This window comes from Salmo salar, chromosome ssa28 (genome assembly GCF_905237065.1).
Source record: "Salmo salar chromosome ssa28, Ssal_v3.1, whole genome shotgun sequence".
Taxonomy (NCBI): domain Eukaryota; kingdom Metazoa; phylum Chordata; class Actinopteri; order Salmoniformes; family Salmonidae; genus Salmo; species Salmo salar.
In genome coordinates, this window is record NC_059469.1 from 30,258,251 (window position 1) to 30,330,339 (window position 72,089).

The window sequence follows — 72,089 nt, forward strand, 5'->3', positions numbered from 1 at the left end:
ATTTAATGAACAAAGTTATGCAACACCCAATTCCCCAGTGTGAAAAGGTAATTGCCCCCTTACACTCAATAACTGGTTGTGCCACCTTTAACAGCAATGACTGCAACCAATCCTGTAGTTGTTGATCAGCCGCTCATGTCTCTGTGGAGGAATTTTGGTCCACTCTTGCATGCAGAGCTGCTTTAACTCGTCCAGGTCCTAAGGCTGAAAACCATCCCCAAACCATCCCACTACCACCACCATGCTTGACCGTTGGTATGAGGTTCTTACTGTGTTTGTTTTTTTGCCAGACATAATGGGACCCATTTCATCCAAAAGGTTGGCTCAAGTTTCCCAAAAAGCACCTGGAAGATCATCAAGACTCTTGGAAGAATTTTCTATGGACAGATGAGTCCAGAACACCTTGATAAGCTCACTTACTGACAGTGACCACTCTTTGTACTTGGTGACCACTCTTTGTGGCTTCAACCTCCTGACATCAAATAATTTCTTCCAACCCTCCTTTGACCTTTCCCAATCACAAGGCAGGCAATACAGATGACATTTTACCAGACACTCTTATCCAGAGCAACCGTACACATTTTTCATAATGGTCCCCTGTGGGAATCAAACCCACAACCCTGGCGTTGCAAGCAGCATGCTCTACCAACTGAGTTACACAGGACCCCTCATTTTTACTGGAGGCTGTTTGTCTATTAATCTCACTGTAACCCCCCTCCAGGTCAGTGATCACGACTTTGTTTCCTTTTCTGTCTCCCTTTCTTCCAACCTAACCACTCAGCCATTATCCAGATGGTTATGCACAATAGCAATCTTCGCTCTCTCTCTCTCTCTCCCACTATTCTCTTCTATCCTATCATCTCTCCCTTCTACTCTCCTTTCTCCTGATTCTGCCTCTTTGATCCTACTCTCCTCCCTTTCTGCATCCTATTCCTTGCACTGCCCCGTTTCGTCCATGCCGTCTCGGCCCACCCGTCCTGCTCCGTGGGTGAGTTACTCATTGCGAGCTTACAAAACAGGGCTGCAAGCAGCTGAGCGAAAAGGGAGGGAAACTAAACTTCCGGAGGACCTATCATCGCTCCCTCCTCTCTACCTTCTCTTCCTCTGTATCTGCTGCTAAAGCCACTTTCTATCACTCTAAATTTCAAGCTTTTGCCTCTAACCCTAGGAAACTATTTTCCACCTTCTCCTCCCTCATTAATCCTCCTCCCCTCCCTCCTCCCTCTCTGTGGACGACTTTTACAACCACTTTGAAAAGAAGGTTGACTATATCTGCTCCTCATTCACTCAACCTATTGAGTCCACTGGTCCCACTCACAAAGAACTACCCTATGCCTTGACCTCTTTCTCCCCTCTCTCTCCAGGTGACATCCTGCGACTAGTGAGGTCTGGCCACCTGACAACCTGCCCGCTCGACCCCATCCCCTCCTCCCTTCTCCAGACCATCTCTGGAGACTTTCTCCCATTCCTCACTTCCCTCATCAACTCATCTCTGACCACTGGCTGCATCCCCTCCTCCCTTCTCCAGACCATCTCTGGAGACCTTCTCCCATTCCTCACTTCCCTCATCAACTCATCTCTGACCACTGGCTGCGTCCCTCCTCCCTTCTCCAGACCATCTCTGGAGACCTTCTCCCATTCCTCACTTCCCTCATTAACTCATCTCTGACCACTGGCTGCGTCCCCTCTGACTTCAATATGGCCTGATTCTCTCCCCTCCTCAAGAAACCAACACTCGACTCATCTGACATCAAAAACTATAGACCTGTATCCCTTTCTTTTCTTTCCAAAACACTTGAGCGTGTTGTCTCTGATCAACTTTCTTGTTATCTCTCTCAGAATGATCTTCTTGACCCTAACCAGCCAGGCTTCAAGACGGGTCACTCAACCGAGACTGCTCTTCTGCGCTCTGCACTGCCAAAGCTGACCATTTCTCCTCTGTTCTCATCCTCCTAGATCTATCCACTGCCTTCGACACTGTGAACTATCAGATCCTCCTTTCCACCCTCTCAGGGCTGGGCATCTCAGGCTCTGCACACTCTTGAATTGCATCCTACCTGGCAGGCCACTCCTACCAGGTGATGTGGAGAGGATCTGTGTCTGCACCATGTTCTCTCACTAGTGGTGTCCCCCAGAGCTTGGTTCTGGGCTCTGTCCTCTTCTCCCTATACACCAAGACACTTAGCTCTGTCATATATTCACATGGTCTCCAATCATTGCTATGCCGATGACACTCAATTACTTTTCTCTTTCTCCCCTTCTGACACCCAGGTGGCGGCACGCATCTCTGCATGCCTGGCAGGTATCTCAGCTTGGATGTCGGCCCACCACCTCAATCTCAACCTCGACAAGACGGAGCTGCTATTCCTCCCGGGGAAGGCCTGCCCGCACAAACACCTCTCCAAGGTTGACAACTCCACGGTGTCACCCTCCATGAGTGCAAAGAACCTTGGCGTGACCCTGGACGATACCCTGTCATCCTCTGCAAACATCAAATCAGTGACTCGCTCCTGCAGGTTCATGCTCTACAATATCCGTAGAGTACGACCCATACCTCACACAGGATGTGGCGCAGGTCCTAATCCCCCCCCTTTCTGGCTCTCACTTTACTGATGGCTACTTTATTGAGGAAAAGTGTACTTACTATGCCTGTGATATGTGGTTGTCCCACGTAGCTATCTTAAGATGAATATATTAACTGTAAGTCGCTCTGGATAAGAGCGCCTGCTTATTGACTAAAATGGAAGAGCAGGTGTTCCTAATGTTTTCTACACTCAGTGTATGTACTGGCTTTCTGTGTTCTGCCTAGAGATTACATTTGTTCTATAATAGATTGAAAATGGCTCTTTCACAATTTACTTTCTGTGAATCATTGCATCCTCTGTCCTCGCTTCCTTCTCAATCATATTGGAGTAGAAGGTCCAAGGGTTCTTCATTCTGACCTTCTTCTCCAATGGGTTTTGAAAAGGAGGTGAGGAGATGAATTGAGGAAGCTATACCAGTGTTTTCCCTGTACATGGAGTTGCCAGCCAGGGAGTTCCAGGCTGGGGGTGTCCGGGCGAAGGTAGGCCCCCCGTGAAGAAAAATATACAGTTGAAGTCGGAAGTTTACATACACCTTAGCCAAATACATTTCAACTCAGTTTTTCACAATTCCTGACATTTAATCCTAGTAAAAATTCCCTGTTTTAGGTCAGTTAGGATCACCACTTTATTTTAAGAATGTGAAATGTCAGAATGATAGTAGAGAGAATGATTTATTTCAGCTTTTATTTCTTTCATCACATTCCCAGTGGGTCAGAAGTTTACATACACTCAATTAGTATTTGGTAGCATTGCCTTTAAATTGTTTAACTTGGGTCAAACGTTTCGGGTAGCCTTCCACAAGCTTCCCACAATAAATTGGATGAATTTTGGCCCATTCCTCCTGACAGAGCTGGTGTAACTGAATCAGGTTTGTAGGCCTCCTTGCTCGCACATGCTTTTTCAGTTCTGCCCACAAATGTTCTATAGGATTGAGGTCAGGGCTTTGTGATGGCCACTCCAATACCTTGACTTTGTTGTTCTTAAACCATTTTGCCACAACTTTGGAAGTATGCTTGGGGTCATTGTCCATTTGGAAGACCCATTTGCGACCAAGCTTTAACTTCCTGACTGATGTCTTGAGATGTTGGTTCAATATATCCACATAATTTTCATTCCTCATGATGACATCTATTTGTGAAGTGCACCTGTCCCTCCTGCAGCAAAGCACCCCCACAACATGATGCTGCCACCCCCATGCTTCACGGTTGGGATGGTGTTCTTCAGCTTGCAAGCCTCCCCCTTTTTCCTCCAAACATAACGATGGTCATTACGACCAAACAGTTCTATTTTTGTTTCATCAGACTAGGGGACATTTCTCCAAAATGTATATTTGTCCCTATGTGCAGTTGCAAACCATAGTCTGGCTTTTTTATGGCAGTTTTGGAGCAGTGGCTTCTTCCTTGCTGAGCGGCCTTTCAGGTTATGTCGATATAGGACTTGTTTTACTGTGGATATAGATACTTTTGTACCTGTTTCCTCCAGCATTTTCACAACGTCCTTTGCTGTTGTTCTGGGATTGATTTGCACTTTTCGCACCAAAGTACGTTCATCTCTAGGAGACCTAACGCATCTCCTTCCTGAGTGGTATGACGGCTGCGTGGTCCCATGGTGTTTATACTTGTGTACTATTGTTTGAACAGATGAACATGGTACCTTCAGGCATTTGGAAATTCCTCCCAAGGATGAACCAGACTTGTGGAGGTCTACAAAAAAAATTCTGAGGTCTTGGCTGATTTCTTTAGATTTTCCTATAATGTCAAGCAAAGAGGCACTGCGTTTGAAGGTAGGCCTTGAAATACATCCACTGGTACACCTCCAATTGACTCAAATTATGTCAATTAGCCTATCAGAAGATTCTAAAGCCATGACATCATTTTCTGGAATTTTCCAAGCTGTTTAAAGGCACAGTCAACTTAGTGTATGTAAACTTCTGGGATTGTGATACAGTGAATTATAAGTGAAATAATCTGTCTGTAAGTAATTGTTGGAAAAATTATTTGTGTCATGCACAATTGTCCTAACCGACTTGCCAAAACTATAGTTTGTTAACAAGAAATTTGTGGAGTGGTTGAAAAACAAGTTTTAATGACTCCAACTTAAGTCTATGTAAACTTCCGACTTCAACTGTAAGTATCATTAGCTTTTATAATCTTCAGTCTGTTTTCTTTTATCATATGTTGGACCAGAGTGAGGCTCTCTCTCCAGTACCTATTGTTCCTGCAGTGACGAGTCAACGTCTTCATCGAATATTTTCATAATTTATCTGTAGATAATCACCGAAAAGCAGTAGTAGCGTACCAGTATGCAAGTTAGGGAGCCAAATTAACGTCACTCCCAACGATGCGTTTCGGTTCCTGACGTTCACCTAAAAGAGCCGTTCAAAAAGAGCCGTTCGCTCGGGAACAACCCATCACTAGGCTACACTGACAAGTCACTTTAGCAATCACGGCCAGGCCTCGACAAAACGCTTTGAATTCTTGGAAAATACGAACAAGATTTTTGGTTTACATGTCCCGATACCATGGACATATAACTACGTTGTATGAATTGTGAATTGAAAATGTACAGTATATAGGAGATTGACTTTATTCAGTCAGTTCGACACCTTTCATAAACAAGCCAACACTTACTGTTCGGCCATCAGTCAAAGCACAGTAAATGGCCTATGCTCCCCGACTCCAAGGCTTGCTACAGTGTATATGAAACGTGAGAAAGAAAATAAATGAATGTGCCACATAACAATAATAAAGTGGATTTCAACTCATCATTACCACTTACATTACATGGGACATGTAAATCCCCTCACAGGAGACGATGAAGAAGCATCCGTGAATAGTTATTTTGTTGTTGACTGCAGCCAATCACAGTGTACAAAAATAACACAGGTACCAAGAGGCGGGAAAGACAGCAGACTGACAAACCAGCAGTTTCCCTGTCATCACTCGCTTTGTGACTGACAGGTGCCTGTCCTATCAATAGTTCACTAGAAGATGCATATTGTTCATTCTAGCGGAGAGGGCTAGACAGACTTCTCTGTCTAGCGAATTGAAACTTTTAAATGAAAAGAAGCCGAGTTAATTTATCAAGTGGAAAAAGTAGCTTGTGTAGTTGGGCCACTCTGCCCTTTTTCAATGAGTTTTGAAAAGGAGGCAAAGAGAGTGGATGGGAAGAATCAAGGAAAGATGAATTGTGAAAGACCTATACAGAGCAATGCTTTGGTACATTGAAGGTTTTTTGGTGGCTGTGAACCAGAAGCTGGGTGCTGGGTTTTCAAACTCGACATCTACAGTATTGACATACTACATTTGGACCCTGTGAAGGTGAGGGGTTATGGAAGGGCCCTCTTCTTTCTGACCCTGTGAAGGTGAGGGGTTATGGAAGGGCCCTCTTCTTTCTGACCCTGTGAAGGTGAGGGGTTATGGAAGGGCCCTCTTCTTTCTGACCCTGTGAAGGTGAGGGGTTATGGAAGGGCCCTCTTCTTTCTGACCCTGTGAAGATGAGGGGTAATGGAACGGCCCTCTTCTTTCTGACCCTGTGAAGATGAGGGGTAATGGAAGGGGCCTCTTCTTTCTGACACTGTGAAGATGAGGGGTAATGGAAGGGGCCTCTTCTTTCTGACGCTGTGAAGATGAGGGGTAATGGAAGGGGGTCAGCTATTGTACAATTGGTTCAGAAAGGTCAGCTACAGTGGAGCTTTCCTTATCCCTTTATTGACTATCTCCTCAACAACTAGTCTAGTCAGGATCAGCCAGTGATTCAGCTCAACCTAGAGTCGTACATCAGTCTGAAGTGGTGTGAAGCAGTCGCTAAGCAACGATATGATAGCCAGATCTATTGTCCTCTGACATTACCACAGCCCAAAGTTTTTCCCTGACTCTGACTGTGTGGTCGATTGGGAAACAGGTCTGGTGTGTGTGGGAGGAAAGTGTGAAGGGTTGTGTACTGTTTTAGACGAAGAGTAGGATGTGTGTGTGTGTGTGTGTATGACAGCATCTCTGACGCAACCAGTTGTGACTGATCTGAAGGGAGAGAGCTCTCCCAATGCTTACCATTGTAGAAGAAATGGGGAAATGGTTACATGTTGTGTACGGGTATATTTGGGCCACATTTGGTTTCCAGATTGGGCTTCATAATATGACTCACTTGAATTGCTTGAAATAATTTAAGGGGGTCTTTTTGTATGGTTAGGTGATAGATTGGCCTGATCACTTCCAAGCCCATAAAACATATTCATTCTATGTTTTAGCCAAATATTATACTGGTGTCACAGAAATAGCCGTGTTGAAGTGACCAAATCGCAGGCGGGATGTGAATACTCATCTTTTAATAGTAAAGAATCAAGCAAACACGGAAAAACAATAAACAAGAATGACTCAAGACAGGCTAACAGGCTATACTTACAACAATAGCAGTGATAACGAAAACAACCCACAACCCCAAGAGAAAAACACACACCTAATATATGACTCCCAATCAGGAACAACGATATCCAGCTGTTCCTGATCGGCAGTCACACAGACTAACACAGAAACAGAACAACTAGAAACTACATACAACCTCTGCCACGTCCTGACCAATACTAAACAACACTCCCTCTGCTGGTCAGGACGTGACAGTACCCCCCCTAAAGGTGCAGACCCCGGAATGCACCTTAAAAGAAAACACAAAAATCCCCCCAATACCACAAAAAAAAAAATGTACCCCCTAAACAAAAAAGGGAGGGAAGGGAGGGTGGCTGCCGTCAACGACGGCACCTGTGCTACACCCCCCCTCCCCAACCCACCTATCCTGGAGGTGGCTCTGGTTCAGGCCACTCCGTTTCATGCTGTAGGCAGACTCATTTAGTTCACTGTTAATTAAACACTTATTCAGTTCCGGATCCCATACAGACTCACTTGGTTCCAGATCGCTGACAGACTCACTTGGTTCCGGATCGCTGACAGACTCACTTGGTTCCGGGTCGCAGGCAGACTCACCCGGTTCCGGGTCGCAGGCAGACTCCCTCGGTTCCGGGTCATAGGCAGACTCCCTCGGTTCCGGGTCGCAGGCAGACTCCCTCGGTTCCGGATCGCAGGCAGACTCCCTCGGTTCTGGGTCGCAGGCAGACCCCCTCGGTTCCGGACTAGACACTGTTGCCGGATACTCTGGACTGCACACTGGTGCCGGATACTCTGGACTGCACACTGGTGCCGGATACTCTGGACTGCACACTGGTGCCGGATACTCTGGACTGCACACTGTTGCCGAGCTCTCGAGGCTGGGCTGACGCACTGGACGCCTGATGCATGGGGCTGGTAGAGGAGGTACCAGGCTGGATACACGCACCCCAGGACTAGTGCGAGGAGCGGGAACAGGCTGAATAGGACTAGGCTGACTCATGGGAAGCTTGATCCGGGTTGCTGGTACTGGTCGTGCCAGACTGGAGGTACTCACTTCCAGGTTAGCACGAGAGGCGGGAACCAGAAAGACTGGGCCATGGAGGCGCACAGGTGGCCTTGACCGCACCTCCTGCACAACCCGTCCTGGCTGGGTGGAACTAGCAGCCCTGTACGAGCGGGGTGCTAGTACAGCGCGAACTGGGCTGTGCAGGGGCTTGCTGGTTACCGTGCGTAGAGCGGGCGTAGGGTAGCCTGGTCCTAGGAGGCGTACCGACGACCAGACGCGCTGCGCAGGCATCCTCCTCCCAGGCTGGATGCCCTCTCTAGCACGGCATCTGCGAGGGGCTGGAATAGCGCGCACCAGACTCTGCGTGAGTATGGGCGAGAGTGCGCACCTCAGTGAAACACGGCGCCCTCCACTCCATACGCTCCTCCATATACTCACGGGTAGCTGGCTTATGGCTCTTCCTTAGCCTAGCCAAACTACCCGTGTGCCCCCCCCAAAAAATTATTGGGGGTGCCTCTCCGGCTTCCTCACCAGTCGTGTACCCCGGTAGCGTTCCCGGTCCTCACCAGCCTTCTTCCACGGGCCCCCTCTGGCCAGAATCTGTTCCCAAGTCCATTTTTCACAAGTGTCCAACTCAAAGTCCCTTTTCTCAACCTGCCGCTCCTTTCTCCGCTGCTTGGTCTTGGTTTGGTGGGTTGTTCTGTCACAGAAATAGCCGTGTTGAAGTGACCAAATCGCAGGCAGGATGTGAATACTCATCTTTTAATAGTAAAGAATCAAGCAAACACGGAAAAACAATAAACAAGAACGACTCAAGACAGGCTAACAGGCTATACTTACAAAAATAGCAGTGATAACGAAAACAACCCACAACCCTAAGAGAAAAACACACACCTAATATATGACTCCCAATCGGGAACAACGATATCCAGCTGTTCCTGATCGGGAGTCACACAGACTAACACAGAAACAGAACAACTAGAAACTACATACAACACACAACCTCTGCCACGTCCTGACCAATACTAAACAACACTCCCTCTGCTGGTCAGGACGTGACAACTGGATTTTCTCTTTGTGTGTCATTACAGTTGAATCTCAGTCATTACAGTTGAATCTCAGTCATTACAGTTGAAGCTCAGTCATTACAGTTGAATCTCAGTCATTACAGTTGAATCTCAGTCATTACAGTGGGATATTATCTACCATATTTGCTGACTGATAAACCCCTCCTACACACTGTTTCTGGACTATCTTCCAGGAAGTCAGCCATGGTTACCACAAACTGTTAATAGCTCCTTTGTGGCGCAGCGGTCTAAGGCACTGCATCTCAGTGCTAGAGGCGTCACTACAGACCCTGGTTCAGCGGTCTAAAGCACTGCATCTCAGTGCTAGAGGCGTCACTACAGACCCTGGTTCAGCGGTCTAAGGCACTGCATCTCAGTGCTAGAGGCATCACTATAGAACCTGGTTTGATTCCAGGCTATATCACAGCCGGCCATGATTGGGAGTCCTATAGGGCAGTGCACAATTGGCCCAGTGTTGTCTGGGTTTGGCCGGTGTAGGCTGTCATTGTAAATAAGAATTTGTTCTTAACTGACTTGCCTAGTTAAATAAAAAATTATAAATAAATAGAAGGTCTAGATCTCTGTATGGGACTACAGACTCACAGAGGATGTCATAAAAACATTTCCACACAGTCGACTTGTTTTTTAGCCCTTTTTGGAGGATAACTTTCTTAGTTTCTACGTATTACCTGGGTACTGCACTACTTTTAGCCAGAGCCACATACAAAGACATCATGGCTTTTTCCCAAACAAATTCACTGTTTTGGTAAAATAGGGTTTGAGGTACAGCAAGTATCTTTTGCCTCTAACCATAACAGAGATGTCATTCTGGATGAGTTAGTCAGGTAAAAATGTAGCTAATGGCTCTAAGGTAGGAGAGAGAGCGGGGGGAGGGAGACAGACAGCGTAGGGACACCACTATTCCAGTGTTTTTCTACCAGGCCGGTCACTTGGGCTCCCGATAGAACATTCACACTTCTGTTTGCCTTGGGTCTCATAACAGACGAGTGGGAGCAGCCTTTTTTGTTTTCATGTAAAGTTTGGCTCAGTTCTGAGAGGGGAGTGCAGCGCCGCGGAGCACGACAGGTGGTAGGCGGGCTGCTGAAATGGCCTTGAGGGTGTCTGACTGAACCCAGGTGTGAGAGGGAAAATATATGTTTTTCTACTTTAAGGGAATAACTTTATTGGGAAGCCGCAGGGTTTGTTGCGTAATGCTGTTCTGTAACATTAACTGCACATGCTGCATAATGCCCCACCCCATTCTCCCTCTCCTCCCTTCCCCTCTCCTCTCCTCCCTTCTCCTCTCCTCCTCTCTCCCCTCCTCTCCTCTCCTCTCCTCTCCTCTCTTCTCCTCTCCTTTCCTCTCCTCCTCCCCTCTCAGGGTGAATTTCTCAGTGTCTGCCACAGCCATCAGGAATCCAGACTCACCGTCAGCCTGTCAAACACCACAGCATCAAACACACACACATTCTACACCACACACACACACACACACACACACACACACACACACACACACACACACACACACACACACACACACACACACACACACACACACACACACACACACACATTCTACACCACACACACACACACACACACACACACACACACACATTCTACACCACACAGACACACACATTCTCCGCCACACGCACACACATTCTACATCGCAGCCATCCAGTCCCCATAGCTTAGTGGCAAATAATCCACACACACATACAAACAAACAAACAAGCAAACAGACACACTACACACACATTCACAAAAGTTGCACACAAATTCTATGCACATATTTTCATTAGTCTTTCCCTGTTTGCGGTGTTGATATTTTCATTAGTCTTTCCCTGTTTGCGGTGTTGATATTTTCATTAGTCTTTCCCTGTTTGAGGTGTTGATATTTTCATTAGTCTTTCCCTGTTTGCGGTGTTGATATTTTAATTAGTCTTTCCCTGTTTGAGGCGTTGATATTTTCATTAGTCTTTCCCTGTTTGCGGTGTTGATATTTTCATTAGTCTTTCCCTGTTTGAGGTGTTGATATTTTCATTAGTCTTTCCCTGTTTGCGGTGTTGATATTTTCATTAGTCTTTCCCTGTTTGAGGCGTTGATATTTTCATTAGTCTTTCCCTGTTTGAGGTGTTGATATTTTAATTAGTCTTTCCCTGTTTGAGGTGTTGATATTTTCATTAGTCTTTCCCTGTTTGAGGTGTTGATATTTTCATTAGTCTTTCCCTGTTTGAGGTGTTGATATTTTCATTAGTCTTTCCCTGTTTGAGGCGTTGATATTTTCATTAGTCTTTCCCTGTTTGAGGTGTTGATATTTTCACTGTAGTGCAATTAGGGGTGTTTCCCCTAAAGACCAAAAGGGGGCAAGCTTGTCCTCTCTGACTCCAAGTCTCCTCATGGACCTCTTCTGCTACTAATACTCCTGGGGTGACTGGGGTGACTGAGGTGACTGGAGTGACTGGGGTTAGGTATTGACCTTAGCCTCCAGCTCCATCTCTCCTATCAAGCTGTTTGCATACCTCAGTCACTATGACTGACTGCCATTCAATGCCTAGATCAGTGGTTCCCAAACTGTGGGTTTAAAGGAACTCAGTCTGGCTTTAATCTTACTCCTGAAAGCTGTAATAGTAGAATGCACAAGGTGACATTTAGAAATGAGGTCATGCATCATCAGTTCCTCTTGTCCTGTCAGTCATTTCAAACCTTAGAGAGATATTTATAACTTGTCAGAAATGTCCAGATCAACTGGCCCATGTCTGCTAAAAAAAATAAAATTATTTAGGTTTTTTAGCCCATAGATATTGTTTTAATGTTTTAGTTACTCAATGATCACATGAATACACATTAGGCATGGTAAAATGTATAGAACTGTAAGGAAATTAGCTTTAAAACTGCAACATGTTCTTTGCACCTCATGACAAAAAGTGTAGAATTGCAGGAAATAAGCTTTAAACCAAAATTTGCTCCACCAACAAGAGGTGTGTGAACAGTTTGTGAACAGTGCTTGTACCCATAGAAATCGACGTGGCATGTGAGTGTACTCGGGGGTGGGCGCGGGATGTTCCCCAATGCTGGAAGGGGGGCCCTGAGTGAAAACGTTTGGAAACCCCTGGCCTAGATAAAAGAGCCAGTTTCCAGCCTCTCCGTGCCTCTCTGACTGACTGCTATTATCTAGTAGCCTCCCAAGATGTAACTGAGCAAATTGCTTGTTGTTTGGGGCTCTTTGACGACCTGTATAATCAATTTATTTTTAGAATTCATTTATTAGTATTCCTGTTTACTGCAGGCAAGCCTGAAAGGTAATGTGAGATACAAATGTTACAGTAGCAAGTTGTAAACACTATCAGGTACGGATACTGATGTGCACATCTCTCTAACTATGTCATCTTGTGTTTGTTGGTGTGTTTGTGTACGGAGGTCAAGAGGGAGTTGTAGAGTATTGATGTTATATTTGTCTTTTTAATGAGTAGTAGGTTTAGTTAGTAGTAGGGTTAGGTTTAGTTAGTAGTAGGTTTAGTTAGTAGTAGGGTTAGGTTTAGTTAGTAGTAGGGTTAGTTAGTAGTAGGGTTAGGGTTAGTTAGTAGTAGGGTTAGTTAGTAGTAGGGTTAGGTTTAGTTAGTAGTAGGGTTAGTTAGTAGTAGGGTTAGGGTTAGTTAGTAGTAGGGTTAGGTTTAGTTAGTAGTAGAGTTTGGATTAGTTAGTAGTAGGGTTAAGGTTAGTTAGTAGTAGGGTTAGTTAGTGGTTGGGTTAGTTAGTGGTAGGGTTAGGTTAGTAGTAGGTTTAGGTTAGTAGTAGAGTTAGGGTTAGTATTGGTTAGTTAGTAGGGTTAGGGTTAATCAGTAGTAGATTTAGGTTAGTAATAGGGTTAGGGTTAGTTAGAAGGGTTAGGGTTAGTTAGAAGGGTTAGGGTTAGTATTAGGGTTAGTTAATAGAGTTAGTATTAGGGTTAGTATTAGGGTTTGTTAGTAGTAGGATTCGGATTAGTTAGTAGTAGGGTTAAGGTTGGTTAGTAGTAGGGTTAGTTAGTGGTTGTGTTAGTTAGTGGTAGGGTTAGGTTTGTAGTAGGTTTAGGTTAGTAGTAGAGTTAGGGTTAGTATTGGGGTTAGTTAGTAGGGTTAGGGTTAATCAGTAGTAGATTTAGGTTAGTAATAGGGTTAGGGTTAGTTAGAAGGGTTAGGGTTAGTAATAGGGTTAGTTAGAAGGGTTAGGGTTAGTAATAGGGTTAGTTAGAAGGGTTAGGGTTAGTATTAGGGTTAGTATTAGGGTTAGTTAGAAGGGTTAGTTAGAAGGGTTAGGGTTAGTTAATATAGTTAGTGTTAGGGTTAGTATTAGGGTTAGTTAGAAGGGTTAGGGTTAGTTAATATAGTTAGTGTTAGGGTTAGTATTAGGGTTAGTATTAGGGTTAGTTAATAGGGTTAGTATTAGGGTTAGTATTAGGGTTAGTTAGAAGGGTTAGGATTTGTATTAGGGTTAGTATTAGGGTTAGTTAGAATGGTTAGGGTTAGTATTAGGGTTAGTTAGACGGGTTAGGGTTAGTATTAGGGTTAGTTAGAAGGGTTAGGGTAAGTTAGTAGGGTTAGTTAGAATGGTTAGGGTTAGTATTAGGGTTAGTTAGAATGGTTAGGGTTAGTATTAGGGTTAGTTAGAAGGGTTAGGGTTAGTATTAGGGTTAGTTAGAAGGGTTAGGGTAAGTTAGTAGGGTTAGTTAGAATGGTTAGGGTTAGTATTAGGGTTAGTTAGAAGGGTTAGGGTAAGTTAGTAGGGTTAGTTAGAATGGTTAGGGTTAGTATTAGGGTTAGTTAGAAGGGTTAGGGTTAGTATTAGGGTTAGTTAGAAGGGTTAGGGTAAGTTAGTAGGGTTAGTTAGAATGGTTAGGGTTAGTATTAGGGTTAGTTAGAAGGGTTAGGGTTAGTATTAGGGTTAGTTAGAAGGGTTAGGGTTAGTTAATATAGTTAGTGTTAGGGTTAGTATTAGGGTTAGTATTAGGGTTAGTTAATAGGGTTAGTATTAGGGTTAGTATTAGGGTTAGTTAGAAGGGTTAGGATTTGTATTAGGGTTAGTATTAGGGTTAGTTAGAATGGTTAGGGTTAGTATTAGGGTTAGTTAGACGGGTTAGGGTTAGTATTAGGGTTAGTTAGAAGGGTTAGGGTAAGTTAGTAGGGTTAGTTAGAATGGTTAGGGTTAGTATTAGGGTTAGTTAGAATGGTTAGGGTTAGTATTAGGGTTAGTTAGAAGGGTTAGGGTTAGTATTAGGGTTAGTTAGAAGGGTTAGGGTAAGTTAGTAGGGTTAGTTAGAATGGTTAGGGTTAGTATTAGGGTTAGTTAGAAGGGTTAGGGTAAGTTAGTAGGGTTAGTTAGAATGGTTAGGGTTAGTATTAGGGTTAGTTAGAAGGGTTAGGGTTAGTATTAGGGTTAGTTAGAAGGGTTAGGGTAAGTTAGTAGGGTTAGTTAGAATGGTTAGGGTTAGTATTAGGGTTAGTTAGAAGGGTTAGGGTTAGTATTAGGGTTAGTTAGAAGGGTTAGGGTAAGTTAGTAGGGTTAGTTAGAATGGTTAGGGTTAGTATTAGGGTTAGTTAGAAGGGTTAGGGTTAGTATTAGGGTTAGTTAGAAGGGTTAGGGTAAGTTAGTAGGGTTTGTTAGAATGGTTAGGGTTAGTATTAGGGTTAGTTAGAAGGGTTAGGGTTAGTATTAGGGTTAGTTAGAAGGGTTAGGGTTAGTATTAGGGTTAGTTAGAAGGGTTAGGGTAAGTTAGTAGGGTTAGTTAGAAAGGTTAGGGTTAGTTTGTAGGGTTAATTAGAGCACAGTCAGTTCACTTGGTCAGGAAAACTCAGGATCCTACTCATGATATCTACACCGATGGAAACTAGCTACTGTATGTCGTAAACCCTGGAGTATTTATTACTGTAGTATATCATAGTACCTTGTAAATACAACATGCTTATTGATGTGATATTGTTTATGTAAACTTCATCAGTCATATAGGTTATATAACTGTGGTTAGACTAGCTACACATCACGACACAGAGTGGTATTGCTTATTAGTCATTAGTCTCTATGTTTCTCTATGTGCAGCTGTGCGGAAAGCCACACACACACAGAGGGTGTATTAACCAACCTATCCCCAATGGGCCAATCATATCAGGGCACAAGTCAAGCATGGCTGTTCCGAACACCCATTAAAGTGTTGTGCTGTGCCAAACCCTCCATGCATTACCCCCCCAGCATGAAATATTAGCTGGATGAATTCAAACTGCCATCTTATTAAGACTAATCCCTTAAAACTACAAGCTAAGAGAGGAAGATGACTGTTCTGCCCTCATACCGGCGCGGTGTGTGTGTGTAAGGTATGAGTTCACACACACCGTCTGACACATAAATAAACATGCGTACATAACATATAATGCATACACACATACTCACGCTGATAGTCACACTTTGTGTAATTGCTCGCCTCTCACCTCCCAGTAATGCATAATGAAATAGTGTACACTAGGTGCTGTCTACAAATAAAAGGGGTCTTTGGCTGTCCCCATAAGTGAACCCTTTGAAGAACCCCTTTTAGTTCCAGGTAGATCCCTTTGATGTTCCTGGTAGAATCATTTTGGGTTCCATGTAGAACCCTTTCCACAGAGAGTTCTATACAGAACCCAAAAGAGTTCTACCTGGAACCAAAAAGGTTTCTCCTATGGATACAGCCGAAGAACCCTTTTGGAACCCTTTTTTCTAAGAGTGTAGACACTCCTGCTTTAGGGTGTTTGTGAAAGTATGTGTTGTCATTGATAGGGCTAGTCCCTTGATTTGCCCTAGGAAAGGACAACCCCGTAACAGTTCAGCCGCTGACAAACAGCAAAATGAAGCCTTATCTTCTTGGTAAGGTAAGAAGTATTGGACTGGGCTGAACTGTCTGGGGCGACGAGAGAGCGAGAGTGGCTGTGTGTGTGTGTGTGTGTGTGTGTGTGTGTGTGTGTGTGTGTGTGTGTGTGTGTGTGTGTGTGTGTGTGTGTGTGTGTGTGTGTGTGTGTGTGTGTGTGTGTGTGTGTGTGTGTGTGTGTGTGTGTGTGTGTGTGTGAGAAAAAGAGCGAGAGCAAGGGGCTATTTTAGTTCAGATACGCTGAGTGTTGGTTTGAGGCCGTTCTTCTCTCCTCCCATGTGAAATATGGTGTGATTTGGTGTGATTTACTCCACATTAAGATACTACTGTATGTCTGAACAGGGTGGTGGTTGTTAGGTGATGGTTGTTAGGGATGGTTGTTAGGGATGGTTGTTAGGTGATGGTTGTTAGGTGATGGTTGTTAGAGATGGTATGGTGATACATGTAGAGAAAGACATCATTCAGTTATCAGCTGATGTCCACAGAGAAACATTTCATATTTAGCAGTAAGCCGGAAGAATTTAGTTTTAACTGAAGATTTAATTTAAATACTTATTGGTCCAATATGTTTTGTGCATTTAGTATCAGATGGTGCATACCTACAGTTTGTACGCTTAGGTTTGGTAGTATTAATGCTTGCCTTTACAATAACTAGCGTTGGTACAGTATGTTGAAACATTCATCAGCTCATGAGTAGGGACAGACAGCTTGACAACTGACTTGATGTGAAGCCTGTTATCATTGCAGTGTGTCTGTGTGTCGATCTAGTTTGGATAGGGCCATAGGGTACATTGCTATATGAGAGGGTTCCCTGGGCTAGGGCCCGTAGGTAGTGTCCTTACCTACAGAGAGAGTACTGTTAGGGCACACACACACACACACACACACACACACACACACACACACACACACACACACACACACACACACACACACACACACACACACACACACTGTTTATTCATACTATCAGGAATCAAGGTAAGACCCAAGTGCAGACTGTGTTGCAGACTGTGTTAAGTAACAATGTTTATTGTAACAACAGGGGCAGGCAAACGACAGGTCAAGGCAGGCAGGGATCAATAATCCAGCATAGAGGCAAAAGTACAGGAACTCAGGTAGGCTCAGGATCAGGGACAGGCAGAGTGGTCAGGCGGGCGGGTACAAGGTCAGGACAGGCAGGAGGACGAGAAAAAGAAAGACTGGGGAAAAACAGGAGCAGAGACAAAACGCTGGTTGACTTGAACAAACAAGATGAACTGTCACAGACAGACAGAAAAGACAGGTATAAATACCCAGGGGATAATGGGGAAGATGGGCGACACCTGGAGAGGGTGGAGACAAGCACAAAGACAGGTGAAACAGATCAGGGCGTGGCAAATACAAAGAACTTCACAATTCATTTGCGACATATTTTCATGCCAATATTCTAAAATCCACATTTGAAAGAATGCAAATCTTTTCCCACCAGAGGTGTGTCTCTATCAAACAGACTTGTTGTCGATAAAAAGCTGTGCGTCATGACATAGGGCATATAAAAAACACTTTGTTGTATAACTTTTCATTTACCCAATAAGAAAATAACATTTATATGGGTTTCCTTCCTATTTTTTATCTCTGTCGGATTGTTTTGGCACTCTGGTCCTGGCATGTGCGCTCTAGCTAACAGCTCATAGGTACAGTGTGGAGGGTACATAATGAGCTAGCTAACAGCTCATAGGTACAGTGTGGAGGGTACATAATGAGCTAGCTAACAGCTCATAGGTACAGTGTGGAGGGTACATAATGAGCTAGCTAACAGCTCATAGGTACAGTGTGGAGGGTACACAATGAGCTAGCTAACAGCTCATAGGTACAGTGTGGAGGGTACATAATGAGCTAGCTAACAGCTCGTAGGTACAGTGTGGAGGGTACATAATGAGGTTATGGATAAGAGTAGGATCATTTGTATTTGTCAATTGGCAGCCAAGCACCGATCATCATGTCACCGTCATACAGATTAAGACCCTCGATAGTTATTTGAAAGGAGTATCAAACTCTTCACCTTGCACTTTCACCACCCTGTGAAGTTTGTCATCACTTATTTCATCTGTAGCCCAATAAACTGTGCTTTTCCAAGTTGCAGTGGGAGGGCCACACATTGCATCGCTTGACTGCAAGTTTACTTCCACATTATGGTTATGTTAATATCATAGCATAAAAGCAGTTCAACTCCCACCACAATTGTCGCACAATCTATTTCACCGACCCCAAAAATTATCCCACCTTGTCTAGCATATTCCATTTTTTTTTTACATTTGCAAAGTTTACCAACAAATTTGCTGTGTTCATCAGGCTTGTCATGACATTTTTTATCCAACATATACTGTACTCGCATAAAAAGGTTGGATGGTTAAAGATATTATTAAAATAGTTCTGTATGGGGGTAGCTAGTGTTTCACAGCCTGCCAACACCTCTGTTGCTGGATGCCAGACAATTACCCACTTAAAAGGATGGTCTATTATGAAGCAAGTTCAAGTTTTAATGTCACATGCACAAGTAGTGTGAAATGCCATGGACATTGGAGTGATGGAGGTTAGGGTTGCAAAGGGTCAGAAACTTTCCGGTAAATTTCCAGAATTTTTCCGGACATTTTCCATAGGAAGTTAAGCCCTAGAATTTGGGGAATTTTGCTTAAATTCATCAAAAAAGTTAGCTTATAACGGTGAACCTTTTTTTGTGGGATACACGTAAGGCAATTCTAGGTCTTGTGGCATATTTTGGTTGAAGTATCCCCAATTCAATGGAATTGCAACCCTCTACATGCACAGTGCATTCTTCCATCACATGTACAGCTGATTCTCAAGATCTTGCACACTAATGAGATGCTATTGAGCCCACACCTCTACACTGTCTGAGCCAAGGACTACATGCTTCCTGGTAAGTTTTGATTACAATACTGGGTGGGGTGAATATATTTTATAAGACATACATATTTTTTTTTGTTAACTAGTAAATAGTAGCCTACTGCAAAGTGTGTTTAAATCATTTCTATCTTGTTAACCATTTCTGCCAGTTAGTTTTTGCTACCATGTAGGTTTTAGCTTGCTTGAGCCTGCTAACTGAGGAGTGTTAATTCACCTGTTTCCATACATGCTTCATTTAAAAATATATATCTTACAAAGGAGTTGTTTAATCTAACTGCTTAACTAAACTCAGCAAAAAAAGAAACATCCTCTCACTGTCAACTGCATTTATTTTCTGCAAACTTAACATGTGTAAATCGTTGTATGAACATAATAAGATTGAACAACTGAGACATAAAGTGAACGCATTCCACAGAAATGTGACTAACAGAAATGGAATAATGTGTCCCTGAACAAAGGGGGATTCAAAATCAAAAGTAACAGTCAGTATCTGGTGTGGCCACCAGCTGCATTAAGTACTGCAGTGCATCTCCTCCTCATGGACTGCACCAGATTTGCCAGTTATTGCTGTGAGATGTTACCCCACTCTTCCACCAAGGCACCTGCAAGTTCCCAGACATTTCTGGGTGGAGTGGCCCTAGCCCTCACCCTCCGATCCAGCAGGTCCCAGACATGGTAAATGGGATTGAGATCCGGACTCTTCGCTGGCCATTGCAGAACACTGACATTCCTGTCTTGCAGGAAATCACGTACAGAACGAGCAGTATGGCTGGTGGCATTGCCATGCTGGAGGGTCATGTCAGGATGAGCCTGCAGGAAGGGTACCACATGAGGGAGGTAGATGTCTTCCCTGTAACACACAGCGCTGAGATTGCCTGCAATGACAACAAGCTCAGTCCGATGATGCTGTGACACACCGCCGCAGACCATGACGGACCCTCCACCTCCAAAACAATCCCGCTCCAGAGTACAGGCCTAGGTGTAACGCTCATTTCTTCGACGATAAACGCAAATCCGACCATCACCCCTGGTGAGACAAAACCGCAACTTGTCAGTGAAGAGCACTTTTTGCCAGTCCTGTCTGGTCTAGCGACGGTGGGTTTGTGCCCATAGGCGACGTTGTTGCCGGTGATGTCTGGTGAGGACCTGCCTTACACCAGCCTACAAGCCCTCAGTCCAGCCTCTCTCAGCTTATTGCGGACAGTCTGAGCACTGATGGAGTGTTTGTGCATTCCTGGTGTAACTCGGGCAGTTGTTGTTGCCATCCTGTACCTGTCCTGCAGGTGTGATGTTCAGATGTACCGATCCTGTGCAGGTGTTGTTACACGTGGTCTGCCATTGCGAGGACAATCAGCTGTCCGTCCTGTCTCCCTGTAGCACTGTCTTAGACATCTCACAGTACGGACATTGCAATTTATTGCCCTGGCCACATCTGCAGTTATCATGCCTCCTTGCAGCATGCCTAAGGCACGTTCACGTTTTGGTGTTTTTCAGAGTCAGTAGAAAATTCTATTTAGTGTCCTAAGTTTTCATAACTGTGATCTTAATTGCCTACCGTCTGTAAGCTATTAGTGTCTTAACGACCGTTCTTCCGGTGCATGTTCATTAGTTGTTTATGGTTCATTGAACAAGCATGGGAAACAGTGTTTAAACCATTTTCAATGAAGATCTATGAAGTTATTTGGATTTTTACAAATTAACTTTGAAAGACGGGGTCCTGATAAAGGGACATTTCTTTTTTTTGCTGAGTATATTTATCTGTACTTGGAATTGTATTTGTTCGTTTTTTTTTTAACTAATTTTTTTCTAATCTTTACAGGAAAATGCCACGGGCTCTATCTGATGTGTGGAGATATTTCACTGCAGCTAATGTAGAAGAAGAAGCTGTGTACATTTGCAAATACTGTGCCAAATCATATGTGAAGAATGTGAACAACATGCAACCTCTGACAAAAGTCTCTCTACTTCTATTTGAGGTGAAAATGACAAATCAGACACCTTATCGATAATTCTCCTGGAATCAGAAGTTTTTTTGACTCAATGGAGGAATGTAGTCAGAGAAATGCTGATGAATGTCTTGCTCGAGCTGTGTATGCCACCGTGCTTCTTTCACATATATTGCTTGCTGTTTGGGGTTTTAGGCTGGGTTTCTGTACAGCACTTTGAGATATCAGCTGATGTACGAAGGGCTATATAAATACATTTGATTTGATTTATGCAACTGGTTCACCTCTGATGCTCACAGGCAATGTGTATTGGAAGAGATTTCTGAATGTTCTTCGCCCAGCATTCAGACCTCCAACCAGACATGCTTTATATACTCATTTGCTGGATGCAGAGTTCAACAGAGTTCAAGTGAAGGTCAAGCAAATCATAGAGAAAGCAGACTGTATTGCAATAATCTCTGATGGGTGGTCGAATGTTCGTGGGCAAGGAATAATTAACTACATAATCTCCACCCCTCAGGCAGTATTCTACAAGAGCACAGACACAAGGGACAACAGACACACCGGTCTCTACATTGCAGATGATCTGAAGGCAGTCATCAATGACCTTGGACCACAGAAGGTATTTGCACTGGTGACAGACAATGCTGCGAACATGAAGGCTGCTTGGTCTAAAGTGGAGGAGTCCTACCCTCACATCACACCCATTGGCTGTGCTGCTCATGCATTGAATCTGCTCCTCAAGGACATCATGGCACTGAAAACAATGGATACACTCTACAAGAGAGCCAAGGAAATGGTTAGGTATGGGAAGGGTCATCAAGCTATAGCAGCAATCTACCTCACCAAGCAAAGTGAGAAGAATAAGAGCACCACATTGAAGCTGCTCAGCAACACTCATTGGGGTGGTGTTGTCATCATGTTTGACAGTCTCCTGGAGGGGAAGGAGTCTCCCCAAGAAATGGCCATATCACACTCTTCCGATATAGACAGCACCATCAAGAGGATCCTCCTGGATAATGTATTTTTGGAGAGAGTGGTAAGCAGCCTGAAACTCCTGAAACCTATAGCAGTAGCCATTGCACGGATTGAGGGAGACAATGCCATCCTGTCTGATGTTCAGACTCTGCTTGCATATGTAAGATAAGAAATCCGTACTGCCCTGCCCACTTCACTGTTGCTCCAAGCAGAGGAAAGTGGAGTTCTGAAATACATCGAAAAGTGTGAAGACTTCTGCCTGAAGCCCATACACGCCGCTGCGTACATGTTGGACCCCAAGTATGCTGGCAAGAGCATCCTGTCTGGTGCAGAGATCAACAAGGCCTGTGGTGTCATCACTACCGTCTCTCGCCACATTGGCCTGGATGAGGGCAAGGCTCTTGGCAGCGAAGTACACTTCCAAGCAAGGGCTTTGGGATGGAGATGCAATACGGCAGTCGAGCCAACATATCTCATCAGCCACCTGGAGGAAGGGACTTTGTGGATCTGAGGCTCTTTCCCCTGTTGCCTCCATCATTCTCCAAATCCCACCAACATCGGCCTCCTCAGTGCGCAACTGGTCCTTGTTTGGGAACACACACACCAAAGCACGCAACAGGCTGACCAATGCAAGGGTTGAAAAATTGGTGGCCATCTGGGCAAATTTGAGGCTTTTTGAACCTGACAACGAGCCATCCTCAACAAGGTTGGAAAGTGACAGTGAAGATGAGGCCTCAGAGTCTGATGTTCAAGAGGTGGACATTGAGGAGGTCCAGGGAGAAGACCTGGAAGCCTGAGAGGAAGACAACCTAAGCTTTAGTTTCTAGACTATCATTTTACAGTGTTTGGGAGATGCGATGGATCCTTGGGGATCATTCAATATTCCCTTTATTTTGTTTTTCAGTGAAATCATCCCATATGAAGAGTCAGTTCATTTGATTAAAGTTCAATTCATAATTATTTTTATTTTTTTTTCTATTGGAAGGATTTAATCATTTGCAATTATGTCTACTTATGGTAAGGTAAAAGGTTTACATTTCTGTCTCTATATGATATGGTAAATATATCCAATGCAAAAAACATCTACATTTAAATGGTATTAATATTAATTTGCATGTATTTCCATTAATTCCCATATATTCCCGTTAATTCCCATGGAATGTTCCCCAAAATGTGCAACCCTAATGGAGATACAGTGGTTCCTCCTTTAAAAGTTGCGAGCTTGTACCGCGGGACTTAGAGGTACCCAGCGTCATGGCTTCATTGCTCCAGACCACCACAAGGGGGAGTTAGAGCACTCATTATGCATTTGGTTCCCAAGGTTTTTATATGACCAATCATATCGAGTGGTTCCAATGACGAAATTGACGCGAGCACCCGTCCCTGGTGACTTTCTTCAGCAAAGATGGCTGACAAAACATTACGGGGGAAGCAAATGTAAGTAGTTATAATGTCGTAACTAGTCAAGCAAAAAATGTACAATTGAGAGGAATATGTTAGTGAATGTAGAGACAAACGATTGTGCACATTTTTTTGTCAAGTTAATTTACGAAAATCGCTATTTAGCAAGTTAGCTGACTAGCTAACATTAGCCAGCTAGCTAGCTGGTGTAATGACATGAGTATGCCATTGTAATTAGAGTTGTTTAATATTTTAAGGACTCTAAACTAGCAAACCAGGCTGTCGTCTTTGGAAACAGTGGATGTAAAGAATCTAGCTAGCTAAACCTTGCCATGCAATGCAGTTGAAGTAACATAGCTAGCTAACTATTTACTTGCTTATTGTGTAGTGGAGGATAAAAATAACTGTATGCCTATGGATGTGTAGCTAGCTACAGTATGTAACCGATCTGTGTATGGACCCTAAAACGTTAGGTTCTGAACTAATATTCATACCAATCTATGAACCTCAGCTGTCATAGTTGTTGTATCAACTTCAAGTCTGAATGGCATCAATGAAGCCTGTGGACTGAGTAGAATATAATAACTTTATTGTGCCAAGGATGCAAGTCCTATATACATGTACTGTAGTTATTACCACACATTAGATCCCCACAGTGTAGCCTGTACATTGAATATATTCACTGATCATGTACTCTTCCTTGGCAAATAAAGGTGCAGTTCAGGTATGAATCTCTGTGAGACATTCTTTTTCAGTCATATCCAATACCAGGTGTATCAAACTCCATTCTTTGTATGATGCTGTGTCTGCATGTATGTATTACGATTATACACTTCAACAGTGTTTACCACTCCTGCTCCTGGGACATCAATGATTACACATTGTAACTATGCAATAGACTAGAAACATGATTTAAGTAAAGGCTGATTTGTAATTCATATATACAGAAAACAACTGCATATCTAATTCCATCTGCATTAATCTGAGGACACAGAATAGTATTTCAATGAGATACTTCATTTCAACCAGTGGAGAATGAAACGCTTTATTGAAAGAAGTTCATTATCCTTGTCTTATAAATACATAATACATGCTTTATAATTATGATAATTGTAATATTATATTAACTACGAGTTCAATCTGTACTTCAATGCACCTATGGTGTGCATTATAAAACAAGGAAGAAAGACGAGGTGGGGAGAGAGGTGTAGAAGACAGAAAGGGAAAGAGGTAAGAACAGAGGCAGACAGTATATGATTAATGAATTACAGTGCTACCCTAATATTCTCTCAGTTCATCACAATTACAGTGTCTCTAGCGGTCCTCTAACCAGCCTTGGGCCCCCAGTTGCCCCAAAGGTTATATTCGAGCGGGTGAGGTGGCGATGACGAGACTGGCTTCCTCTCTCACAACAAAACATACCTGCAGACGAGAGACAGATGGATAGAGAGAGAGCATGATTAAGCCTTGTTTTTTTTATTCTAACACAGTCAGTCATCATAATCATCAGGAGGTGAAATACAAAACTGACATTGGATCATTAACTCTGGGACTACTACATCTCTGTCTGTATTTCAATGTAAAGCATCTCTTTAATAATACTTCCTGTTGACTCGACCAAGTGACCTCTCACCTATGATCATGCTGTGCCCTCTATGTCAGCCAGTTCAGATGCGGGAGGGGTTCACCAAAACAGCTGATATAACCTAGAGGATTTAGGGAGAAGGGGGAGAGAGATGAAGTGAAGGAGAGAGACTGTTGTGTGTGTGTGTGTGTGTGTGTGTGTGTGTGTGTGTGTGTGTGTGTGTGTGTGTGTGTGTGTGTGTGTGTGTGTGTGTGTGTGTGTGTGTGGTCTCACCTGGTGTCCACACTAAGTGGTTACAGAGTACTTTATGCTGAAAAACAGACACATGAGGACAAACAATAGAAGATAATGTCAATAGAAGATATTGTATGTGACGCAGACACCTATCGGAGTGTACCTGAAACATTTAAATATGGAGGGCAATGTGTCTCACCACTTGGTTATTGCAAGGCTAACCCCCAGAGAAATCATGACTTGGCAGCAACAGCTAGTCCAGTGAAAATGGCTGTGTTTATGTGGTGTAAATCTGAAAATTAGCAGCTGACATCTTAAGGGTTTCTTAAGTAATGCATGTGAGACAGGTTCCATGTACAAACAGACAGACAGAGATGAAGAGAGAAAAAGAACACAGAACACTTTACTTTTGAACAATTTACACAGAACTTTAACCAGCGATAAAGCTTCCACAGCCTGTTCCTCGGACAGTGAACATCTGGCTATATCTACATTTTCGACCCCTTGATCAGCTCGCTCTCTGAAAGTAAAGAAAATTGGTTATTTTTTGTAGATATGAAAACAATAACTGAGATATGACCGTTCAATCTAAAACAGCAGATGTCATTTTCAGGATACGTCAATACAGCACAGAAAGCTTAACACCAGACTGGTATTGTGGTTGTCCATTAGGTGATGGGAAATTTGCAATGATACCTGCACCATCTACACGCTGCAAAGACTCCCTAACTCTTCTCTACAAAGACTCCCTAACTCTTCGTGACAGACATATTGTGTTCTTTCATCCTTCAGTAAAAAAAACGAAATGTTACACTGTCATAAAATATGATTATATATTGACTATGAAACAAATACGACATGGCCTGCTTATGAGTTGCCATGAAAGAAAGTTAGATGAATTCAACTGAAAATGGCGAGAACAGGCGTTCGTAGTCAAATGCTGTTGGTTAGCTTGAGAATAATAATTGCTTGATTTATCATTCTACGTTATGTTTGTAATATAGTAGAATGTTATGAACCGACACTGAATCGTAGGAGCTAACTACCAGCTATGTAAAAGTTGGACGGAAGAACTGTAACGTCCGTCGTTAAAGGTAGACCAAGGCGCAGCGTGAGTTGGGTTCATCATACTTTATTTTAAATGTGAACCAGCAAAAACAATAAACAATGCAACGAACGAAAAGCTATGCGTGCAAACACATGCAACACAAAGACAAGATCCCACAACTGACTGTGGGAAAAAGGGCTGCCTAAGTATGATTCCCAATCAGAGACAACGAATGACAGCTGCCTCTGATTGGAAACCATACTTGGCCAATAAAGAAAAAACAACATAGAATACAACACATAGAATGCCCACCCCATGTCACACCCTGACCTAACCAAACAGAGAAAAACAACTCTCTCAGGTCAGGGCGTGACAAGAACGCCGAGTGCTGCTTACCTGAGATTCCATCATCAAACAGTCCTTCTTCGTAGGTGTCCTCCATAACTTCCTTTGTGTCGGAAAAAATTTGCTTTCAGAACAATTATTTTCGATTGAAAATAAAAAAAGTACCTCCATAGCATATAACAATTTGCTTGTGAATAACCACACCTTCATACAAATGTGCTACTGTATGCAGAATTCTTGACACATAACCGAAGACATTGCCATATCCAGCCAGCATTCCCACAAGCGAGCCACTCAGGAGCAGAATGATGACGTGTGGAAAAGGGAAAGGAATGAGATAGGAACAACAACAATTTGTTGCAAGTTGGGGAGGGTGGCTAATAGCTGAACAATAGACTATTCAACCTTTACTAAAGCCTGGAGTGATGGAGGTAGATATGTATAGGGGTAAGGGACAGAGATACTGGAGTGATGGAGGTAGATATGTACAGTAAAGGGGTAAGGGGACAGATCCTGGAGTGATGGAGGTAGATATGTATAGGGGTAAGGGGACAGAGATCCTGGAGTGATGGAGGTAGATATGTATAGGGGTAAGGGGACAGAGATTCTGGAGTGATGTAGGTAGATATGTATGGGGGTAAGGGGACAGAGATTCTGGAGTGATGTAGGTAGATATGTACAGTAAAGGGGTAAAGGGACAGAGATACTGGAGTGATGGAGGTAGATATGTACAGGGGTAAGGGGACATTGATACTGGAGTGATGGAGGTAGATATGTACAGTAAAGGGGTAAGGGGACAGAGATACTGGAGTGATGGAGGTAGATATGTACAGTAAAGGGGTAAGAGGACAGAGATACTGGAGTGATGGAGGTTGATATGTATAGGGGTAAGGGGGCAGAGATACTGGAGTGATGGAGGTAGATATGTATAGGGGTAAGAGGACAGAGATACTGGAGTGATGGAGGTGGATATGTAAGGGGACAGAGATACTGGAGTGATGGAGGTAGATATGTATAGGTGGCAGGTAGACTAGTGGTTAGAGCGTTGGACTAGTAATTGAAAAGTTGCAAGTTCAAATCCCCGAACTGACAAGCTACTAATCTGTTGTTCTTCTCCTGAACAAGGCAGTTAACCCTGTTATTGAAAATAAGAATTTGTTCTTAACTGACCTGCCTAGTTAAATAAAGGTTAGAAGAAAAAAAAATAGGGGGTTATAGTCTTTGTAGCTATTTTGTTAACTCTTTTGCTTGGGGATAGAAGCTGTTCAGGAGCCTGTTGGTGTCAGTCTTGATGCATTGGTACCTCTTGCCATGTGGTAGCAGAGAAAATAGTCTATGGCTTAGGTGGTTGGAGTCTTTGACGATTTTCTGGGCCTTCTTTTCACACCGCCCGATATAGAGGTTCTGGATGGCAGGGAGCTCGCCTCAGTAATGTACTGGGCTGTCCGCACAACACTCTGTAGCGCCATGCGATCGAGGGCGGTGCTATTGCCATACCAAGCAGTGATGCAGCCAGTCAATATGCTCTCAATGGTACAGCTGTAGAACCTTTTGAGGATTTGAGGGCCCATAACAAACTTTTTCTCCTCCTGAGGGGGAAGAGGCACTGTCGCGGCTTCTTCACAATTGTGCATGTATATTTGGACCATTTTAAATCTTTAGTGATTTCGACACCAAGGAACTTGAAGCTTTCTACCTGCTCCACTGCTGCCCCGTTTCCTGTTGTCCACGATCAGGTCCTTGGTCTTGCTGACGTTGAAGGACAGGTTGTTGCTCCAGAACCACACTGCCAGGTCACTGACCTCCTCCCTGTATGCTGACTCATTGTCCGGTGATCAGGCCTACCACCATTGTGTCATCAGCGAAATGTATAATGGTGTTGGAGTCATGCGTGGCCACACATTCGTGGGTGAACAGGGTGTACAGGAGGGGACTAAGCACACACCCCTGTGGGGCCCCTGTGTTAAGGGTCAGAGTGACGGAGGTGATGTTGCCTACCCTCACCACCTACGGCCGGACCGTCAATAAGTCCAGGATCCAGTTGTAGAGGGAGGTGTTCAGACCTAGAGTCCTATGCTTGGTGATGAGCTTGAAGGGGACAATGGTGTTGAACATAGTAGTCAATGAACAGCATTCTCACTTATCTAGGTGGGTGAGGGCAGTGTGGAGAGCAATTGAGATTGCTTAGTCTATGGATCGGTTGGGACGGAATGCAAAAGGAAGTGTGTCTAGGGTGGCTGGGATGGTGGAGTTCATGTGTGGTATAACTAGCCTCTCAAAGCACTTCATGATTACAGAAGTGAGTGATACAGGGCGGTAGTCATTGTGGCATGAAACCTTGGAGTTCTTAGGAACAGGAATGATTGTTGTCATCTTAAAACATGTGGGGATTACAGACTGGGAAGAGATTGAAAATGACCGGGAATATGCCTGCGAACTGTTCTGCGCATGCTCTGAGAACGCACCCTGGAATACTGTTGAGGCCCACAGCCTTGCGGGTGTTGACCTGATTAAAGACCCCTCTGACGTTGGCCTCGGAGAGTGAGATCACCCAATCCTCTGGGTCGGTGACAGCCCTCACACCCGGCTCGATGTTGTTGTTGTCAAAGGGTGCATAAAATGCATTGAGTTTGTCTGGTAGAGAGGCATCGCTGGGCAGATTACGGTTGGGTCTTCCTTTGTAATCCGTAATGGACTGTAGCACCTGCCACATGCGGCAGGCGTCGGAGCCTGTGTAATATGCTTCCACCTTATTCCTATAATGTCCTTTTGCTCGTTTGATTACTCTGCGGCGGTCATAGCTGGGCTTCTTGTGCTTATTCCTTCGGCCGTAGCATCAGGGTTGTCTACAATAGCTGTGTGTTGTAGCCCTGTTCTTTAGTTTAGTGCCAACCTCTGTGTTAATCCAGGACTTTTGATTGGGGAAGCAGCGAACCCTCACCATGCTATCGGTAATGTTATCGGCGGAGTCTCGAAACATTCCGATCAGTGCTTGCGAAGCAGTCCTGTAGCATAACCTCTGATTCTGGTGACCATTTCTCAACGGAGCGAATCACGGGTACTTCCTGTTTCAGCTTAAATTTCTAAACAGGAAGCAAGAGTACGGAGTCGTGATCTGATTTGCCAAATAGCGGATGAGGGAGACCCTTGTATGCTTGCTTGTGGGTAAAATAGCAGTGATCTAGGACTTTATCGCCCCTAGTGGTGTTGGAAGGAAGTTGGGCATCACGTATCTTTAGTGATGCCTAATTAAAATCGCCAGAAACCAGAAAGGCAACCTCTGGGCGTAGGTTTTCCTGCTTGTTCATAAGCTTGTACAGTTTGTTAAGCGCCAGCTTGTTATTTTTATTTTTATTATGATAACAGCTGAAAACTCCCTCGGGAGGTAGAAGGGTCGGTATTTGACCATCAGGTATTCCAAGACGGGTGAACAGTGGGTCGACGCTTCCACCGCCCTGGAATTAGCACACCAGTTGGAGTTGATGAAGAGACAAACCCCTCTCCCCTCGATTTCCCCGACTCCTGTCCACCCGGTGTACGGATAATCCATCGAGTTGGATAGCCGTGGGGGGTATCTTGTCCGAGAGCCATGTTTCTGAAAAGCAAAGGATATTGCAGTTCCGAGAGTTCTGTTGGTAGCAGATCCACGATCAGAGGTCATCCATCTTATTATCAAGTGGCTGTCAGTAGAATGGAGGGAAGAGGTGGCCGGTTTTCCCTTCGCCTTAATCGCACCAAGACCCCCCCCTTTCTTACCTCTGTAACGCTGGTGTTTACTCTTAGGTAGTCCGAAAATTGGGTGGAATTACAGAGAGCCCAGGACAGATGAGTCGAAGTAGAAGCTGGAATTGGGGTAAGTAACTGCCGTTATGATTTTCAAGAGTTCTTGTCGGTTGTAAGAAATAATAGCGGATACAGTTTGTGAAAATATAGTATAAATGAACAACAAACAAATCACAAAAAAGCAGTTTGGTCGGAGCTTGCAAAACGGCGGCCACCCAGTACAGCGCTGTCTCACATCTCAGTTCATGTAATCCATATTATACAGACTCTTTGTTAAGTCTACTGTACATCCTCAATGTCATTTACCTCTTTTTCTGTCTGTGTCTGTCAATTCACTGTGATGATGCCTTTATCTCATTCTCTCACTTTTTCTCCCAGCTGTCTCTCTATCCCACCTCTACACTACATGGCCAAAGGTATATGGACACACCTTCAAATGAGTGGATTCAGCTATTTCAGCCACACCCGTTGCTGACAGGTGTATCAAATCAAATCAAATGTATTTATATAGCGCTACTTACATCAGCTGATATCTCAAAGTGCTGTACAGAAACCCAGCCTAAAACCCCAAACAGCAAGCAATGTAGGTGTAGAAGCACGGTGGCTAGGAAAAACTCCCTAGAAAGGCCAGAACCTAGGAAGAAACCTAGAGAGGAACCAGGCTATGAGGGGTGGCCAGTCCTCTTCTGGCTGTGCCAGGTGGAGATTATAACAGAACATGGCCAAGATGTTCAAATGTTCATAAATGACCAGCATGGTCAAATAATAATAATAATCACAATAGTTGTCGAGGGTGCAACAGGTCAGCACCTCAGGAGTAAATGTCAGTTGGCTTTTCATAGCTGATCATTGAGAGTATCTCTACCGCTCCTGCTGTCTCTAGAGAGTTGAAAACAGCAGGTCTGGGACAGGTAGCACGTCCGGTGAACAGGTCAGGGTTCCATAGCCGCAGGCAGAACAGTTGAAACTGGAGCAGCAGCACGGCCAGGTCGACTGGGGACAGCAAGGAGTCATCATGCCAGGTAGTCCTGAGGCATGGTCCTAGGGTTCAGGTCTCCCGAGAGAGAGAAACAAAGAAAGAGAGAATTAGAGAGCATACTTAAATTCACACAGGACACTGGAGAAATACTCCAGATATAACAGACTGACCCTAGCCCCCCGACACATCAACTACTGCAGCATAAATACTGGAGGCTGAGGCAGGAGGGGTCAGGAGACACTGTGGCCCCATTCAATGATACCCCCGGACAGGGCCAAACAGGCAGGATATAACCCCACCCACTTTGCCAAAGCACAGCCCCCACACCACTAGAGGGATATCTTCATCCACTAACTTACTATCCTGAGACAAGGCCAAGTATAGCCCACAAAGATCTCTGCCACGGCACAACCCAAGGGAGGGCGCCAACCCAGACAGGAAGACCACGTCAGTGACTCAACCCACTCAAGTGACGCACCCCTCCTAGGGACGGCATGGAAGAGAACCAGTAAGCCAGTGACTCGGCCCCTGTAATAGGGTTAGAGGCAGAGAATCCCAATGGAGAGAGGGGAACCGGCTAGGCAGAGACAGCAAGGGCGTTTCGTTGCTCCAGTGCCTTTCCGTTCACCTTCACACTCCTGGGCCAGACTACACTCAATCATAGGACCTACTGAAGAGATGAGTCTTCAATAAAGACTTAAAGGTTGAGACCGAGTCTGCGTCTCTCACATGGGTAGGCAGACCATTCCATAAAAATTGAGCTCTATCGGAGAAAGCCCTACCTCCAGCTGTTTGCTTAGAAATTCTAGGGACAATTAGGAGGCCTGCGTCTTGTGACCGTAGCGTACGTGTAGGTATGTACGGCAGGACCAAATCAGAAAGATAGGATGGAGCAAGCTCATGTAATGCTTTGTAGGATAGTAGTAAAACCTTGAAATCAGCCCTTCTAGGGAGGCGAGCACTGGAGTAATATGATCACATTTTTGGGTTCTAGTCAGGATTCTAGCAGCCGTATTTAGCACTAAATGAAGTTTATTTAGTGCTTTATCCGGGTAGTCGGAAAGTAGAGCATTGCAGTAGTCTACTCTAAAAGTAACAAAAGCATGGATACATTTTTCTGCATCAATTTTGGACAAAAAAATTCTGATCTTTGCAATGTTACGCAGATGGAAAAAAGCTGTCCTTGAAACAATCTTGATATGTTCGTCAAAAGAGAGATCAGGGTCCAGAGTAACGCCAAGGTCCTTCACAGTTTTATTTGAGACGACAAGATTAATTGTCAAATTCAACAGAAGATCTCTTTGTTTCTTGGGACCTAGAACAAGCATCTCTGTGTTGTCCAAGTTTATAAGTATGTCTGAAACACAGGCTTCCAGCGAGGGCAATTTTGGGGCTTCACCATGTTTCATTGAAATGTACAGCTGGGTGTCATCCGCATAGCAGTGAAATTTAACATTATGTTTTCGAATGACATCCCCAAGAGGTAAAATATATAGTGAAAAAAATAGTGGTCCTAAAACAGAACCTTGAGGAACACCGAAATTTACAGTTGATTTGTCAGAGGACAAACCATTCACAGAGACAAACTGATATCTTTCCGACAGATAAGATCTAAACCAGGCCAGAACTTGTCCGTGTAGACCAATTTGGGTTTCCAATCTCTCCAAAAGAATGTGGTGATCGATGGTATCAAAAGCAGCACTAAGGTCTAGGAGCACGAGGACAGATGCAGAGCCTCGGTCTGATGCCATTAAAAGGTCATTTACCACCTTCACAAGTGCAGTCTCAGTGCTATGATGGGGTCTAAAGCCAGACTGAAGCATTTCGTATACATTGTCTGTCTTCAGGAAGGCAGTGAGGTGCCGCGCAACAGCTTTTTCTAAAACTTTTGAGAGGAATGGGAGATTCGATATAGGCCGATAGTTTTTTATATTTTCTGCGTCAAGGTTTGACTTTTTCGAGAGAGGCTTTATTACTGCCACTTTTAGTGAGTTTGGTACACATCCGGTGGATAGAAAGCTGTTTATTATGTTCAACATAGGAGGGCCAAGCACAGGAAGCAGCTCTTTCAGTAGTTTAGTTGGAATAGGGTCCAGTATGCAGCTCGAAGGTTTAGAGGCCATGATTATTTTCATCATTGTGTCAAGAGATATAGTACTAAAACACTTGAGTGTCTCCCTTGATCCTAGGTCCTGACAGAGTTGTGCAGACTCAGGACAACAGAGCTTTGTAGGAATACGTAGATTTAAAGAGGAGTCCATAATTTGCTTTCTAATGATCATGATCTTTTCCTCAAAGAAGTTCATGAATATATTACTGCTGAAGTGAAAGCCATCCTCTTTCGGGGAATGCTGCTTTTTAGTTAGCTTTGCGACAGTATCAAAAAGACATTTCGGATTGTTCTTATTTTCCTCAATTAGGTTGGAAAAATAGGATGATCGAGCAGCAGTGAGGGCTCTTCGATACTGCATGTTACTGTCTTTCCAAGCTAGTCTGAAGACTTCCAGTTTGGTGTGGCGCCATTTCCGTTCCAATTTTCTGGAAGCTTGCTTCAGAGCTCGGGTATTTTCTGTATACCAGGGATCTAGTTTCTTATGACAAATGTTTTTAGTTTTTAGGGGTGCAACTGCATCTAGGGTATTGCGCAAGGTTAAATTGAGTTCCTAAGTTAGGTGGTTAATTGATTTTTGTCCTCTGACATCCTTGGGTAGGCAGAGGGAGTCTGGAAGGGCATCAAGGAATCTTTGGGTTGTCTGAGAATTTATAGCATGACTTTTGATGCTCCTTGTTTGGGGTCTGAGCAGATTATTTGTTGCGATTGCAAATGTAATAAAATGGTGGTCCGATAGTCCAGGATTATGAGGAAAAATATTAAGATCCACAACATTTATTCCATGGGACAAAACTAGGTCCAGAGTATGACTGTGGCAAGCCATGTTTCAGTCAGGCCAATCACATCCAGATTATGATCAGTGATTAGTTAATTGACTATAACTGCCTTGGAAGTGAGGGATCTAACATTAAGTAGCCCTATTTTGAGATGTGAGGTATTACGATCTCTTTCAATAATGGCAGGAATGGAGGAGGTCTTTATTCTACTGAGATTGCGAAGGCGAACACCGCCATGTTTAGTTTTGCCCAACCTAGGTCGAGGCACAGACACGGTGTCAATGGGGATAGCTGAGCTGACTACACTGACTGTGCTAGTGGCAGACTCCACTAAGCTGGCTGGCTGGCTAACAGTCTGCTGCCTGGCCTGCACCCTATTTCATTGTGGAGCTAAGGGAGTTAGAGCCCTGTCTATGTTCGTAGATAAGATGAGAGCACCCTTCCAGCTAGGATTGAGTCCGTCACTCCTCAACAGGCCAGGCTTGGTCCTGTTTGTGGGTGAGTCCCAGAAAGAGGGCCAATTATCTACAAATTCTATCTTTTGGGAGGGGCAGAAAAAAGTTTTCCACAAGCGATTGAGTTGTGAGACTCTACTGTAGAGCTCATCACTCCCCCTAACTGGGAGGGGGCCAGAGACAATTACTCGATACCGACACATCTTTCTAGCTGATTTACACGCTGAAGCTATGTTGCGCTTGGTGACCTCTGACTGTTTCATCCTAACATCTTTGGTGCCGACGTGGATAACAATATCTCTATACTCTCTACACTCAGCAGTTTTAGCTTCAGCCAGCACCATCTTCAGATTAGCCTTAACGTCAGTAGCCCTGTCCCCTGGTAAAGAGTGTATGATCGCTGGATGATTCGTTTTAAGTATAATACTACGGGTAATGGAGTCGCCAATGACTAGGGTTTTCAATTTGTCAGAGCTAATGGTGGGAGCCTTCGGCGTCTCAGACCCCGTAACTGGAGGAGTAGAGACCAGAGAAGGCTCGGCCTCAGACTCCGACTCGCTGCTTAATGGGGAGAACCGGTTGAAAGTTTCTGTCGACTGAATGAGCGACACCGGTTGAGCATTCCTACAGCATTTCCCTCCAGAAGCCATGAGAAAGTTGTCCGGCTACAGGTCTGTAGTCATTTAGGCAGGTTGCCTTTGTGTTCTTGGCCACAGGGACTATGGTGGTCTGCTTGAAACATGTTGGTATTACAGACTCAATCAGGGACATGTTTAAAATGTCAGTGAAGACACCTGCCAGTTGGTCAGCACATGCCCGGAGCACACGTCCTGGTCATCCGTCTGACCCCGCAGCCTTGTGTATGTTGACCTGTTTAAAGGTCTTACTCACGTCGGCCACGGAGAGCGTGATCACATAGTCATCCGGAACAGCTGATGCTCTCATGCATGACTCAGTGTTACATGCCTCGAAGCGAGCATAGAAGTGATTTAGCTCGTCTGGTAGGCTCGTGTCACTGGGCAGCTCGCGGCTGTGCTTCCCTTTGTAGTCTGTAATAGTTTGCAAGTCCTGCCACATAAGGCGAGCGGTGGAGCCGGTGTAGTATGATTCAATCTTAGCCCTGTATTGACGCTTTGCCTGTTTGATGGTTCGTCGCAGGGAATAGCAGGATTTCTTGTAAGCTTCCGGGTTAGAGTCCCGCACCTTGAAAGCGGCACCTCTACCCTTTAGCTCAGTGTGAATGTTGCCTGTAATGCATGGTTTCTGGTTGGGGTATGTACGTACAGTCACTGTGGGGACGACGTCCTCGATGCACTTATTGATAAAGCCAGTGACTGATGTGGTGTACTCCTCAATGCCATCGTAAGAATCCCGGAACATGTTCCAGTCTGTGATAGCAAAACAGTCCTGTAGTTTAGCATCTGCTTCATCTGACCACTTTTTAATAGACCGAGCCACTGGTGCTTCCTGCTTTAATTTTAGCTTGTAAGTAGGAATCAGGAGGATAGAGTTGTAGTCGGATTTACAAAATGGTGGGCGAGGGAGAGCTTTGTACGCGTCTCTGTGTGTGGAGTACAGGTGATCTAGAATTCTTTTCCCTCTGGTTGCACATTTAACATGTTGATGGAAATTTGGTAGAACTGGTTTAAGTTTCCCTGCATTAAAGTTTCCGGCCACTAGGAGCGCCGCCTATGGGTGAGTGGTTTCCTGTTTGCTTATTTCCTTATACAGCTGACTGAGTGCGGTCTTAGTGCCAGCATCTGTCTGTGGTGGTAAATAAACAGCCACGAAAAGTATAGCTGAAAACTCTCTAGGCAAGTAGTGTGGCCTGCAATTTATCACAATATACTCTACTTCAGGCGAGCAAAATCTAGAGACTTCCTTAGATTTTGTGCACCAGCTGTTGTTTACAAATATGCATAGACCCCCCCCCCATCGGAGTGTGCTGTTCTATCTTGCCGGTGCAGCGTATATCCCGCTAGCTGAATATCCATGTCGTCATTCAGCCACGATTCCGTGAAACATAGGATATTACAGTTTTTAATGTCCCGTTGGTAGGATATTCGTGATCGTACCTCGTCTAATTTATTGTCCAATGATTGCACGTTGGCGAGTAGTATTGACGGTAACGGCAGCTTTCCCACTCGCCTTTTCCGGGTCCTGACCAGGCATCCGGATCTTTGTCCTCTGTACCTGCATCGCTTCCTCTTGCAAATAACGGGGATGTCGGCCCTGTCGGGTGTTTGGAAAATGTCTTGTGCGTCCTGCTTGTTGAAGAAAAAATCGTTGTCTAATCCGAGGTGAGTGATCGCTGTCCTGATATCCAGAAGCTCTTTTTTGCCGTAAAATACGGTGGCAGAAACATTATGTACAAAATAAGTTACAAATAACGTGAAAAAAACACATAATAGCACAATTGGTTTGTCGCCCGTAAAACTGCTGCCATTTCTTCCGGCGACATTTTGTCTGAGAAGACTTTGCCTTTGTTTTGTTTTGTTTATTTGTCAATTAGGTTGTGCACGGTGAATACGTGTTCCGTCGTATGGTAATTTGGTAAAAAACCAATTTGACATTTGCTTAGTAAATTATTTTCACTGAGGAAATGTAGAAGTCTGCTTTTAATGAAAATGCAGAAGATTTTCCTGTGGTTAATGTTGACGCATATCCCACGGTAGTTATTGGGGTCAAATTTGTCTCCACTTTTGTGGATTGGGTTTATCCGTTCTTGATTCCAAATATTGGGGAAGATGGCAGAGCTGACGAGCTACACCCAAACAAGGGCACTCCGTTCATCCACCTCTGGCCTGCTCGCCTCCCTACCTCTGAGGAAGCACAGTTCCCGCTCAGCCCAGTCAAAACTGTTCGCTGCTCTGGCACCCCAATGGTGGAACAAGCTCCCTCACGACGCCAGGACAGCGGAGTCAATCACCACCTTCCGGAGACACCTGAAACCCCACCTCTTTAAGGAATACCTGGGATAGGATAAAGTAATCCTTCTAACCCCCCCCCTTAAAAGATTTAGATGCACTATTGTAAAGTGGTTGTTCCACTGGATATTATAAGGTGAATGCACCAATTTGTAAGTCGCTCTGGATAAGAGCGTCTGCTAAATGACTTAAATGTAATGTAAATGATGTTAAAGAGTAAGTATAGACAATTGGAATTTGTGGTCTGTATATTTTATAATATCATGTAGGATACCATCAACACCACAGGCCTTTTTGGGTTGGAGGGTTTGTATTTTGTCCTGTAGTTCATTCAATGTAATTGGAGAATCCAGTGGGTTCTGGTAGTCTTTAATAGCTGATTACAAGATTTTTAATGGATCATGTATGGGGCGGCAGGTAGCCTAGTGGTTAGAGTGTTGGACTAGTAACCGGAAGGTTGCAAGGTTGAATCCCTGAGCTGACAAGGTAAAAATCTGTTGTTTTGTCCCTGAACAAGGTAGTTAACTCACTGTTCCTAGACTGTCATTGAAAATAAGAATTTGTTCTTAACTGACTTGCCTAGTTAAATAAATAAAAATATATGTTTATTCTTTGTCATACAGCCAAAAAGATTGGAGAAGTGGTTTATCCACATCTTTTTTTGGATAGATAACTCTTTATGTGGGTGTTTGTTTAGTGTGTTCCAATTTTCCCAGAAGTGGTTTGATTCTATAGATTCTTTAATTACATTGAGCTGATTTCTGAAGTGCTGTTCCTTCATTTTCTGTAGTGTATTTCTGTATTATTTTAGTGATTCACCATAGTGAGAGCGTAGAATCAGGTTTTCTGTCTCTCTGTGTTTTTGGTTGGATAGGTTTCTTCATCAAACCATTTGTCGTTGTTGTTAATTTTCTTAGGTTGTCTGCTTGAATTTTTTTGATTTGATAGGGAAGTTGAAAGGTCAAATATACTGTTTAGGCTTTCTACTGCCAAGTTTACACCTTAACTTTTACAGTGAAACGTTTTGTCCAGGAAGTTGTCTAAAAGGGATTGGATTTCTTGTTGCCTAATAATTTTTTTGTAGGTGTCTACACAACTTTACTTCCATCTATAGCATTTCTTAATATTGTGTAGTTCCTTTGGCTTTGATGCCTTATGATTGAGTACTGCTCTGTTCAGGTTGACTATGTACCGAAACAGCGTGCGACAGAGCTGCAGGAGTTGTGACCCATTTTTGTTGATTGTTTTGTCATAGTTGTGTCTAGGGGGGCATATTTGGGAGGGAATACTGTCACCTCCAGGTAGGTGTTTGTCCCCCTGTGTGCTGAGGGTGTCAGGTTTGTGTCCAGTTCTGGCATTTGGGTCGCCACAGACTAGTACATGTCCCTGGAAATGGTTGATCTCCCCCTCTAGGATGGAGAAGCTGTCATCGTTAAAGTATGGGGATTCTATTGGGGGGATATAGGTAGCACACATGAGGACATTTTTCTCTGTTGAGATAATTGACTTATGAATTTCTAGCCAGATGTAAAATGTTCCGGTTTTGACTAATTTAAAAGAGTGGGTTAGATCTGCTCTATAGCAAATTAGCATACCCCCTGAGTCCCTTCCCTGTTTCACACCTGGTAGTTTGGTGGATAGGACTACCAGCTCTCTGCAACCTAGTGGGTAAACAGTGAGTCAGTCTCTATACCATGTTTCTTGTAGGATGACAATGTCTGCATTTCCAATTTTTTTGATGAAGTCTGGGTTACTGTTCTTTAGGCCAAAGGCAGATGACCTCAGACCTTGTATATTCCAGGATGAGATAGTAAAAGCTTTGTATTCCATAGTGTCTAGTGTTGTTTTCGTGTGGTTAAGGCCCAGACCATTAACAGTAGGCGTGAGCAGAGCATGTTGAGAATCTGATACATACCTCTTAGGTCGCATGATGGGGCTTGGGCAGGGGGGGAAGAAGGGGCATTCAGTGGCTTGCGAAAGTATTCAACCCCCTTGGCATTTTTCCAATTTTGTTGCCTTACAACCTGGAATTAAAATTGATTTTTGGGGGGTTTGTATCATTAGATTTACACAACATGCCTACCACTTTGAAAATGCAAAATATTTTTTCTTGTGAAACAAACAAGAAATAAGACAAAAAATGAAAACTATTCACCCCCCAAAGTCAATACTTTGTAAAGCCATCGTTTGCAGAAATTACGGCTGCAAGTCTGTTAGGGTGTCTCTATAAGCTTGGCACATCTAGCCACTGGGATTTTTGCCCAGTCTTCAAGGCAAACTGCTCCAGCTCCTTCAAGTTGGTTGGGTTCCACTGGTGTACAGCAATCTTTAAGTCATACTACAGATTCTTAATTGGATTGAGGTCTGGGCTTTGACTTGTCCATTTCAACACATTTAAATGTTTCCCCTATTCCAATCGATTGTCTTTTTAGCATTATTCTTTGGGTCATTGTCCTGCTGGAAGGTGGACCTCCGTCCCAGTCTCAAATCTCTGGAAGACTGAAACAGGTTTCCCTCAAGAATTTCCCTGTATTTAGCGCCATCCATCATTCCTTCAATTCTGACCATTTTCCCAGTCCCTGCCGATGAAAAACATCCCGACAGCATGATGCTGCCACGACAATGCTTCACTCTGGGGATGGTGTTCTCGGGGTGATGAGAGGTGTTGGGTTTGCGCCAGACATAGCGTTTTCCTTGATGGCCAACATTTTTGATTTTAGTCTTATCTGAGCAGAGTACCTTCTTCCATATGTTTGGGGAGTCTCCCACATGCTTTTTGGCAAACATTAAACGTGTTTGCTTATTTTTTTATTTAAGCAATGGCCACTCTTCTGTAAAGCCCAGCTCTGTGGAGTGTACGGCTTAAAGTGGTCTTATGGACAGATACTCCAATCTCAGCTGTGGAGCTTTGCAGCTCCTTCAAGGTTATCTTTGGTCTCTTTGTTGCCTCTCTGATTAATGCCCTCCTTGCCTGGTCCATGAGTTTTGGTGGGCAGCCCTTCCTTGGCAGGTTTGTTATGGTGCCATATTCTTTCAATTTTTTAATAATGGATTTAATGGTGCTCTGTGGGATGTTCAAAGTTTGGGATATTTTTTATAACCCAATCCTGATCTGTACTTTGTCCCTCCACAACTTTGTCCCTGACCTGTTTGAAGAGCTCCTTGTTCGTTCATGGTGCCGCCTGCTTGGTGGTGCCCCATGCTTAGTGGTGTTGCAGGATCTGGGACCTTTCAGAACAGGTGTATATATACTGAGATCATGTAACAGATCATGTGACACTTAGATTGCACACAGGTGGACTTTATGTAACTAATTATGTGACTTCTGAAGGTAATTGGTTGCACCAGATCTTATTTAGGGGCTTCATAGCAAAGAGGGTGAATACATATGCACGCACCACTTTTCCGTTTTTTTTTTTTTTACATTTTTAAAGATTATTTTTTTTTCATTTCACTTCACCAATTTGGACTATTTGTGTATGTCCATTACATGAAATCCAAATGAAAATCCATTTCAATTACAGGTTGTAATGCAACAAAATAGGAAAAACGCCTAGGTGGATGAATACTTTTGCAAGGCACTGTAGGTCTGATCTGGGAAGGGCTATATAGGGTGTGGCAAGGGTTTGTTTGGGGTGATCTCAGCTGGTTGGGGTGTGGCTGGTGAAGCTGTGTTCTGGTTGTAGATCCTCTTGGCGTGGGTTCTCTAGGTGCAGGTCCTCAGGTCTTGCAGGTCTGGGAGGGTGTCTCGCTGTTCTGGGCGTGTTGTCTGTTGCTCTGTTGCTCCTGTGTGAGGCGCAGGGGCTCTCTCTCTTCTCCCCCTCCAGTAAAGGTCACAGTTCTATCTCTGTCCTCAGTAATTACAGAGCGGTAGGAGGTGAACCTGAAGCAGTCCGTTCCATTGCTGTCTGTCACCTCACACACACTGACACTGACACCGACACACACACACACACACACACACACACACACACACACACACACACACACACACACACACACACACACACACACACACACACACACACACACACACACACACACACACACACACACACACACACACACACACTGCGGCTGAATTAGCAAACAGAGACGTCCTCAGACATTGAAGATACAGGCTGGGGCAGCTGTACTGAGCAGCCCAGAGATAGGAATGACAGATCTCCTATACTGTTGACGGATGACCTTCAGGCTTATTTCTGATCCTGGTATATGGTCTAAGATGCATGTACTTGCTTTATAATATCAATTATAATTTTAAGTGCTCAAAGTGATTTATTATTTAACTGCTTAGGGACTCATTGGAGGTATTGAACATCCCTCCCTCTCACTTAAAGGGGAATTTCATACTGGGGGAATCTGGGCTTGTTTTCATCATATCCTAAGTATTTCTAGGACAGTGAGATGTGTTTCACATAATTGCCCAGGCGGAAGGCAGATCAGGGCTTCGTGTGCTGAATAATACACCCTATGACAGCCTCCGGTGTATTGATGGGGGGGGGGGGGTCTAAAAATGAATGTTGTCCTTCTTTGTGGCATTTCGCGAAGACTATCTTATACTGATCGCACTATACGTTTTTTGGTGAGTGTAGATATGGTTGTCCTTGTTCAGCCATTGGACGGCTTTCAGTGATGTTCCTATCTGCAGATTCATTGCTAAATTTACAAGCAGACACATTTTTTCCAGTCTCTAAAAGACTACAACTTGTGTTGGGCAGTGCTTCATGCTCTGGCCTCCATTCCTCCCCAAGGTAGTCTTTTTTTGAAAAGGAAGCGGACACTAACAACAATCCTTTGGGAAAAACTGAAATAACTGACCAGACGCAATGGCTTCAAGTGATTCCTCTCATCAACACGAATTCGATGATGGTGCTACGATTAGCTACATGGTGACATTCAACCATAGATTTTACAACCAAAATATTTCAAAGAGGATTCAAAACAAAGAGTTGGATTTAGCTTACATTTACATCTTTGTCATTTAGCAGACACTCTTATCCAGAGGGACTTACATGAACAATCAGCGTTAAGTGGTTTGTTCAAGGGCACATAGACAGATTTATCACCTAGTCGGCTCGAGGATTTAAACCAGCAACCTTTTGGTTACTGGCCCAACGCTCTTCACAGCTAGGTTGTCTACTACTGTGTTACATAAGGTAGAAATCTAAATATTTTCCTGTTTGCTAACTAAATTAGCTAGCTAAACAACTACCGGTAACCATATATATGACAAAAAATAGAAGAGCTTTTACAATCTTAGAAATGTTGTATCTCGATTGTAAAATCTGTTCTATTTTTAGTTGTAGATATGGCTAGCTACTAAACAGCAAGCTACAACGTTACAAGCAGCCACCTAAAGCTAGGTTTACCAGAAAACATTAGCACATGACTGGAGTTGGCTAGCTAGTTAGCCTGACGCCTTCTAACTTTTTATACGCCATGCCTCGCATATGTAACTTGTTCACAAACATGTGTAAGATCAACAACAAAATTATTTTACTAGCTAGCTATGTAACATAATTTATGAGGGTTGACATTGGTTATGATTATCACCGTGGATGCATTTAAATATCACAAAATTATAGGCATGATGCAAGATAGGATTCCAACCAGATGTAAATAACAAGTATTGCATATCCAGCAAGCTAGCTAGCTAATTTTACTAGAAAACAGTGAGGAGAAACAATAATACAACAACTTACTGTTGTAAATCTCTAAAACTGAAGCTGGTTTTACTATAGAAAAAAAGATTTGCCTAAGCATGCCTGATAGACATGGCTGTAGATAGACAGTATCTATCTGCCAACCTAACTAGGCTCATTTCTACAGTCTGGTCACTGTGCAAAGGTTGAGTATTATGCCATATTTCTTACTATTAGGCTAGATATTGTTGTAAATGTAATATCTGTGCCTGTGCAAATGTATGCATGTTCACCTAGTCTATCTTGATGTTGATGTTATGCTGGCATGGTTCAACTGTACAATAGAGAATATTTTTGGGTGCCTGGACTTTTTCCTGGAGTGGATTCTATATACAGAACCAGAAATCCATTGGTTGCGTGTGCCATTGTAGCAGAACTGTAGGGATTAGACATCATGCTGGATTTCAAGCAGATGACTCTGATAGACTTTGACAGATCATTATTGTCAATAGTAGCCGGTTGCAGGGGAATTTTGTAGACATTTTACATTTACCAGACGCTCTTATCCAGAATGACTTACAGTTTCCCATAAAGGAAACTAATATTCACACTTGTTTGTAATTAGCACAGCCAGACAGAACACCACACGGGCATGATGACAAACATTAGTAAAAAACAAACGTTTAAAAAAATTATTTGGCTAGAGAAGTTCTGAGATTACTGTGTGTTGGTCTTTCGATGTAAACAACACAATTATATCATAACCGCCATCGATAAGAGACATTACTGTGCAGCCGTATTCATCGAGCCAAGGCTTTCAACTCTGTCAATCACCACATTCTTATCGGCAGACTCAAAAGCCTTGGTTTCTCAAATGATTGCCTCGCCTGGTTCACCAACTACTTCTCTGATAGAGTTCAGTGTGTCAAATCGGAGGGCCTGTTGTCCGGACCTCTGGTAGTCTCTATGGGGGTGCCACAGGGTTCAATTCTCAGGCCGACTCTTTTCTCTGTATACATCAATGATGTCGCTCTTGCTGCTGGTGATTCTTTGATCCACCTCTACGCAGACGACACCATTCTGTATACCTCTGGCCCTTCTTTGGACACTGTGTTAACTAACCTCCAGACGAGCTTCAATGCCATACAACTCTCCTTCCGTGGCCTCCAACTGCTCTTAAATGCAAGTAAAACTAAATGCATGCTCTTCAACCGATCGCTGCCCACACCTGCCCACCCGTCCAGCATCACTACTCTGGACTGTTCTGACTTAGAATATGTGGACAACTACAAATACCCAGGTGTCTGGTTAGACTGTAAACTCTCCTTCCAGACTCACATTAAGCATCTCCAATCCAAAATTAAATTTAGAATTGGCTTCCTATTTCACAACCAAGCATTCTTCACTCATGCTGCCAAACATACCCCCGTAAAACTGACCATCCTACCGATCCTCGACTTCGGCGATGTCATTTACAAAATAGCCTCCAACACTCTACTCAACAAATTGGATGCAGTCTATCACAGTGCCATCCGTTTCGTCACCAATGCCCCATATACTACCCACCACTGCGACCTGTACACTCTCGTTGGCTGGCTTTCGCTTCATACTCGTCGCCAAACTCACTGGCTCCAGGTCATCTACAAGTCTCTGCTAGGTAAAGCCCCGCCTTATCTCAGCTCACTGGTCACCATAGCAGCACCCACCCGTAGCTCGCGCTCCTGCAGGTATATCTCACTGGTCACCCCCAAAGCTAATTCTTCCTTTGGCCGCCTTTCCTTCCAGTTCTCTGTTGCCAATGACTGGAACGAATTGCAAAAATCACTGAAGCTGGAGACTCATATCTCCCTCACTAGCTTTAAGCACCAGCTGTCAGAGCAGCTCACAGATCACTGCACCTGTACATAGCCCATCTGTAAATAGCCCATCCAACTACCTCATCCCCATACTGTATTTATTTATCTTGCTCCTTTGCACCCCAGTATCTCTACTTGCACATTCATCTTCTGCACATCTACCATTCCAGTGTTTAATTGCTATATGGTAATTACTTCGCCACCATGGTCTATTTATCGCCTTACCTTCCTTATCCTACCTCATTTGCACACACTGTATATAGACTTTTTGTACTGTATTGTTGACTGTATGTTTTGTTTATTCCATGTGTAACTCTGTGTTGTTGTATGTGTCGAACTGCTTTGCTTTGTCTTGGCCAGGTCGCAGTTCTAAATGAGAACTTGTTCTCAACTAGCCTACCTGCTTAAATAAAGGTGAAATAAATAAAAAATTATATAAAATTCAAGCTTGTGAGCACACCCCATCTACCAGCGGGTGGTAGCTGCATTCGCTATGAGTGCCTGTCTTTGTGGTTCACTATGAGCAGACCAATACACAGGGAGTCTAAACTTCTCAATTCTACCATTGAAATGCAAATGTGTGAGTTCTAGCTTGTGGTTTGGATAATTGTGATGTTTATGATAGAAAAATAATGTTGTTAATATAGTAAAGACTATATATCGTTGTCACAGAGCCAAGGTGAAATTCCCCTTTAAGAATGCAGAGGTAGCTCTATACCTCCACATTACCTATGCGCTGTTTTAGTATGCACATGTACCTTTACCTGTAACAGAGGGATAGACAGACATCACCTGTTTAGGTACAATATGCTCCTATGGTAACTCTGCACTATAACCTGTGGGACAGACGGACAGATGGAAGATGTACTATAAGCTGCCCAATACACTTTACATTTTCTAAAGTACGTGGCCTGATAAATCAATGTTTCATAGCTGAAATGTGAGGGGACAATGACCATGAAAATATATGAATTCCTAGGACGAACATGTGGATAGGTAGCATCTTTATAAAACAGCATGGTTTAGAGCATGTGCAGACCTTGCAGGATATCTCCCTGGTTTGTGACGCAGTACCATGAACAGTAGGACATTGTCTTTATTCTGGTTAGAACAACTCCATCATGGGCCCTGTCTACTAGTTGCTGCTGATGCCATCTCATCTAGCCATACCCCGAATAGTGTTACCCCAGGAGAACAATACACCATATCACACTCAAGGGGGCTTCAAGGCTATGCAGAGAGAAAGAAAGAGGGAGAGAGAGAGAGAAAGAAAGAAAGAGAGAGACCATGTTCCATGGGCCAGAGTACAACATTTTGATCTCTTTTAATAATCCATTTTCGGTGTTGTTAGGGTATTTATGGCCATTGTTATTCTTTCCCATTTCAGACTGTGCAGGGACGTATAGCCTTGAGCGAAGTGAGAGGGCATTGCGTGTGTTTGGATGGGAGTCACGACTGTCTCCTGTGAGTGTGTCTGCGTGTGTGTCTGCGTGTGTGTCTGCGTGTGTGTCTGCGTGTGTCTGTGTTTTGTCTGTGTGTGCGTGTGTGTGTGTGTGTGTGTGTGTGTGTGTGTGTGTGTGTGTGTGTGTGTGTGTGTGTGTGTGTGTGTGTGTGTGTGTGCCTGCGTGTGTCTGTGTTTTGTCTGTGTGTGTGTCTGCGTGTGTCTGTTTTGTCTGTGTGTGTGTCTGCATTTTGTATGTGTTTGTGTGTGTCTGTGTGCGTGTGTGTAAGTCTGCAAGTGCGTGTGTGTGTGTCTGCATTTTGTCTGTGTGTGTCTGAGTTTTGTGTGTGTGTGTGTGTGTGTGTGTGTGTGTGTGTGTGTGTGTGTGTGTGTGTGTGTGTGTGTGTGTGTGTGTGGTACTTACAGCTACCATTATTCATGTAGCGGCTGGCTTAATGACTATTTCATGGGATCACTCCTTTTGAACCATTTCATGGGATCACTCCTTTTGAACCATTTCATGGGATCACTCCTTTTGAACCATTTCATGGGATCACTCCTTTTGAACCATTTCATGGGATCACTCCTTTTGAACCATTTCATGGGATCACTTCATTGGCACCACGTCATTGGGACCACGTCATGTGACCACGTCATGTGACCACGTCATTGGGACCACGTCATGTGACCACGTCATTGGGACCACGTCATTGGGACCACTTCATGGGACCACTTCATGGGATCACCTCATGGGACCACCTCATGGGACCACCTCATGGGATCACTTCATGGGATCACTTCATGGGACCACCTCATGGGATCACTTCATGGGATCACTTCATGGGACCACTTCATGGGACCACTTCATGGGATCACTTCAATCAATTCACTATAAGTCCCACAGTCTCCATCAGTCCTTTCGCTGGAGAAATAGTCCACATATGTCCTGCTTCCCAACAGAATGTTAATTCTGTGACATGCATACGGCTGTACCATTTAACCTTTACATCTGGCCTTTCAAGGAAAACTAGGTGGACTGAGGAGGAAGGAGTAGGAGGAGGAGGAGGGGGGGACTGAGGAGGAGGCGGGGAGGGGGACTGAGGAGGAGGCGGGGAGGGGGGACTGAGGAGGAGGCGGGGAGGGGGGGACTGAGGAGGAGGCGGGGAGGGGGGACTGAGGAAGGAAGGAGGAGGGGGGACTGAGGAGGAAGGAGGAGGAGGGGGGACTGAGGAAGGAAGGAGGAGGAGGGACTGAGGAGGAAGGAGGAGGAGGGGGGGACTGTGAGGGGGAACTGTGGGGGGGACTGTGGAGGAAGGTTGGTTGGGAAATGAGGAGGAAGGCAGGGGGACTGAGGAGGAAGTAAAGGGGGGAATGAGGAGGAAGGCGGTGGTAACTAAGGAGGAAGGTGGGGGGAACTGAGGAGGATGGTGGGGGGGAACTAAGGAGGAAGGTGGGGGGAACAGAGGAGGAAGGTGGGGGGGAACTAAGGAGGAAGGTGGGGGGAACTGAGGAGGAAGGTGGGGGAACTAAGGAGGAAGGTGGGGGGAACTGAGGAGGATGGTGGGGGAACTAAGGAGGAAGGTGGGGGGAACTGAGGAGGAAGGTGGGGGGAACAGAGGAGGAAGGTGGGGGAACTAAGGAGGAAGGTGGGGGGAACTGAGGAGGAAGGTGGGGGAACTGAGGAGGAAGGTGGGGGGAACAGAGGAGGAAGGTGGGGGAACTAAGGAGGAAGGTAGGGGGGAACTGAGGAGGAAGGTGGGGGAACTGAGGAGGATGGTGGGGGGAACAGAGGAGGAAGGTAGGGGGAACAGAGGAGGAAGGTGGGGGAACTAAGGAGGAAGGTGGGGGGAACTGAGGAGGAAGGTGGGGGGAACAGAGGAGGAAGGTGGGGGAACTAAGGAGGAAGGTGGGGGGAACTGAGGAGGAAGGTGGGGGAACTGAGGAGAAAGGTGGGGGAACTGAGGAGGAAGGTGGGGGAACTGAGGAGGATGGTGGGGGAACTAAGGAGGAAGGTGGGGGGGAACAGAGGAGGAAGGTGGGGGAACAGAGGAGGAAGGTGGGGGGAACTGAGGAGGAAGGTAGGGGGGAACTAAGGAGGAAGGTGGGGGGAACTGAGGAGGATGGTGGGGGAACTAAGGAGGAAGGTGGGGGAACTGAGGAGGAAGGTGGGGGGAACAGAGGAGGAAGGTAGGGGGAACTGAGGAGGAAGGTGGGGGAACTAAGGAGGAAGGTGGGGGGAACTGAGGAGGAAGGTGGGGGGAACAGAGGAGGAAGGTAGGGGGAACTGAGGAGGAAGGTGGGGGAACTAAGGAGGATGGTGGGGGAACTGAGGAGGAAGGTGGGGGAACTAAGGAGGAAGGTGGGGGGAACTGAGGGGGATGGTGGGGGAACTAAGGAGGAAGGTGGGGGGAACTGAGGAGGAAGGTGGGGGAACTAAGGAGGAAGGTGGGGGAAACTGAGGAGGAAGGTGGGGGAACTGAGGAGGAAGGTGGGGGGAACTGAGGAGGATGGTGGGGGAACTAAGGAGGATGGTGGGGGAACTGAGGAGGATGGTGGGGGAACTGAGGAAGGTGGGGGGAACTGAGGAGGAAGGTGGGGGGAACTAAGGAGGAAGGTGGGGGAACTAAGGGGGAAGGTGGGGGAACTAAGGGGGAAGGTGGGGGGAACTGAGGAGGAAGGTGGGGGAACTAAGGAGGAAGGAGGAGGGGGGAGGAAGGAGGAGGAAGGAGGAGGGGGAACTGAGGAAGAAGGAGGAGGGGGGAACTGAGAAGGAAGGAGGAGGGGGGACTGAGGAGGAGGGAGGAGGGGGGTACTGAGGAGGGGGGGACTGAGGAGGAAGGAGGAGGGGGGGAGGAAGGAGGAGGAAGGAGGAGGGGGAACTGAGGAAGAAGGAGGAGGGGGGAACTGAGAAGGAAGGAGGAGGGGGAGGACTGTGGAGGAAGGAGGAGGGGGATTGAGGAGGTAAGAGGAGGAGGGGGGGACTGAGGAAGGAGGAGGAGGAGGGTGGACTGAGGAAGGAAGGAGGAGGGGGAACTTAGGAGGAGGGGGGGTACTGAGGAGGGGGGACTGAGGAGGATGGAGGACGGGGGACTGAGGATGAAGGAGGAGGAGGGAACTGAGAAGGAAGGAGGAGGGGGGGAGGACTGCGGAGGAAGGTGGAGGGGGGACTGAGGAGGTAAGAGGAGGAGGGGGGACTGAGGAAGGAGGAGGGGAACTTAGGAGGAGGGGGTACTGAGGAGGGGGGGACTGAGGAGGACTGAGGAAGAAGGAGGAGGGGGGACTGAGGAGGAAGGAGGAGGGGGAACTGAGGAGGAAGGAGGAGGGGGGGAGGATTGCGGAGGAGGGGGGAGGGGGGAACTGAGGCGGAAGGTGGGGGGACTGAGGAGGAGGCGGATAGGAGGGGACTGAGGAGGAGGCGGGGAGGGGGGACTGAGGAGGCGGCGGGGAGGGGGGGACTGAGGAGGAGGCGGGGAGGGGGGGACTGAGGAGGAGGCGGGGAGGGGGGACTGAGGAGGAGGCGGGGAGGGGGGGACTGAGGAGGAGGCGGGGAGGGGGGGACTGAGGAGGAGGCGGGGAGGGGGGGACTGAGGAGGAGGCGGGGAGGGGGGGACTGAGGAGGAGGCGGGGAGGGGGGACTGAGGAGGAGGCGGGGAGGGGGGACTGAGGAGGAGGCGGGGTTGGGGCTATTGGCAAAAAATTGCTGCAATTTACTGAGACAATTTATGTGGAATTGAATTTGACCATTAATTTATGTTGTATTATGCATGCCTAGCTCCGTGCTCAAACATACACAGTGATGATTTTCTCTTGTCATCCTCCACAGAGTCTTGGATTGACAGGCAGATACGAGACCAGGAACAAGTAAGTGTCCTCTTGTTTTTTCTGTCTCTCTATCTGGCAGCCGCACAATAGGGTAGTGCTCTACAATAGGGTAGTGCTCTACAATAGGGTAGTGCTCTACAATAGGGTAGTGCTCTACAATAGGGTAGTGAACTACAATAGGGTAGTGAACTACAATAGGGTAGTGCTCTACAATAGGGTAGTGCTCTACAATAGGGTAGTGCTCTACAATAGGGTAGTGCTCTACAATAGGGTAGTGAACTACAATAGGGTAGTGAACTACAATAGGGTAGTGCTGTACAATAGGGCAGTGCTGTACAACAGGGTAGTGCTCTACAATAGGGTAGCAGTCTACAATAGGGTAGTGAACTACAATAGGGTAGTGAACTACAATAGGGTAGTGCTCTACAATAGGGTAGTGAACTACAATAGGGTAGTGCTCTACAATAGGGTAGTGCTCTACAATAGGGTAGTGAACTACAATAGGGTAGTGCTCTACAATAGGGTAGCAGTCTACAATAGGGTAGTGTTGTAGTGAACTACAATAGGGTAGTGAACTACAATAGGGTAGTGCACTACAATAGGGCAGTGCTCTACAATAGGGCAGTGCTCAACAATAGGGTAGCAGTCTACAATAGGGTAGTGTTGTAGTGCTCTACAATAGGGCAGTGGTAAACAATAGGGTAGTGCTCTACAATAGGGTAGTGATAAACAATAGGGTAGTGGTAAACAATAGGGCAGTGGTAAACAATAGGGTAGTGCTCTACAATAGGGTAGTGATAAACAATAGGGTGTGATAAACAATAGGGTAGTGCTCAACAATAGGGCAGTGCTTTACAATAGGGCAGTGCTCAACAATAGGGCAGTGCTCTACAATAGGGTAGCAGTCTACAATAGGGTAGTGTTGTAGTGCTCTACAATAGGGTAGTGGTAAACAATAGGGTAGTGCTCTACAATAGGGTAGTGATAAACAATAGGGTAGTGGTAAACAATAGGGTAGTGGTAAACAATAGGGTAGTGCTCTACAATAGGGTAGTGATAAACAATAGGGTAGTGCTCTACAATAGGGTAGTGGTAAACAATAGGGTAGTGCTCTACAATAGGGTAGTGATAAACAATAGGGTAGTGCTCTACAATAGGGCAGTGGTAAACAATAGGGTAGTGCTCTACAATAGGGTAGTGATAAACAATAGGGTAGTGGTAAACAATAGGGTAGTGGTAAACAATAGGGTAGTGCTCTACAGTAGGGTAGTGATAAACAATAGGGTAGTGGTAAACAATAGGGCAGTGGTAAACAATAGGGTAGTGCTCTACAATAGGGTAGTGATAAACAATAGGGTAGTGGTAAACAATAGGGCAGTGGTAAACAATAGGGTAGTGCTCTACAATAGGGTAGTGATAAACAATAGGGTAGTGCTCTACAATAGGGTAGTGATAAACAATAGGGTAGTGCTCTACAATAGGGTAGTGATAAACAATAGGGTAGTGCTCTACAATAGGGTAGTGATAAACAATAGGGTGTGATAAACAATAGGGTAGTGCTCTACAATAGGGTAGCAGTCTACACTAGGGTAGAGTTGTAGTGAACTATAGGCTAGTGCTCTACAATAGGGTAGTGCTGTACAATAGGGCAGTGCTGTACAATAGGTAATGCTCTACAGTAGGGCAGTGCTCTACAATTGGGTCGTGCTCTACAATAGGGTAGTCCACTATAAAGAGCTGGTAATTACAGTAGAGATTTGTATACAACATTTAGGAATTGAATATTGCTGTCTATTTGTCCCTCTTACTAAGCAAGCACTTTGTGCATCAGGAAAAGCACTATATAAATCCAATCAGCTGTGAATGGCCTGCAGCTCACCAGGGTTATAAACAAATCTCTCTTCATTCAAAGCATTAGCTTTCAGCTATTTTGTTTCTAGTTGAACCTGAGCTCACCTTTTTTCTTTGTTCTCACAGTGTGCACAGTATTTTATAAGAATGAGTAATCTAGCAAAAATGTGCCTCTTCCTAGACCTTTAAGGCCACTGCTATGAGCCAATAGGAGCTCTCTGATGGAATATGAAAGAGATCTATGATTGGACAATATTTTTTCCCTTTAGGCAACATTGTATCATATACTGCTCAAAAAAATAAAGGGAACACTAAAATAACACATCCTAGATCTGAATGAATGAAATAATCTTATTAATTAATTTTTTCATTACATAGTTGAATGTGCTTACAACAAAATCAGACAAAAATAATCAATGGAAATCCAATTTATCAACCCATGGAGGTCTGGATTTGGAGTCACACTCAAAATTTAAGTGAAAAACCACACTACAGGCTGATCCAACTTTGATGTAATGTCCTTAAAACAAGTCAAAATGAGGCTCAGTAGTGTGTGTGGCCTCCACGTGCCTGTATGACCACCCTACAACGCCTGGGCATGCTCCTGATAAGGTGGCGGATGGTCTCCTGAGGGATCTCCTCCCAGACCTGGACTAAAGCATCTGCCAACTCCTGGACAGTCTGTGGTGCAACGTGGCGTTGGTGGATGGAGCGAGACATGATGTCCCAGATGTGCTCAATTGGATTCAGGTCTGGGAACGGGCGGGCCAGTCCATAGCATCAATGCCTTCCTCTTGCAGGAACTGCTGACACACTCCAGCCACATGAGGTCTAGCATTGTCTTGCATTAGGAGGAACCCAGGGCCAACCGCACCAGCATATGGTCTCACAAGGGGTCTGAGGATCTCATCTCGGTACCTAATGGCAGTCAGGCTACCTCTGGCGAGCACATGGAGGGCTGTGCGGCCCCCCAAAGAAATGCCACCCCACACCATGACTGACCCACCGCCAAACCGGTCATGCTGGAGGATGTTGCAGGCAGCAGAACGTTCTCCACGGCATCTCCAGACTCTGTCATGTCTGTCACGTGCTCAGTGTGAACCTGCTTTCATCTGTGAAGAGCACAGGGCGCCAGTGGCGAATTTGCCAATCTTAGTGTTCTCTGGCAAATGCCAAACGTCCTGCACGGTGTTTGGCTGTAAGCATGTCGGGCCCTCATACCACCCTCATGGAGTCTGTTTCTGACCGTTTGAGCGGACACATGCACATTTGTGGCCTGCTGGAGGTCATTTTGCAGGGCTCTGGCAGTGCTCCTCCTGCTCCTCCTTGCACAAAGGCGGAGGTAGCGGTCCTGCTGCTGGGTTGTTGCCCTCCTATGGCCTCCTCCACGTCTCCTGATGTACTGGCCTGTCTCCTGGTAGCGCCTCCATGCTCTGGACACTACGCTGACAGACACAACAAACCTTCTTGCCACAGCTCACATTGATGTGCCATCCTGGATGAGCTGCACTACCTGAGCCACTTGTGTGGGTTGTAGAATCCGTCCACTAGAGTGAAAGCACCGCCAGCATTCAAAAGTGACCAAAACATCAGCCAGGAAGCATAGGAACTGAGAAGTGGTCTGTGGTCCCCACCTGCAGAACCACTGCTTTATTGGAGGTGTCTTGCTAATTGCCTATAATTTCCACCTGTTGTCTATTCCATTTGCACAACAGCATGTGAAATTTAGTGTCAATCAGTGTTGCTTCCTAAGTGGACAGTTTGATTTTACAGAAGTGTGATTGACTTGGAGTTACATTGTGTTGTTTAAGTGTTCCCTTTATTTTTTTGAGCAGTGTATAATCCTCCAATCACCTCAGTCCCTACTAATTATAATACCTATATTATTAATTAATTTATTTATTATTTAACCTTTATTTAACTAGTTAAGTCAGTTAAGAACAAATTCTTATTTACAATGACAGCCTACACCGGCTAAACTCGGACGACGCTGGGACAATTGTGCGCCGCTCTATGGGACTCCCAATCACGGCCGGTTGTGATACAGCCTGGATGTTATCACTGTAATTCAATTATGGATAGTGAATTAGAGTGGGTGATGGAGTGTTGATCTGTGTTGATCTGTGTGATAGAGTGTTGATCTGTGTGATAGTGTGTTGATCTGTGTGATGGAGTGTTGATCTGTGTGATAGAGTGTTGATCTGTGTGATGGAGTGTTGATCTGTGTGATGGAGTGTTGATCTGTGTGATGGAGTGTTGATCTGTGTTGATCTGTGTGATAGTGTTGATCTGTGTGATAGTGTGTTGATCTGTGTGATGGAGTGTTGATCTGTGTGATAGAGTGTTGATCTGTGTGATGGAGTGTTGATCTGTGTGATGGAGTGTTGATCTGTGTTGATCTGTGTGATAGTGTTGATCTGTGTGATAGTGTGTTGATCTGTGTGATAGTGTGTTGATCTGTGTGATGGAGTGTTGATCTGTGTGATGGAGTGTTGATCTGTGTTGATCTGTGTGATAGTGTTGATCTGTGTGATAGTGTGTTGATCTGTGTGATAGTGTGTTGATCTGTGTGATGGAGTGTTGATCTGTGTGATGGAGTGTTGATCTGTGTTGATCTGTGTGATAGTGTTGATCTGTGTGATAGAGTGTTGATCTGTGTTGATCTGTGTGATAGTGTTGATCTGTGTGATAGAGTGTTGATCTGTGTTATAGAGTGTTGATCTGTGTGATAGTGTGTTGATCTGTGTGATAGTGTCGATCTGTGTTGATCTGTGTTGATCTGTGTGATAGAGCGTTGATCTGTGTTGATCTGTGTGATAGTGTTGACCTGTGTGATAGTGTGTTGATCTGTGTGATAGTGTCGATCTGTCTTGATCTGTGTTGATCTGTGTGATAGAGTGTTGATCTGTGTGATAGAGTGTTGATCTGTGTGATAGTGTCGATCTGTGTTGATCTGTGTGATAGAGTGTTGATCTGTGTGATAGAGTGTTGATATGTGTGATAGAGTGTTGATCTATGTGATAGTGTTGATCTGTGTTGATCTGTGTGACAGTGTGTTGATCTGTGTTGATCTGTGTGACAGTGTGTTGATCTGTGTGATAGTGTTGATCTGTGTTGATCTGTGTGCTAGTGTTGATCTGTGTTGATCTGTGTGATAGTGTCGATCTGTGTTGATAGTGTTGATCTGTGTTGATCTGTGTGCTAGTGTTGATCTGTGTGCTAGTGTTGATCTGTGTGCTAGTGTTGATCTGTGTGATAGTGTTGATCTGTGTGATAGTGTTGATCTGTGTTGATCTGTGTGGTAGTGTGTTGATCTGTGTGATAGTGTTGATCTGTGTGATAGTGTGTTGATCTGTGTTGGTCTGTGTGATAGTGTGTTGATCTGTGTGATAGTGTTGATCTGTGTTGATCTGTGTTGATCTGTGTGATGGTGTCGATCTGTGTTGGTCTGTGTTGATTTGTGTTGATCTGTGTTGATCTGTGTGATAGTGTGTTGATCTGTGTGATAGTGTTGATTTGTGTTGATCTGTGTTGATCTGTGTGATAGTGTTGATCTGTGTGAAGTGTTTTGATCTGTGTTGATCTGTGTGATAGAGTGTTGATCTGTGTTGATCTGTGTGCTAGTGTTGATCTGTGTGATGGTGTCGATCTGTGTTGATCTGTGTTGATCTGTGTGATAGAGTGTTGATCTGTGTTGATCTGTGTGATGGTGTGTTGATCTGTGTGATAGTGTGTTGATCTGTGTTGATCTGTGTGATAGCGTTGATCTGTGTTGATCTGTATTGATCTGTGTGATAGTGTTGATCTGTGTGATAGTGTTGATCTGTGTGATAGTGTTGATCTGTGTGATAGTGTTGATCTGTGTTGATCTGTGTGATAGTGTTGATCTGTGTGATAGTGTCGATGTGTGTTGATCTGTGTTGATCTGTGTGATAGTGTCGATCTGTGTTGATCTGTGTGATAGTGTTGATCTGTGTGATAGTGTTGATATGTGTTGATCTGTGTGATAGTGTCGATCTGTGTTGATCTGTGTGATAGTGTTGATATGTGTTGATCTGTGTTGATCTGTGTGATAGTGTTGATCTGTGTGATAGTGTTGATATGTGTTGATCTGTGTGATAGTGTCGATCTGTGTTGATCTGTGTGATAGTGTTGATCTGTGTGATAGTGTTGATATGTGTTGATCTGTGTGATAGTGTCGATCTGTGTTGATCTGTGTGATAGTGTTGATATGTGTTGATCTGTGTTGATCTGTGTGCTTGTTGACGTGTCTGAAGATGTGTGCTGCAGCCAGCCAGAAGGCTTTAGTGTGTGAGATTACTAGATTTACCGGGACAATTTAGGACACTGGATCAATACTACCACACACAAACACACACACACACATACAAAGATACACACACACATTGACTCCCTGGTTACCTTGTGGGGCTGTTGACTTACATCATGTCATTGATCCAGGAATCCTCTAGACTCTACAGGCTTCTTCACTCTCGGCCAGGCAATGTACTGGCAGACAAAAGACAGTCAACTACTGTGGTGTAGTGTCGCACCATGTCTACTGTACCAGGCAAAAGACAGGGAGAACAGCTACTACAATATTGGCGGTCAAACAAGAGAGCAACGTCGGATCATGTCACAGTGCATGTGTGTGTGTGTGTGTGTGTACGCGCATGTGTGAGAGCGTCTGTACGTGTGTGAATGCATGCGTGTGTGTGTGTGTGAATGCATGCGTGTGTGTGTGTGTGAATGCATGCGTGTATGTGCTCGACTGATGTTCTACACACACGGGCTACAGCACCTGCAGTGAGAGCCAGTAGGGCCCGCGGTGACCATTAAGAAGAAGTGCGGTTTCTGGCACTGGGTTGCCATGGCGACAGACCCAACGGCATGAGAGTGCCAGCGTTAGGAAGACATAGGGGGATATAGCTAATGGATAGCCAATCAGGTTGTTAAGCTCCTTTCCTGCAGGGGTCTGGAGAACAGAAGTCTGTATCAGTCTTTGTCATCATGCTGTGGTTGGAGAGGGTTGAAGTAGTTCCCTCATCTGTTTTTATTCTTCCTCCCCTCTTCATCCATTCATCTTCTCCCATCCTCTTCTCTCTTTCCACCCCTTCCTGTCTGTGTTTAATGTCAAGTTTTACCTCAGTACATTTGATTGTTTAAAAAAGGGCCACCGAGTGCCAGAAGAACAGGAGAGGCCCCTCAGCTGTGTGTGTGTTCAAAATATCACATAATATAAAATGTTCTATTTCCCCATACCCAATCAGCCTACAGTGTAGAATGCTATTTACTCCCAATAATTGATGCTTCATTTGTTTGAGCACCTCTCATTGTGTGGTATCCATTATGTGGTCTTTCAAACTAAATAGTCTGGATTCACAATGTAAGTTGTGTTCCATATCTGATCCATATATGTTACGTTAAAACCTTTTTCTGAAATTACCAAAAGCCACTTTGAGTTTCTGAATTCATTACCGACATTGATGCTTTTTTGCTCTCTCACTCTCACTCTCACTCTCTCACACACACACACACACACACACACACACACACACACACACACACACACACACACACACACACACACACACACACACACACACACACACACACACACACACACACACACACACACACACACACACACACACAGCTACCAGCGGGGTTGCAGTGGGGCAGGAACAGTTTTAGTTTTTTAGGCTCAGAGGAGTTTCAGAAAAATAACTGGGAGGTTTTAGTGGAGAAGGTGTGTGCCAGACTGTCTCTGTGGAAGTGGTTGCTGTCCTATATGGGAAGGCTTCTGGTAGCCAACAGCTTGGCCACCTACACCCTGCGACGCAGACTGATAGTGTCACAGCCAGAGGTTTGATATAGGAGCTTCAAAGGATGCTTGTTCATTTATTCTGGTCAGCACTGGATTCGAGCTGCGGCCTTGTACAGTACCTGCCACTGCAAAAAGGTTGACAGGGCCTAGTGGACATTGCCCCAAGGGTCATGGGTTTCCATCTGCAAGCAGCCCAGTGATTGGTATGTCATGATGGTCTTAGTGGGATGGAGACAGCGTACACACTGCTGAGGAGGGTGGGTCGGCTGGGCCTGGACAAGCAGCTCTTCCTCTTGAGGCTGAAGGGGGTTCATTTGACTGGCCTCAATATTTTTTTCTATCAGTCTGTCCTTCAAGCTTGAGGAAGGCCAGCACACCACCACGGATGTGGTTGTATGAAGAACCACTGTTCCATTAGACCCATCTTACAGTCACAAACATTGTCTTCAGCCAGCCTGCATTCAAGCCTGCTGGGTGAAGGATGCACAAAGCTGGGGTACATGATGTAGAGCATGAGCAGATCTGTGCAGGAAGCTGGGAGAGAGCTGGGATCAGATCATCCCGCCTGCTTAAACAGGTAGTAACAGAGGTCTCTGAATCCTTCCCAGTAACTTATCGGGCAAATGTGTCCAATAACACACACGCTGATCAGTGGAAGGAGGGCCAAGATTGCGTTGTGCCTACTCTGAATGTCACTCCTGCTGCGCGGACGGTGCAGGAGGGTAAAGGGCTGCTGTTGTCTTTCAAGACCCCCAGAACATGGGCAGTTCACAGCAGTGGGAAGAAATATGATGCACTGTACACTATGTGTGAAGGTGTGGTGTGCGTCCTTCCTGGAAGGAAGGTGGGCCGGTTGGTTTGGATCATCTGCTTCCCCGTAAGGCTGCTGGCGGTCTCCATACAAGCTGCCAGTTGAAATGAACAGCTGACCTTCTCCTTTAAAAGTCAATGACTTAAAACCGTTTTCTTTTAATATGCTTTCAATGGGAATTGAGTCACATATTTTACAATATAAGACTGTCGCAATCAATTGAGCTTTTTACCTTCTGAAAACTGCAGACAATTACTTTTGACTATCCATGGTAAAATGTACACATAGTTTAATAATTTGTAAAAATATATATATTTTAGCTATTAGAGGGAAACCAGACCATGCTCTATCAAGGTTTTCCAGCACACAGATTTGACCTACTACAGTAACTATGTTGGTCTATTGTACTTCCAACAATTTGTAGGCAGGTTGATTAGGATTCAAACCTTCTCAAAACAACCTAATTCATACTCTTCAGAGGAATAATGGACTTTACAGTGGCCTGTTATTGGGTGGCAGGGTAGCCTAATGGTTACAGTGTTAGACTAGTAACTGAAAGGTTGCAAGTTCAAATCCCTGAGCTGACAAAGTACAAATCTGTCGTTCTGCCCGTGGACAGGCAGTTAACCCACTGTTCCTAGGCCTTCATTGAAAATAAGAATTTGTTTTTAACTGACTTGCCTAGTTAAATAAAGGTAAAATATGTATATATTTTTTAAATAATGTTAATATACAGTGCATTCGGAAAGTGTTCAGACCCCTTGACTTTTCACATTTTGTTACGTTACAGCCTTATTCTAAAATGGATTTGTTTTTTCCCCTCATCAATTAAAACACTATACGCCTTAATGACATCACAATACCCCATAATGACATCACAATACCCCATAATGACATCACAATACCCCATAAATACAAAGCAAAAACAGATTTTTAGAAATGTTGGAAAATGTATATATATACTGCTCAAAAAAATAAAGGGAACACTTAAACAACACGATGTAACTCCAAGTCAATCACACTTCTGTGAAATCAAACTGTCCACTTAGGAAGCAACACTGATTGACAATACATTTCACATGCTGTTGTGCAAATGGAATAGACAACAGGTGGAAATTATAGGCAATAAGCAAGACACCCCCAATAAAGGAGTGGTTCTGCAGGTGGAGACCACAGACCCCTTCTCAGTTCCTATGCTTCCTGGCTGATGTTTTGGTCACTTTTGAATGCTGGCGGTGCTTTCACTCTAGTGGTAGCATGAGACGGAGTCTACAACCCACACAAGTGGCTCAGGTAGTGCAGCTCATCCAGGATGGCACATCAATGCGAGCTGTGGCAAGAAGGTTTGCTGTGTCTGTCAGCGTAGTGTCCAGAGCATGGAGGTGCTACCAGGAGACAGGCCAGTACATCAGGAGACGTGGAGGAGGCCGTAGGAGGGCAACAACCTAGCAGCAGGACCGCTACCTCCGCCTTTGTGCAAGGAGGAGCAGGAGGAGCACTGCCAGAGCCCTGCAAAATGACCTCCAGCAGGCCACAAATGTGCATGTGTCTGCTCAAACGGTCTGCTCAAACAGACTCGATGAGGGTGGTATGAGGGCCCGACGTCCACAGGTGGGGGTTGTGCTTACAGCCCAACACCGTGCAGGACATTTGCCAGAGAACACCAAGATTGGCAAATTTGCCACTGGCGCCCTGTGCTCTTCACAGATGAAAGCAGGTTCACACTGAGCACGTGACAGACGTGACAGAGTCTGGAGATGCCGTGGAGAACGTTCTGCTGCCTGCAACATCCTCCAGCATGACCGGTTTGGCGGTGGGTCAGTCATGGTGTGGGGTGGCATTTCTTTGGGGGGCCGCACAGCCCTCCATGTGCTCGCCAGAGGTAGCCTGACTGCCATTAGGTACCAAGATGAGATCCTCAGACCCCTTGTGAGACCATATGCTGGTGCGGTTGGCCCTGGGTTCCTCCTAATGCAAGACAATGCTAGACCTCATGTGGCTGGAGTGTGTCAGCAGTTCCTGCAAGAGGAAGGCATTGATGCTATGGACTGGCCCGCCCGTTCCCCAGACCTGAATCCAATTGAGCACATCTGGGACATCATGTCTCGCTCCATCCACCAACGCCACGTTGCACCACAGACTGTCCAGGAGTTGGCGGATGCTTTAGTCCAGGTCTGGGAGGAGATCCCTCAGGAGACCATCCGCCACCTCATCAGGAGCATGCCCAGGCGTTGTAGGGAGGTCATACAGGCAGGTGGAGGCCACACACACTACTGAGCCTCATTTTGACTTGTTTTAAGGACATTACATCAACGTTGGATCAGCCTGTAGTGTGATTTTCCACTTTAATTTTGAGTGTGACTCCAAATCCAGACCTCCATGGGTTGATAAATTGGATTTCTATTGATTCTTTTTGTGTGATTTTTTTTGCAGCACATTCAACTATGTAAAGAAAAAAGTATTTTATAAAATTATTTCATTCATTCAGTGTCAAGTCCTGACCAGCAGATGGAGCTAGTGTTTTAGTTTTGGTCAGGACGTGGCATGTTTGTGTTGGGTATGTTTGTATTGTTGATTGGGACTTCCAATTGAAGGCAGGTGTGTTGAGTTGCCTTTGATTGGAAGTCCTATATAGGTGTGTGTGTTTTTCTTTGGGGTTGTGGGTGGTTGTTTTGCACTGCGTTTTTTAGCCTGCAAACTGTTGCTGCTGTCATGTTTATTGTTTCCTGTGGATGCTTTACTCCTTTTGTTGCGTAATTTAAAAAATGAGTATTCACATACCTGCTGCGCCTTGGTTCATTTCAGAAGACAGCCGTTACAGAACCACCCACCAAAGGACCAAGCAGCAGAAGAGGAGGAAGCCACAGGAGAGGAAAATGGAGGAATGGACCTGGCAGGACGAAAGAAAATTCTGGGCGGACAAGTTAAGGGAGCTAAGGAAACCCGAGAGGCACCCCCAAGAATTTCTTTTGGGGGGGCACACGGGTAGCTTGGCCAGGCCAGGGAAGAGCCGTAAGCCAGCTACCCGTGACTACAGGGAGGTGCACATGAGGTGGAGGGCGTCATGTTACGCTGTGGTACGCACCATCTCGCCTATACGGACGCAGAGCCCAGTTCGCCCAGTACCAGCGCCCTGCAGGTGCCAGGGCAAGGTGAGCATCGAGCCGGAAGGGGGGATGCCAACCCTGCAATCAAGACCGCCAGCGCGCCCTTTCGGTCCGGTGTTTCCCGCCAGACGCACTAGCATGGAGGTGCGTGTCTCCAGGCTGGCATGTCCTATACCAGCCCCACGCATCAGGAGTCTAGTGTGTCAACCCAGCCTCGCCAGTCAAGTCACCAGAGCTGCCCGCCAGTCAACAGTCACCAGAGCTGCCCGCCAGTCAACAGTCGCCAGAGCTGCCCGCCAGTCAACAGTCGCCAGAGCTGCCCGCCAGTCAACAGTCGCCAGAGCTGCCCGCCAGTCAACAGTCGCCAGAGCTGCCCGCCAGTCAACAGTCGCCAGAGCTGCCCGCCAGTCAACAGTCGCCAGAGCTGCCCGCCAGTCAACAGTCGCCAGAGCTGCCCGCCAGTCAACAGTCGCCAGAGCTGCCCGGCAATCAACAGTCGTCAGAGCTGCCCGCCAGTCAACAGTCGTCAGACTGCCCGGAACTGCCCGAGTGGCCAGACTGCCCGGCGCAGCTATCGGCGCCATCAAAGTGGGCGACGCCGAAGGTGGAGCGAGGTCCACGGCCTGCACCTGAGCCACCTCCAGGATAGGTGGGTTGGGGAGGGAGGGTGTAAGACAGTGCCGTCGGTGACGGCAGCCACCCTCCCTTCCCTCCCTTATTGTTTAGGGGTTATTGTTTATGGGTTTTTTGTTGGTGTTTTTCTGTTGGTAGGTGCATTCCGGGGTCTGCACCTTGAGGGGGGGGGTACTGTCACGTCCTGACCAGCAGATGGAGCTAGTGTTTTAGTTTTGGTCAGGACGTGGCATGTTTGTGTATGTGAATGTTTGTATTGTTGATTGGGACTTCCAATTGAAGGCAGGTGTGTTGAGTTGCCTTTGATTGGAAGTCCTATATAGGTGTGTGTGTTTTTCTTTGGGGTTGTGGGTGGTTGTTTTGCACTGCGTTTTTTAGCCTGCAAACTGTTGCTGCTGTCATGTTTATTGTTTCCTGTGGATGCTTTACTCCTTTTGTTGGGTAATAAAAAAATGAGTATTCACATACCTGCTGCGCCTTGGTTCATTTCAGAAGACAGCCGTTACATTCAGATCTAGGATGTGTTGTTTAAGTGTTCCCTTTATATTTTTGAGCTGTGTGTGTGTGTATATATACTGAAATCACATTTACATAAGTATTCAGACCCTTTACTCAGTATTTTGAAGCATCTTTGGCAGTGATTACAGCCTTGAGTATTCTTGGGTATGACGCTACAAGCTTGGACACCTGTATTTGGTGAGTTTCTCCCATTCTTCTCTGCAGATCCTCTCAAGCTCTGTCAGGCTGGATGGGGAGCGTCGCTGCACAGCTATTTTCAGGTCTCACCAGATATGTTTGATCGGGTTCAAGTCCGGCCTCTGGCTGGGCCACTCAAGGACATTCAGAGTCCCAAAGCCACTCCTGCTTCTTGGCTGTGTGCTTAGGGTCGTCCTGTTGGAAGGTGAACCTTTGCCCCAGTCTGAGGACCTGAGCGCTCTGGAGTAGGTTTTCATCAAGGATGTCTCTGTACTTTGGTGGAGTGCTGCAGAGATTGTTATCCTTGTCTCATCTCCACAGAAGAACTCTGGAGCTCTTTCAGAGTGATCATCGCGCTCTTGGTCACCTCCTTGACCAAGGCCCTTCTCCCCCGATTGCTCACTTTGTCCGGGCAGCCAGCTCTAGAAAGAGTCTTGGTGGTATAGACAGGTGTGTGCCTTTCCAAATCATCTCCAATCAAATGAATTTACCACAGGTGGACTCCAATCAAGTTGTAGAAACTTCTCAAGGATGATCGTTGGAAACAGGATGCACCTGAGCTCAATTTCGAGTCTCATAGCAAAGGGTCTGAATACTTATGCAAATAAGGTATTTCTTATTTTATTTGTAAGTATAATAAAAACCTGCTTTGTCATTATTGTAAATGTGTATTATGGTAGCGTCACCATCTTTATTGCAAAAATAAATAAAAATACACAACTTTAAGCTACGTAGTCATTTGATAGAAGTAATGATCTGCCTATTGATCAGGACAGCAATTGATAAAACAGGACCATGTTTGCAAAACAAGTGTTTCTGAGCTTGTGAATATTACACAAGGAAAGCAGTTACATTTACAGAACTCAGGAATGCAGACAGGTCTATATACTTCTGTAGAGAAGTGACTGTGTCAACACACAATCACCTGTTGTTATGTTGGACACCTACTGACCTCCCCAAAAATAAATTGGGATTTTTCGCTACTCAATGACATGTATTGCTATATTAAAAGGTATAAGGAAACACAGTCAGGCACCACATTACTACTATACAAAACAGCTTGCTCAGTCAAGCATGATGGTCCTGTGAGCAGGGCCTAAAATGAACACCCGCCTCCTGCCAAATGCGGGTTGATTTTTGCGTTGGCAGGTAAGTCTATGTCTATTTTACCAGCCACATTGGCGGGTGGTCAGCGCTCGATAGTACAAGCATTTCACTCATATTTGTGAACAAAAATCAGGGGTGCAACTTTGGTTTTAGAAGTGGGGGGGACGTAATTATTATTAGTATTTTCTTTTTTTTTATCCAGTCGGATAAACACTCCAAACAGCCAACCCGACTGCTCAGAGGCATCCCCATGGTCCTAAAGCACACGGTTGCCTAATTTTGTATCACATTCCAATGATACAACTGGGGGGGACAAAAAATGCAATTTCGGAATGTGAGGTGGACATGTCCCCCCTATCCCCAGTGAAAGTTGCACCTCTGATTTAAAAATAGTCAAAGTATTTCCCCCGTTTTGTTTCATAGCGGGTAAATTAAGTCAAAGACCTGCGAATCCGATAATGTATCGCCCATTCCATCTCACGCTGCAACACTGCCTGTACTCACTGTGCTCACATGAAGAGCTGAGTGAAAGTTTCATTTTTAGATGTGCTGCACACAGGCATAACAGTTTGTCTAGTTTACGCGAAACAAAAGTCTACTGAAGTGAGACTTTGTCCTTGTGTTTCTCGGGTATTCACATTGTTTTATTCACAAGCTAGGTTTTTTTTCTATGTTTGAGTTTGAACTGCCAGGGAAGGGAAGACAATGCTTCTACTAGTCAGAGTCAATCTCACTGGCACAAGCATGACTGGAGTGGCGTTACCACAGTAACCGCCCGCCATTAAATGGGAAGGTCAATTTTTTTTGGGTCTCATCTGTAATATTTTGGTTAAAAGACTCAGGTCACAAGACATTAAATGTAATAATATATCACATAATATATTAAGTCCAGCATAAAAAAATGTCTGAGATCGAAGTTAATTTTATCAAATCCAGAACTGTTGTACATTTAGATCTACACAATCTTTCTGATTGGTTACTTTCTGATTGGTTACTTTCATTGATCATGTCTTAGTGTTAAACATGGCTTTATGTATTTCATCGCTTCACATTTTTATCCACTTTAGCAGGAATTGTTGAGCGCAATGCTCATTCCGCTAACACTAACTGGCAGTAAAGCTGCAAGCATTGTACTGTAGCTTGATGTATTTGCCTCTGTCAAGAGTGGCGCACATGATCTTACTAATGGTGAGAATGGGTGGTCTTATTATTGAATGTCTTGCTTGATGGTTTGATATCCGTTCATCATGGTCCATTATACCTCATAGCATCACAAACTGTTTGATACTAATATACAAATGTGCTTTTCTTTCTTCAAACATGCAAAAGTATTGTCAAGTTAAAAAACAATGACCCACAATCCTCTGAAAATAGAGCCACATGGGAAGTTGTTGGATGAACTTGAAATTCTTAAAAGGAAATATTATGAAAATGTAGTAAGTTGAACATAATTTTCTTATAGTTGTTTTTACACACAAATAGTTGTTTAGATTATGCATTTATCTTATGTTGAATTCTGTTTTAGTTTTTTGGGGGTTGGTTGAACATGTGAAGTAGAGTAAAGTACTAATTATATTCAAGTAAAGATGACAACTACAAAATAATTATGTTTTCAAGTATAATTTACTAACCACCTGAATAATTTTTTATGGTGTGGAGTTGTGTTTTTAAAACCCTGTTTACCATCTTCTCTCTTACTCCCTTCATTTTTGAGCATTTATCTGAGGGCTGAATGGTGATGTGATGTACTGTAGTGTGGGATCTTGATCCCATAAAGAGGATTCATTTAAAGTTCTTTCTTTCTCTCTGTAATGATTACTTTCCAATTTTCAGCCTGTCACTGACACTATATAGGCAGCGTTTTAAAGTGGTAAAATAATTGTTTGGATCTGACTGGAAATCACTCCCCTTCATTTTTGGGTGGTATTACGTACATGGCTGTGCATTTCTAGCTAAAAAAAACACCTGTTCCCTAGTCGACAAAGTGTGTGTATGTTTCTGTGTTTGTGTTTTATGTGCACATGTCTCCTGATAATCAATGGTAGTCATTCCTCTGCCTCACAGGAAGGTATCATTCCATCCACCCACACACACCGACAAAACCGTACATCAATGAACATCTGGGTCGTGATCAAGCAATCACACCGTGGGAATCCAATATGAAATCATCTCCACACCGAGAGAGAAAGATAGATAAAAGAGTGAACAAATTAGAAGGGATTTAGAGATAGACAGGGAAAGAAACAAAACAAACTAGAGTGCAAGAAAGAAAAAGAGAAAACCGTTTAATGAGAAAGAAACTAAGGTGCTTGTCTACGGTGTTATCGATATAGCTGCTGTTTTCATCCTGTCTTTACAAACTACCACGCTACCAAGGTTTTATCATGCACTTTGACTCAAGGAGTGTGTTCCAGATGACAGCCTCTTCCCTATATAGTGCACTACACACTTCCAAAAGGGTTCTTCGGTTGTCCCCATAGGATAACCCTTTTTGGTTCCAGGTAGAACCCTTTTTGGTTCCAGGTAGCACTCATATGGGTTCCATGTAGAACCCTCTGTGGAAAGGGTTTTACATGGAACCCAAAAGGGTACAACCTTGAACCAAACATGGTTCTTCAAAGGGTTCTCCTATGGGGACAGTCAAATAACCCTTTTAGGTTCTAGATAACACCTTTTTTTACCCTAAGAGTGTACTTTTGACCAGATCTGATGTAGTGCACTGTGTAGGGTACATTTTGTGCCATAGAATGAGTCAAGATACTTTTAAACTCACTGCTGTAACTTCTCCCAAACAATTCAAAATGATAACAGGATGCTCTTTATGAGACAGTCTTAACATGATTGCATTGTGTCTGGTGTTTATTCCTCTCAACAGATTATATAAATGCATACTTATTAATCGTTATCATACTGAGAGAAGAGACGTGTTTTTGCATTATTCATTCACAAACATCCTTTAAGCTTGACGAGCTCTGAATGGGATTTGAAGAGAAAACCCTTATTCTCTGTTATTACGTATTTACTCATCTAGTGAAAAGATGAGGCCTCTCTAGTCATTAATGAGCTGTTATGTTCTGGAGTGAAGTGTGAAATGCATTATGCTTTGTCCTAAATTGGCACCCTATTCTCTATACACCCTATTCCCTATACAGGGCCCATAGGGCTCTGGTCAAATGTTTTGCACTATAAAGGGAATAGTGTGCTGCATTGGACACAACCATTATGTGTGAGTAAACTGGGTCTCATTGTGAAGTATTGTATCAGTTAAACTCATGATGTGAAGTGTTGTATCAGTCAAACTTATGATGTGAAGTGTTGTATCAGTCAAACTCATGATGGGCTGAAGACTTTCTTATGGTCACGATCTACATGAGATGAGGCCGATCTGGCGTGCCGAGCGGTCAGATAAGCTCTCTCGGTGTGAGTGCGTGCTTGCCTGCTTGTGTGTGTGTCAGGCGTGTCGTAAAAAGTGGACCAAGGCGCAGCGGGTATCGTGCTCATCTTCCTTATTTTATTTGGATAAACGTGAACACAACAAAAATAACGAAACAGTTCTAGAAGGCTTACCAGCTATACAGAAAATAACTACCCACAAACACAGTGACAAAAACCCCCTACTTAAATATGGCCTCCAATTAGAAGCAACGAAGAACAGCTGCTTCCAATTGAAGGCCAAACCAAACCTGATCATAGAAGTAGACTAAATAGACATTCAAACATAGAAATAGACAACATAGAACATTACCCAAAAACCCAAGACACATAAATCAAACACACCCCTGCCACGTCCTGACCATACTATAATAACAAAATGACCCCTTTACTGGTCAGGACGTGACAGTGTGTGTTTGAGAGGTCAGTTTAAGAGGATTAAGTACCCTAACCCTCTTCTCTGGGGAACCTTCATGACCTCCAGTCTGAGTGATGGGCCTGGGGTCAACCGACCATTGACCTTTGACCTGTATACTATTCTAACCCTCTCAGAGGAACAAAGCCACCCCCGCGCTTCAGCCCCTCGCCCCAAAACGGTGTACGTCCCTCTCTCTCTCATGTCACCTCATACAGTGTATGTTTGTGTGTGTAATGCATGTGTTTGGGGTCACAGCTCAAGTGTTTCCCTAGCGGAGCGAGAGGTCAGAGAGGGACGACCTCTGTCAGAGCAGGAGACAAAGGTCTGAAATGGCCAACCACCCTCTCCTAATTCTCAGTCTAGATTCTGCTTTTCAAATAGTTTGATCTGAGGTGAATTTTTTGGAGAGCTACTCTATACTACTGTATTTCTATACACATTTTGAATAATATGTATAGAAGCTGCCAGAAGCCAGTTGCCAGTATTGAATAAAACTGACAGAAAATGCATTATTATCCATTTTTTTCATCTTCTCTTTGTTTTAGCCAATATCCGCAGCTGGCCTTGCTGACAGCTTTCTCTTAGCAGTGATCTATCACTGCTTGTGAAGGTTATTTACTTGGAGCTGAACGCACATTAACACCATAAGCAGCTTTTTTTTAAAGAAACACGAAACATGAATGAAGGCTATTCATATCTCATAGAGTATCTCCCTGTGACTGTATCCCAAAATATATCTCAAAGACACCTGGTGAAGACTAGCTCTTTAGATGAGTGGTGTGACTATGGCAACCGTCATATTCCTCTGCTCTTTTGTCCCAAATGAGGCCAGAATGTTCTCATCTTCTTCAGGCAGTGTTTCCCGCTTGCTGACATCTCTCTCTCTCTCTCTCTCTCTCTCTCTCTCTCTTGTCTCTCTCTCTCTTTCTCCCTCCTTCTCTCTGCCTCTCTTTTCTCTCTCTTCTCTCGCTTTCTCTTTCCCTCCCTCTTTCTCTTTCTCCCTACATTATCTGGGAAGCTAATTCATTGCAGCTCATAAGCAGCAGAATTCATTGTAATTCGCTAGCTATGTTGTTACCTACAATAGCCTGTCAAGCTAATTCAAAGAGCAGGACATCGGAACACACCCCCCCCCCCCAGCCCTCCTCCTCTCTCTTCAGCTATTCCTACCTCTACCTGTTGCCTTTCAATGGGAACCATGGAAACAGCAGAACGATTCATCATTTTAGAAATCCTTTTTTCATTTTTTTTTATTTTACAGACTCGATAGTCATGATTAGTTTTTCCAAGTGACTCGTTCATTTTAGCCGTTCATTTGACCTGCTGGCCGCAATGAATTCTACAGCAGGATTAATATCCGCTCGTCCTCTCTGGAAACGTGTTCAGACCACTAACTGTCTGTCATGTGTGCACAGAGAAAATACATCATGCTGCGGGCAGCATAGAGAAGTAAAATACATGATGCAAGAATGAATACAATCAATTGATTATTGAATATTATCGATGGACACAGCTTTGTAGAACCAAAACATACACAGCCTGCCTCTGCTCAACACTCCAACTTGAGAAGGAATCATTTGGGTGGCTGCTGCAGTATGACATTGTGCATATCTCCTTCTCGGCAGTCAAGCAATACCAATTAACCAAGAGTTTTTCACAGTCTAGTCCGGTTGCAGCCACAACTAGACCTCGTATCAAAGGTATCAATAAATCATCGTTTTTGTATGGCTAGCAATCAACAAATGTACATTGTTTGAAGCACCCTTGTCTAAGTCCCAGTCACAAATGGCAGCTCCAATAAGCCCCATATGGTTGCTTGTAGAATCGTTCAGTTAGTTTAGAATCAGTTTTCAGTTTGTCGTTGGCCGGTAGGGGGTTCTGCCGTTCTAGGCATTACTGAATGAAATTAACAAAATTAGTCAAAATATTCTTTATTTTGACTGAACGAGTTGAAAAGTTCTTCCTTTATTCCAATAGAGCTCTCTAGCTTGTAGTCCTAATAACCGGAAATGAGTTACCTCTGGCTTGTTCAGTCATTCAGATTGGGGAAATGAATGGGGAAATGCATGGGGAAAGAATGGGGAAATGCATGGGGAAATGAATGGGGAAATGCATGGGGAAAGAATGAGGAAATGCATGGGGAAAGAATGGGGAAATGCATGGGGAAAGAATGGGGAAATGCATGGGGAAAGAATGGGGAAATGCATGGGGAAAGAATGAGGAAATGCATGGGGTTTGGGATAAACACAGAACTATAGAGTCTGACACAGGAAAGTGTGTGTGTGTGTGTGTGTGTGTGTGTGTGTGTGTGTGTGTGTGTGTGTGTGTGTGTGTGTGTATGGCACTGCATGTCTTCTGATTCACCCACATGGACTCTCTTACACCACAATTGTTTGTAGTTATGAGCTTTCAACAATAATCACAACAATAAATGGCAAACTATAAAGTCTGAGGTTAACACAGGCTCAGGTGTCACACTCTGATCTGTTTCACCTGTCCTCGTTATTGTCTCCACCCCCTCCAGGTGTCACTTGTTTTCCCCAGTGTATTTATCCCTGTGTTTCCTGTCTCTCTGGGCCAGTGTATTTATCCTTGTGTTTCCTGTCTCTCTGGGCCAGTGTATTTATCCCTGTGTTTCCTGTCTCTCTGGGCCAGTGTATTTATCCCTGTGTTTCCTGTCTCTCTGGGCCAGTGTATTTATCCCTGTGTTTCCTGTCTCTCTGGGCCAGTGTATTTATCCCTGTGTTTCCTGTCTCTCTGTGCCAGTTCATCTTGTATGTTCCAAGTCAACCAGTGTTTTTTCCCGTACTTCTGCCTTTGCTATTCTCTTTTTTTTATAGTCCCCCAGGTTTGACCCTTGCCTGTTTCTGGACTCTGTACCTGCCTGTCCACGAGTCTCTCTGCCACTCTGTACCTCCTGGACCCTGATCTGGTTTTGACCTTTTGCCTGTCCACGACCATTCTCTTGCCTACTCCTTTTGGATTATTAAACATTGTAAGACTCCAACCCTCTGCCTCCTGTGTCTGCATCTGGGTCTCGCCATGTGTCATGATATCAGGAGATGTTCTACGTTTTGTTCTATGAAATCATATCAGTCAGTTAACATGACCTTTATGATTTTGGTTGTTTTGATTACATAAATGCTTCCAAATTCACAAAAAGTGACGTTAACTGATGAAGATCATCCCATAGGGCAAAACATATTACTGTCACGATTATCGTCGTATTGAGTGGACCAAAATGCAGCGGGAATGTGTATACTCATATTATTTTATTGAGAAGGAATGTGAACACTGAACGAAATAACAAACACCGATGAAGACAGTCCTGTAAGGCAAGACGCTATACACGGAACAGGAAACAATTACCCACAAACACAGTGACAAAAACCCCTACTTAAATATGACCTCCAATTAGAAACAACGAAGAACAGCTGCTTCTAATTGAAGGTCAAACCAAAAACCCTGAACATAGAAATAGACTAAATCGACACAGACATAGAAATATACTAACATAGAACATTGCCCCAAAAAAACCGAAACACACTAAACAAACACCCCCTGCCATGCCCTGACCAAACTACAATAACAAACAACCCCTTTTACTGGTCAGGACGTGACAATAAGAGCTCCTAAGCTGGTGTTTACCACTGACCTTATTTTCGGCTTTTTTCCAAAAAACATTAAGTTCCCCATAGGCTTTGGCCAATGAGCCATGGCAGAGTTAGTGCCTACAAAATGGCCCCATTACTATTAATTTCTATTGACCCTTTGCTAAGCCCCGCCTCAGAATTTTGAGCACCCAAGCCCAGTGCTCCGATGGTAGCAACTGTCGCTAACCATGCTCGAGTGCCACGCGTCAGACAAAAATCCATGAAAGCCAATGAGGTCAATGTCAAAAACAGAGTTTTCATCAATAAATACATGTTTAAATGGCTAACTTATTGATGGTAGCAGGTGTACATGCAACTGTGATTCCTGAAATGCAGAGCCTGGTGTCGTATTTATTTTATCTTAAATATTACTTTTGTTGCATTGTTTGCTAACTG

General features: G+C 44.6%; 1 protein-coding gene across 1 annotated transcript; it reads right to left on the reverse strand.

The window, feature by feature from the left end:
• Positions 1-47,905: 47,905 nt before the first annotated feature.
• LOC123731421 (extensin-like) lies at positions 47,906-57,493 on the reverse strand. Its single transcript, XM_045709999.1, has 4 exons — positions 57,488-57,493; positions 49,695-49,971; positions 49,390-49,451; positions 47,906-48,769 (listed from the first exon to the last, which is right to left on the reverse strand). The coding sequence occupies exons 1-4, from the start codon at positions 57,491-57,493 to the stop codon at positions 47,906-47,908; spliced, it is 1,209 nt and encodes a 402-aa protein (XP_045565955.1).
• Positions 57,494-72,089: the final 14,596 nt, after the last annotated feature.

Coding starts and splice junctions, on each gene's coding strand:
- LOC123731421 (XM_045709999.1), bottom strand. Junction 49,452..49,694: donor TCCCCCCACCTTCCGCCTCA/GTTCCCCCCTCC, acceptor CTTCCTTCTCAG/TTCCCTCCTCCTCCTTCATC. Junction 48,770..49,389: donor TCCTCAGTCCCCCCTCCTCA/GTACCCCCCCTC, acceptor CTTCCTCCTTAG/TTCCCCCACCTTCCTCCTCA.